This window comes from Motacilla alba, chromosome 2 (assembly GCF_015832195.1).
Source record: "Motacilla alba alba isolate MOTALB_02 chromosome 2, Motacilla_alba_V1.0_pri, whole genome shotgun sequence".
Lineage (NCBI taxonomy): Eukaryota > Metazoa > Chordata > Aves > Passeriformes > Motacillidae > Motacilla > Motacilla alba.
The window spans coordinates 47696646-47750519 of NC_052017.1; the positions used below are offsets into that span (position 1 = coordinate 47696646).

The following is a 53874-nucleotide window of genomic DNA, read 5'->3' on the forward strand; positions in this document are numbered from 1 at the left end:
GGTTACTATTGGGAACTCTTTCCTTCATGACATTTAAGGAGAAGCATGGATATAAACTGATTTCTTTTTTAGATTTATTTTTGAGGGTGCAGGGTAAATCCTGTGTTGTTCACATATAGCTTGGCATTTGTTTTTTGTGATTTGAATAATGCCTGTCATTTTTGGTATTTTACTGATGGCTTTTGATTTCTTATTGAAGAGGTCTGAAATATTAGCTTATGGAGCTCTAACAGCAGCAGACTGTTAGATACCATCACCTTCATTTAGATTAATTCCTTCATCTTTTGCCCCTTGTATTTCATATACTCAAGCCATAGAAGATGAGATAGAAATGTGGTTTAGAGAGAACTCAGTATTATTTTTAGTCCTCTGTAAAGGTCAAGGTTTTTTTTTTTTGTCTTTCGTTCTTATATTAAATGCACTGGGTTTCATTTTTTCTTTAAAAGGAGCCGTGTTAACTGCTGTCTTATTTACAATATAGGTATTTTTTGCAAATATGAAATAATCCCTGATAGTTCTGCCAGAAGCAGCAGTGTCGGGTTGCCGGTCACAGCATTTCAGCCTCTGTGTTTCAGCCTCTGTGTCAGTGGAAGCTGCTTTACACCACATGATGTGACAAAGTTTAATGTGCCCCAAGCAACCATGGGCTCCTGGGTGTTTGGAATATCCCAGTGACATGGGATATGCATATTCATCTGAAAACTATACACACACTTTTCTTTCTAGACTACAGAAAAATTACATTATAGCAGTGGGCTCCGAGACTTCAAGCCTAATTTGCCACCTCAGGGATTATTAGCAAGTTGGAAAACAACTGTGTATGAATGACTTTCACATAAAAATGATAGACTAACATTTATGTTATTGAAACCACATTATGAAACTGATATTTCTATGCTGATTTATTCAATATCCTAGATTAGATTTCTGGACATTTGGAAGACAGCTCTCATCAGACTTTGTGAATAAACTGATTAAGTTTAAAGTAGCTGATTTTTTGTTGTCACAAAGAAATTGTAATTTCTTTTAAATTATGCAAAACAGTGGCAAATAAATATATAGTAGCTCTTGCTACTTCTTCCTCACTTGGCATGGTGTGTATAGGTGATTTATCACTTTCAAAGCAGTGTATTGTGATAGCAGAAGAGATGATCCTATCTGGGGTATAACCAGATGATCCTATCTGGTTAATAGGTCCACTGTTTCACAATAGGTTTTGTGAAAAAAAATGAGGATTTATTTTTAGTGATATATTTTTAAGAATACGACAAGAAACAAACAAAATGCAATTTCCGAGCATGATCATCTAGAGAGTAATTCCTCAAGAAGATCAGGTGGAAATTTTGTTTTACATATCTCCTTTAATTTAAGTACAGCCCTTGAAACAGAACAGGTGCCAGCAGAATCCCGGGTCTCAAGGGAGGAGAAAAGGGAGACAAAGAGGTGGTTTCTAAGGCAGAAGAAAATTGCTGATTTTAGGACAAGAACAAAAGAAAGTAGGATTTCTTACTAAAAGAGACTAAACATCCCATTTCCAAGGGTGTACTAACATATCTGTTGTCAGTCATAGCCATCTGTAAGATACTATGTATGAGCTGGTGTCCAAAACACAGAGACGTGTATTTGGCAACTTCCTGCTGATTCGTCTGTGAAATTCAGCTTTCTTACAGGTTAAAAAGGTATAATTGAGAAGCAAATCTCATGGTTCTTGTTTATACTTATTAAGAAATGGCAAGGAAGTAGCAGATGGTTTAGTAGAGGAATGGAGTGGTTGAGGTCACTGGCTGGTTAGCTAGTGGATTAAAGGAAAAATCACTTCACTGACTGATGAAGGTAGAGATGACAATTTTCCAGAGGCAAGTAGAAATGCGGTGTCTTCAGAAGTCTGTATTCACTCCTCATCTGTTTTTCATTTTAGAATAAGAAATGAGGGTGCCACTGATCTAGTGTTTATTTTTGGGTCATGTTGCATTCTTATTTTGGAAGCCAACTGCAGAGTGATAGTTAGCTGTTCTAAGGATTTTGCATCTATCAACAGCAAGTCCCTTTAACTGATGTTGTTATGACATTTCACATTGAAAAAGTCACACACAGAAAAGTGGAATGACCTGGTGGAGGATCCCAGAGACAGGAACTGAACACAGTCCCTGATTTCTTAAGACAGAGGTAATAATTGAGATGCTGACAAATGCAGAAATCAGTTGTAACACTGCTTAAAGGACCGGGTGAAAGATGGGGAATAGCAGAAGACATCTGCCAGTGCCTTTACTGAAGCCAAGATTTCACATGGGCATGGGGTGTGTCAGAAGAGGTGACCTGTTACACAACACAAACCACATGTGTGAAAATGACTGAAAAGTAACACCTTACTTATGCTCCTCCAGACAGCTCTAATCCTGAAGATCTGTTGTTCAAAAATAAGTTTGACACACAGAGCAAAAAGATAATGATGATTGCAGGACTGTAGAAAACAACAAGGTCTAGATAAAGGTGTAGGGGAATCCCAAATGGGATTTGAAAGTTTCTGAGATTTTAAACAAATAGGAAGATTTCAAAAGATGGTGAAGTTATGCTACTTTTTTGGTTATATGTGTTGCAGGGTTTTGACAATCTGAGTTTTGACTTGTTTATAAGATGGCTTTTGTCTATGCTTTTATTTTACATAGTTTCACTCACCACATAGTCTAGCCAAATACTAATTCTCCATGTCAAAGAGTGAGTAAAGATATTTCAGCTTTATACCCATTTCTTGATTAGCACAGTGAAATGCATTTCAGGGAAAATATTGTTCAAGATCTAGTTTTACAAAGGTGTTTGTGTTAGACTCCTATGCTCCCAAAATGATGAAATACCCTGGAAATAAAATCATAGAAGACAAGCTATTAAACAGAGCAGCTTGACAACACTTTCAGTAAATGGCAAAAACAAGAGTATAAGGTAAATGTTTAGCATGTTTTGCTTTGTACTGTTCATACAATTTGAGGTCAGAATGACATAACACTACATCTCGTAGTCTGACCTACTGCATATCTCGGGCCACTAAATTTTGCATGTAAGTCCAACTTCCTTGTTGGGATATTGTATTTACCAGTTATTCATACAGTATTTACATATTATTTTCCACAGAGACATCTTGTGTTATTAGGAGATTTCCAAAGAATAAAATACAGCTTCCCTGCACAGTTTGTGCCAGTGATTATTCACTCCCATTGATAACATTTCTTGTTTGAATTTACCCACGTTCAGCTTCCAGACATTGACTTTCTTGTTCATTTCAACTACAAAGTTGAAGAGCCTCTTAGTTTGTGGTATTTTCACTTGTGAAGGCATGTATGTGCTGTTATCAAGTTGCATCTCCTTTTGTAGCATGGTATGGGGACCAATCTCTATTTATACAACCCTTAAATAAGCTTTGCGGCTCATCTCTTCACTTGCATATTTTTTTCACGTGTAGCCAGCATCCCATGGGCAGTCTGGATGAAATAAACGCCATCTCATATTTTATGTAGCTGTTGGGCAACCAGTTGTTCATGCATCCAGTGTGCACTTTATTTACATCGCTTAGTGCTTGTCTTTTTTAATCCAAGTGAAATTGAAGTTTTGTCAGGGGAGGTTTAGGTTGGGTATCAGGCAAAGGTTCTTCCCCCAGAGGGTGGCTGGGCACTGAAACACACTCCCCAGGGAAGTAAGTGGTCACAGCACCAGCCTGACAGAGCTCGAGAGCATTTGGGCAATGCTTTCGGGCACATGGTGTGACTCTTGGGGACGGTGGTGCGCAGGGCCAGGAGTTGGACTCGATGATACTTGAGGATCCCTTCCAACTCAGCATAGTCTGTGATTCTGTGAATGATTTACCAAGTCTACTTGGCATCTACAAGGCGACAATAAAAGCCTTTTCGCTCATGAGCGAGCTGGGAGCAATGCCCCGCATCCCGCCACCTGGGGACACCGCGGGAACGCACGGAGCCCCCCGGGCACGTAACAAACACCCGCGCCCGGCCGCGAGGCGCCCGGCTGGGGGGCAAACGAGGACATCCCGGCGGCTGGGGCGCAAACGAGGACATCCCGGCGGCTGGGGCCGAGCCGGGCGCTGGGGAAAGGCGGGAGGCGGGCGAGCAGCGGTGCGGGGGCGGGCGGGCGCTGAGGCGGCGGGGCGGTGCCGCCGGCGGGGCAGCCCCGGGGAGGGCGGGCAAGCCCGGGAAGGGGTGCGGGGGTGTGACCGCCGGTGTGCGGCACCGCCTCCCCGCCGGGTCTCCTCCTTCCTTCCCTCCCTCCCGCTCCCCGTCTGCCCTCGCAGGCGGGAGGCGGCGCGGAGGGAGCGTGCGGTGCTGTGCGGACAGCCCCTGGCCGGAGCCGAGCCGAGCCCCCGCACCATGCCGGCCGCCGCGCCGCCGCCGCTCCACCCCGCGGCGGGCGCCTGCTGCCACTGCCAGGGTGAGTGCCCCTTCCCCTTCCCTCAGCCCCTTCCCCGCGGGCAGCCCCCGCGCCGCCCCAGCAGGACCCTGCTCCGACAGGTCGCCAGCCGGGGGCTCGTTTCGGGAGGAGGGGGCGAGCGGGCGGCGCGGCGCCCCGCCTGAGGGGGACGTGGGGCGGCGGCGGCGAAAGTTCCTGCCCAGGTCCTTGCGGGGAGCGGGGGAGCGTTTGGGCTGGAAAATGGGGTTGGTGACTGACGGAGGAAGGAAGGTACGATGCCTCTCGGCCGTGGGATTGAGGCGAGGGGAGAGAGGTCCCCGGAGGTCCCGAGTTGGGGTGGTTATTTCACCGTTCTCCTTTAATTGCCTGTATTTTGGGTTAAAGAGGAGCCCCTTCGCCCCCAGAGTTTTGTGTTGTAGGGGAGACTAGCGAAGTGGATTCGCTGGCAAGTGGGTTTCTTTGGGGAGCAGCGGAAGGGGCTGCCGCAGCGCGGAGAGCCGGTCCCTGGCGCTGGGCGCGCCGCCCGTGCCCCTCTCCGGGGCTGAGCGACACCGGGGCAAGCTTCGGAGTCTGAGTGTGGAGTCAGCTTTTGCCCCTCGGAAAGGCAGGCACGGTGTCATCTGTGCTGCCCTGAAAATTGAAGATGTGAAGTAACTTGCACTCTTAATAGTCGGCATGAGAGTGCTTCACTGGGAGCGAATGCTTGCGGGCTGCTCAGAGCACACTGATGCTCTGCGAAGAAAAGTAAATAGAATGCAGCGTAAGGGTTTTAAACCATTGCACAACTGTGTGTTAAAACACACTTGAGGCCGATGAATCTTCCCGCAGCTGGGAAATCACAGCGGCTGGAGGTGCAGGGGCTCAGAGTGGGGAGTTGTTTCAGATGGAGATGCTGTGACCTGTGGTAGCCAGACCTCTCTCGGGAAGAATGCTGGCTGTGCCCTTGCATCCCCTGGCTTCTGTAGTTTTATCCGTTGTGTTTGCTTTTGTTTAATAACTGAGCAGATATTTATAGGAGAGCAACTCCATAACTTTCCCCCGTGCAGCATTATTTTCTGCCTTCCTCAGGGTACATTCAGTATGCAATGTCAGCAGGACTGGACGGGCCACTGGTTTGAGCTAATGGAGCAGTTTTCAAGTTGTGAGACACAGTATTTGAGAACAGCCCCATAAACTGAAACTTTTGCTGCGCTGAGTACTAAACAGTTTCCTTTTTCAAAAAAGGACAAACCCAAACCCAACAAAAAATCCCAGTGCCTTGCAGTAGTGTGAAAAGTTTCTAGCTCCTTTCTCTGAGCATTTAGATTAAATAAAACCCATCCTGTGTGAGGGTATAAACTGAGAGTTTACCCTTGAACCTGATAATTTGTTATGCGTGTTTTTGATATTAACTTTATAGAGACATGAAAACGTGCATATATGCAAGTTTGTCTTCCCACCTTCTTGTTTCCTTTTCTTCTATCCCCTCTTTTTTTCTCTTGATGCTTCTTGTGTTTTTTTCTATGATCTGAATGCAGTTTTGACACTTTGAAATCTTGAGAACTCAGCACACTCCCGAAACAGTCAGCAAGTGAAATGAAGCTTACAAAACATATTACAGCTGCTTTATGTACTAGAAGTGCAGCTATTATAGCAACTCATGCCCTTCTCAAGAGGTAACTGAATTTTATATCTCAGGATGCCACCCTTCAGCTCTCCAGATAAAACTGTCCTGCTGAGTTAGTCCCTTTCTTGTAGTATAATGGGCGTGGATCTTCTGAAACAGCTTGACTTTTTCCATGAAAATTTTTGTAGGATGTTCAGGCACATCAGTGGAGAGTTAGCTTCTGATACATTTCCATCTGTGGCTTATTAACCTCAATTGGCTAATTGCACTTAAACTGTCAGCAAAGATAAGATAAGTTGGTTTAATTCAAGTTAGTGGCAGCTGTTCAAACCTCTGAATTTAAGCGGTGCTTAAGTTACCTTGTCTAGATTGGGTTTTTTTTATACTCAAGTTAATTACCTTGGACATGCTAGCATGACTTTTGAATGTATCTTTGTCTGGTAGTGTCACTACAAGCTTTGTGTCTGTTTTCACTGCTGCTTTTTCTGGTCATGTTCCGCAAAGCATCACGATTTTGGCACCAGCTGGACTTACAGCGCGTGGTGACTAAGGGAAGTTGTGTGGGATTCATTTCCCCATTTTCAGGATTACCTAGCTTGGTTTGTTTTCTGCAGAAACATCTATAGTTTTGTAAAACTATGGGAAGTTCATGGTCCTTCCTTCTCTTCCAACAGCTTTAGGGCGAATTGAGTTAGTTTCTGTCACTGATTTTCTCATTTCCTTTAACTTAATGATTCCTTGACATTTAGCAACATTTGAAATTAGTGTTACATAGATTTTCTTGTAAATAAAATTAGAATCTTTCTTGTAAATATAATTAGAATCAGAACAGTATGGTGATTTTAGCTGCCTCAGATCTCACTGAAGCTAATGTAAAACTTTTAATTAGCTTCAGTGCAACTTGAATCAGAGCTGAAAGTGTGGTAGTTAAAGGAGGTGAATATGACATTTCTCTTCATAACAGTATGCTGTTTTCCATGTTTTTTCTCAATTTCAGGATATGGGCTCTGTCCTTTTGGGGTGTTCACTAGATTCTGGAAACAATGAGGAAAGAGTGGGAGCTACTGCCTTGATTGATTCTAATGTAAATTTGGAGTTTTGGTAATGCTTGCACATTGTCCATCTCACCTAGCAGTACTTGGCTTTCACTGCGAATGAAAGTCAGGCATGTTTACCATCTTCTTTCTGTTGCTGGCATTGTTTACACAGTCTAATTATTGTAAGAATGCAAAACAATTATGCCACATATTCATGGAGGAAGCTCTCAGCAGACATTCTGAAAACACCATCTCCCACTCCATCAATAGTGCCAGCCTGCATGTATTCTCCAGGTTTTAGTTTTCTCATCACCCCAAATAATGTCGTTAATGGAAATGCTGGGAAATGTCTGGTGATGTGAAAATCATGATCTGCTTGTCATCATGCTTTTGAGTCTAATTAGTGCTGGCTTACAGTTTTCCCTGAGAAACCCATCTTCCTTTATAAGTCCTGTGAAACAATTTGTTTTGCAATGTTGACTTCAGTATATGAATCTCTTCTGAAAAAGTGGTTCTGTAATAATGGGGTTGGGAATTCTGCTTTTGAATGTGAGTTAACATCTCTTAAATGTGCTATATTTACAAAGAAAACTTCTGTGTGATTTCCCCTTTTGCAAGCCAGATGGAGAATCAGACTCTGGCGGGTCTTTCCTGTAGTTATGCAATGAGGTTATTGGTAGTAAAGGATCTGGAAGCTTAATTAAACTCTCAGTGACACCTCTGCAGGCTCTTTTATTTTCACTGGGTTCGCTCAGTTGCAACCGATTAGTCATCAAGTTGAGATTTAGGAAGCAATGCAAATAACATCTCCCACAAGAAGAAACAGAATCCTGCTCCTTTGACTGAGGCATTGTTGGCTAACAGGACTAAAAAGCAGTTGAAAGCTTACTTTGTAATGAAACATGAATAATTAATTTGAAATATATGGTACTTCAGGAGTCAAGAGCATCAACAGTCAAGAGCTCCCTGTACAGTGAGCCTTGAGAAGCACATGGAGGGCTTTGCCAGATGGATTCTGGCAAATGCCACAGTTGTGTAAGATGTTTTTGTTTCCCTCTGTCAGTTCTATCCCTCTCCTGAAGGATCCTTGATGGAAAGTCCTGGACTGCAGAACTGACTTCCCTGGTTACTGGAGCAGACCCTAAAGCAGGAAAACTGCAGAAAGCAGCCATGGCTGTTCCCAATAAAATACACAGCCTGTCATCTTTGAAAGAAATTAAATAAATGAGCAGTTTCATAATATTCTTTTTTTGGTTTTATGCAGCTTAAACCAAGCCTCACACCTCCAAAGGCACTGATTCATTTCACGTGCAGTCTTACATTTCACATAGTTCTTTATAGATTATGCATCTGTATACTTCTCTATAAGACTTTTCTTTATGCTTGCTTTTTAATTTGCTACCCTTAAAATGTCAGGAAGAAGATAATGAAAGTGGGGTTCTGCTCCAAAAAAAAAAGTAAAAATGATGACACTTGTGAGTCATTACCAGTCTCCATGAAATCTTTACCTTCATCTGCTGCTCTGGGTGTGATTCAGCTCAGTTTAACACTAACACATGGCAGTAACCATCTGTGTTTGCTGTAAATATTTTATTTTTTAATTACAAATGGCTTGATTTAGAAAATCTGCAGCGGTACTGTGGGGTGGTTGTGGCTTGCAGGGGAAGAAGATAAGCACCTGGGAAGGTAATTTTTGCCCAAGCACTGTTGGAAGGGGTAGTGTGACACAGAGAGCAACCTAGGCTGCCCTCCAGCAGTCCAGTCCCTGCTGCTCCCTTCTTGGAGGAGCTGGACAGGAGAACACCAGCACAGACTGCAAAGGGGCTCTGAACATTTAGTGAAGGAGAAGGGGGTGGGGGGAATAAGGCAAAGAAAGCTCTAAGTTTATCTTTGAGGAGAAATAAGGAAAGGTGGTTGCTAAATGTCACTTACCCATCGTGATTCTCATACAGTAAATATGGTCACATGTTGTGGCATGCTGAGCCTCCTACAAGTGTTTTGCTGTGGGATGACACTCACACTGGGGCTGAGGGTGTCACAGGAGCACCATCCATCCTCAGAAGGGAAAAGTCCAGAGCTACCTTAGCCACCCAAAGGGAGGGTTTTCCAATGTGGGCATCCCTCAGGCTCCCTCCCTCTGCTGAAGTCCTACCAACTGCAAAGTTTTTCCATCAGACTGTCATTCTAGACAGTCCTTCTCATCTTAGGAGCTTCTTTGCTGCAACATCTGCCTGATTTTAGCTGCTCTGGTGGTGCTCTTTCTCCTCTAGGGTCTGCCATTAACTCTGAGGTCTGTGTCCCAAAAAGGGAGTGAGATAAATGGCCCCAGGGGAATAGAGTAGGCTCCTTTCTTTCTAGCATGAGAGACTGGGGAAGAGCAAGAATGGACACTTGTGGGACTGAAAGATTTGGGGATCTCTAGTTTGCAGTTTGCATTACACAATTTAGGTTTGTTCTTAAAAGAAAAAGCAGATGTGCTGAAGATAAGGTGTACGATACAAAGTTTTGAAGTCTTCTTGCTTGCCCTCATGAGGCCAGAGAGTGGGTCCAGAGGTGCGTGTCTCCCATAGTCCTGCAGTCCAGGTGTAGGCACTAAGAACATTTTCTTTCTTTGCAGCTGGCACTTTGGAAACTCACCTAATGGGACCAGACACATTTGGCTGGGAGAAACTTTAGTTCCGTTGGTGACGTGTAGGACAGGAGGAACCCAACTTGACACATAGCTGAGTTTGCAGGGCTGACAGTTAAAGGAAAAGTAATATTGCATGCGAATTTAACCATGCTTGATGTGAAAATGTGAAAGATAAAGAACTTGGAATCCCATCATACTAATTTTATATGATCTTTTAGGGCTAAGACTGTATATTTATGAGATAGAGATATTATTCTGATTTTTTTTTCTTGTTGTATGTGAGCCTGAATTAGTTTTTCTTCAGTGAACTTAGAAGACTGTCTGAACTGCTGAGTGATTTTCATTTTCTACAAATTGGGTTAGACTGGGTCAGTGATTGATCTCCCCTACACTGGTGCATATCAGACATGGAAGTGCTGGCATAAGTATGACTGGAAATGCCCATTAGGGTAGCAGAAAGGATATTATAGAAATTAAACTGATAACTGATCCCCCTCCCCTCCTTTTAAAAAAAAAAATTGCTTCAGTATTCAAATTGTTTTTGAAAGAATCCAGCTGATAAGTGATAATGAGCATGGTTTTGTTTTCCTTCTGCTCCAGTAGCTAATGCAGATAAGAATTCATGCAAATACCATGATGAGTCTGTTTGTTTTTTGTTTTTTGTTTTTTTTTGTTTTTTTTTTTTTTTAATTCAGTTAATCTAATTGAATAAAATACATTTTGGTCATCTAAAAAGACTGTGATTCTTTTATTTTGTTTTGTAAACCATGGTTATAATACCATATGCTTTACAATAATACTTTATTGCATGGTATAGTTTATAACTGCCTTACCATCAAATGTATTCTGAGCATGTAAGGCTTATTTGATGTATTTCTTCAATGTCTTAAAAAATCTGTTTCTATGAGGGCAGGTAGTTAAAATCTAGTATTATTCAGGTTATAAAGTCAAGCTTTTATGACTATTGATTAGAACTGCTGTTCCCCCAACCCATGTTCCTGTGCATTAAGATATATGCATTATTGCATTATCAGATGCTGCTTTTTTTTTATCCTGAGGGACTCTTTCCATCAGTGTATGTGATGGACAAAGCTTTCCTAATGAGCCTCTACTCTACTGTTTAGACTGGCTCTTCATGCCTCCTGCTGTGTGTTTTTTCAGTCTTGCTATTAATACAGGCTTATTAGCTTCTGGGCTTTTTTGTCATGTTTTTTTTCTACAGTAACAAATATGAATCAGCCTATCTGTGATACCTCCAAAGGGAGGGATTGTACTGCATTCATTGGCAGCCAAAGTGCAGAAAATAAAGTCAAAAGTACTTTAATCTGGGCAAGAAAGCAATTTGAGATGCCCAGGTCCTGAATTTTGGGATGATTTGACATTATCTATATGTTGTGTTATATTATCTTGTGGTCTGAAGATCTCTTCCAGTATATGCCCTTGCAGCTGTGAGCCCTGAGCAGGTTTGTGAATCGGGTCTCAGAATGTTGTTTTGGCTACCAGACTCTGATACTCTGGAAAGTATAGATTAAGTCGATTGCTTTGAAACTCAGTAGAATTGGTTGAGGCAAAATCCAGCTCTTCAGGGCTGCAGTGCCTTAAGCAGAGAAACTGATCTTCCTCTATTTTTTCACACACTTTTCAGCTCTCCTAGTTACACGTATTTCTCTACAACACAGTCTTTAATTGAGTTTACCTGAAAAAGAGGGTCCAGTGTACCAGTTCTTGTGTCCAGTGGACACAAGAAAAACTGCGTATGTATCTAAACTGTCTTGTATGCAACAAGGAAGTGAATTCACAAAAGAAATTATTTGGGTTGGAAGTCACCCCAAAGATCATCTAGTTCCAAGCCCTCTGCTACAGGCATGGCAACCTCGTACTGCCTCCAGCTTGCTCAGAGCCCCATCTTGAACACTTTCAGTGATGGGGCATCCAAAGCTTCTCTGATAACCTGTATCACCACACTCACAGTAAAAGTTTCTTCCTCATATCTAATCTAAGTCTGTCCTCTTTCAGTTTAAGGCCGTTCCCCCTTGTCCTATCACTCCATGCCCTTATAAAAATCTATCTACAACTCTCTTGTAGGTACCTTTGGGTACTAATAGGCCATTCTAAGGTATTCCTAGAGCTGCTGCCTTCTCCAGACTGGATATCCCCAACTCTGTCTTCACAGGAGGGCTGCTCCAGCCCTTTGTTCACCATCATGCCCTCCACTGGAGTTGCTCCAGCAGGTCCACATCCATCATTTGTCAAGGGCACCAGAGCTGGGTGCAGCATGCCAGGTCTCATGAGAATGAAAAAGTAGGGGAGAACTACATTCCTTCACTTGCTGGCCATGCTGCTTTTGATGCAATGCAGGATGTGAGTAATAACTTAATTTTCTCTTGTCTCACTGAGGACCTTGCTAATGTTCTCTTAATTTATTCCCCTCTTTGTGTGTATGTAGTTATTCCTGTTATTTAAAAAAATATAAATCAAGGTGAGCTAATATGGCAAGTGACAACAAAAGCAGGTAGATGTTCTTTATTGAGAACTGCAAAGGAGCAGACCATGTGAGTATAGTTCTATTGCTGACTTCCAATCCCATCTCTTTGTCTAAGTTTGGCATTCTACCTGACTTCTTGATTCACTCTTATTCCTGTGTTTTACTGCTTCCCTATTACAGTCTCCAATTGCTTCAACTGTGTCAGTAAAGGCCAGGGGAATTGTTCTCAGGAGGTATAAAAGTTTGTAGGAAGTGCTGTGTGTCAGACAGTACCTGACTATGCACTATTGGCTTCCTTCTCTGCAGTCTGTTGTAATTCCTCTTTGCTCTTCTCCTCACAGTCCAGTTCTTCACTAGGTTTCTTTCTCCATTTTCAATTCCATGCCTCTGAGCTTCTGCGATGAGTGAGCATTTGGAGCTTGCTCAGGCTGGAACTAACAGCAACTGTCCAACTAACAGCAACAGTAACAAGACATTGACACTGTCTTGATCCAGCCCTTGTGAAATTTGACTTTCTTTTTCTACTCAGGATTTTATCTGGTCAAAACTGATGCAATGTGTCTGCCTGCAGTGTTGTTGCTGCAATAACCATCAGTCCTGACTCAAACAAAATCTCTGCCCTAAAATGATGTAAGACATGGCAGAGGAGGAAAGGGGGTATGACTCTTCAGAGAAGAGTTCACCGGTAGTGTTTCCAGCTGTGGGGCTGTAGATAATGTAAAATTTACTTGCTGTAAAAGGATGCCTGTGATCATGTTTTGTTTCTGTGCATCTGATCTAGTGAACTAAGACTTGCCATGTTACTGCTTCAGTCTTGGGCAGTAACAGTGTGCACTAGCCCTGGAAGTTGCAACTTTAAATAATTTACAGCAAGGAGAGGAGATCAAGATGGCACATTTCTAGAGGACTTGGATTGCATCCTGTAGCTGACTGCTGATGCACACTGCTAACCTGTGTGAGCTACGTACTTGGCTGCTCCGTGTTCAGTGCCTGAGGCATTCTTCATACTCAAGTACTTGAAGATACTTGTTAGTACTGTGAAATGAATCAGATGTTTTCTGTTCCAAGAAAGATAATTCTCTTTTTTTCCCCCTATGGTCTTTGTTTTACATGCCCTCAGCAGGAATTTTCTTAAGGAAAAAACAGGCATTTGTACTGCTGTCCTTTCTCTGCCTCCTTAAACAGTGTTTTGTTTATCCTATATTGGGACCAGTATATCAAAACAACTCCCAGATACACAGTTTCTGTCATGTGCAAATTTAGATGCTGCTAATGTTTTGGGGCATTTTCATAATTGCTTTTGTAAGTGGAAGCCTTCTAAAAAAATTGGAGGTCTCAGATAACACCATCTTATTCACAGCAATGCCATGCCTGGATCCTATTTCACTGCTGCCTTCTGTTTTGTGTTGTAAAACTCCTTGTAAAAATTTAATTCCCCTTCAACCTGTGACTTTATAGCAGAATGGTGAACCATTCAGTTAATTACTGAAACTGTGATATCCAGCAGGAGAGCCAAGAAGAAAGCAAGCTGAGAGGCAATATTTTAATTAATGAACAAAAGCTTATGGACTGGCCAAGGGAAAGGATAAGTTCTGAAAGACAAATGGCAGCGATACATTTTTAGTTGCAGTGGGTGACCTCTGGCAAACCCTGTTACCCTGCTGTTTTAGCTGGTGTAGCCAGGCAATTCCTTAAGATATAGATGTTGATGCTCTGTATACACAACTTCTTTGGAGCTTAAGTCTTCAGAATTCATTTTATTTTACTCCATGACCAGAATATGATCCAAAACACTCCAAGGAATTTTTGCAATTTCTCCCTGTGTTTTCCCACCCTCCCCACCCCCACAGTGGGATGGACTGAGACGATCACAAATGATTTGTAAATTTTAAAACTGAGTCACAGAAGCTGTGCTCCCTGCAGGGGGGAACATTTTCTCTGTAGGGAACATCTGTGCTTTGGCCATAGGCACTAAGTTTCTTGTTTCTGCTACATGTTTGAGCCCCCAAATTCCAGTTTGTTCCATCCCCCATGCTTCTCTAGAGAGTTGGTGTCACTGTTTGCCCTACAAGGCCATCATGTCTTCATCATGTGGAGCTCTGTATTGCTCCTTGGGTTCTACTTTTTGTTTCCCCGTGCCTATGTGCACAGTTTAGGTGGTGTGCAGGGTACCCTTGACCAGCTGTGCTGCCTCACCCCTGCCCGTCCACAGCAGCAGCCTCAGCATCCTCCTTGGCCATGCTGCACCATTGATAATCCATAATACAGTAGAATATGTGGATAGATGTATATACAGATAAAACCAGACACACTCATCGATCCATCCTAACATTTCTAAGGAATATTTATATTTAATAATCATTAGCTCTCAGGAGGACAGCAAAAGAAAAAGCAGATTTTATTCACTGAGGTATAATTTGCCAGTGCTTGAACTCATTGAAGTGTGTTTCTCATACCACCTCCCTCTTCCTCCTTCTCCCACTTGTATATAAATATGGAAACAAGATTTTGAAGCAATATAAATTGTAGCTATAGGATTTGGGTATGTGTGTGACCTTTGAAGGCTTTCTAGAAATGCTAGTTACCGCTTTAAGCATATGCACTTTCCTGACAGATTGAGGCTTGCTTCTTGTGTATCAGTTAAATATAGCATAACTGGAAAATAACAGAAATTATGACTGAAATAGTTGTAACAGGCAGCTGAAGTGAATTTTTAATTGTATGTAATATATAGTCATTGTGACCACCACTTTGACAAAATTTGACGCTTCCCCTTTTCTTGGAAAATATTAGAAGATTCTTTCATGCAATGATTTAAGCAGTTATCTCCTTTCTCATCACAGAAGAATATGCAATTCTACTCTTATAACGAACATTGTTATATATCAACTTGCGGCTTTTTCAAAGTGTTTTTGGCTAGGAGTCAAGTTAGTTTGGAAAGAACAAAGCATTCCTGTATTGTTCTTAATAATGACATAAAACTGCTCTTATTCTATTAGTTACAGAATTAAAAAAAAAAAGCTTGTATTCTCCCTATGGCTTAGCCAATTTAGTGAAGAAAGGAAACATAATTGATGCCTGGGTAATTGCAACAATCAACAGTACAACCAAGCACTTAAAATCAATGGTTTATAGAAAGATATGATAATAGCAGCATAATGGGGAGGAACATAATCTGTGGGAAAAGTCATTATTAGTGCACCACTGTTTTTATGTTGTACCAAGATTATAAGCAGTAAAAATGTCACTTGCAGTTCCCATAAGCAACATAAAGCTTTGATGACAGTGGGTACGCAAGAACCTGGAAATGTTGATTAAATTCAGAGCTTCCTCAGTTCCTGGTAACTAACATGTTGTGGAGTTGATTTAGTTTTCAGAGAACTGTTATTACAGCTGATTTATTTTTTTTCCTCCATTCACAGCAAGCTTTATTCTGGGTAGAATGTAAATACGTGAATGTTGAGAAATCACTAGCACGTATGTAGTCATCTTTTGATAACAAGAGATCATCCTTAAAAAACAGAATGAAGACAGAAATAACTTGTACAACCACCAAGCATTAGTCACACGTAGCTCTTATATAATGCTTACGTCTTCAATCAGCATGCTGGCAGCTGGGCTTCTTTGTAATATTTGTTTGGAGAAGAAGCATCTATCTCATTTGGCAGGGGAAGAAAATGAAGCCAACAGTTAAGGGACATGCTAGGGGGCACACAGTGCTTTGCTGGTGAGAGTATTACAACCAAGAAGTGTCCATCATCCTGCATCAAGCAGAGGCAACAGCAGAGGTGATTCTGTAGCTGTGTCTCCTCCTGTGCTTTCCACACTCAAGCCCTGGCCTATCGGGTATTTTTTGAGGCAGAGCAAGTGAATGTTCTGCTGCAGCACTTCTGCAGTTTTCCCTTTTGTTTGTTGTTCTAGGAAAGGAGGTGTATTTCTTCCTCACTCTATTATGCCTTGATGGAAAAGACAAATAAAAATCTGTAGCGTGGAATACCCAAAATGGCTTCTCGCACTTGAAACCCAAAATGCAGTAGGCATGAGCCTAACACCAAGAGAAACTCTGATATGTGCAGATTTTCCTTTGAGGATTTGGCCACTGCACCATGGCTATGGAATCACAGTAATTATGAAAATGGACCTGATTTTCAGGGGGATAAGCCACTGGTGTACAGAAATTTCCTTGTAATGATTCATTAACCATTCTGGCTGTTTCCTTTTGTCCTGGTCCTGTTTGCTCAGATATATTAAATGTTTGTTTCCAGCTGAAGAGCAAGGCTATTAAATGGAGCTGGAAACATTCTGCGATCTCATTCTAAAAGTACATTTCTTGAGGCTGAAAATAAATGCAATGTAAGCAGGTTTTAATCCTAGCAAGTACAACAGCTCAGAATACTTTTGGGGGACATTTTTATTCTGAGCTTATTGTTGATAGACAGGGAATTGTGTTATAGCTTGGTTTGTCCATAACCATATGTTATGTTTTCAGTTCTTCTGCTTCACAATTATGCGTAACAAATGGTGCTATTTTCTTTGATGATGTTCTAAGATGAAATGTCAATGTCCCCAGAGAATACTCAGAACTTTGTGTGACTTCACATAATTTTAAAAATAAAAAAGTCAACCCAAAACATTGAAAACCATGACTCCAATTATCAAGCAAAAATAAGATGGCCTTTCTTTAAGGCAAAAGATTAAATTGCATTGCTATTAGGTGACCTATAAAATTACAGTAAAAATTATAGCAAAAGTAATGTTTTATAAAAAGAGGTTTTTTAACTTGTTATAGAAGGTCCAGGGAAAATGAAGAGGAGATAATTATTTATAAAAATGTAAGGTTACATACAGAGTGCCATCTGGTAGTAATTTTAAAACACAAGTAATTAGTTTATCTTTCTTCATGTAAGTAAGTAAGCAGTGTAATTGTGCAACTTGTCGCCACAGGGTTTACAGAGGCCAAAATTTCTATTGGGTTCAGAAAGGAATTGAGTGAGTTTATGGGAGATGTATTAATTAGAGAATACTAAACAATCCGGATGCAATCCTGCAATCCTTTGAGGATTTATGAAAGTGTGAGGATTTAGAAGAAAGATCTATTTCTGTTCAATATTGGTTTTTTTTTTTTTTAATGACATTCCCCTGTCACAAAATGAATTTAGATTTTCTCACAAACTTGACAATGTTGGAGTTGCAACTATGTGGAGATACTCCTTAGTGGTAGTTAAAAGTTCTTTATAAACCTTGAAGTCACCTACCCTTACTCTCTGAAGTCACGTGCACAGACATGTAGAATACTATTGCTGCAATAGGTCTGATGATGCAAAATTATAAATATTCCTACTTTTTGTTTGCCTTAGGACGCCAAGGCTTGTTGGACCATTCCCCACGCAACGCAGGCTCAAAAGTAAAAGAGAGGAAACTGCATGGGACTTGTCCTCCTGTTGGTCGTGGAAACTATGAAAAACCATGTTTGGGTGAAAGCAGCCACAGGTCCTCATTTTTCAGTCCCCACAATGGTTTTCACACGATACATTCAGAGCACAGTCCTGTGAAGCCAAGGATAATTACAGTGGTGAAACCTGGGGGACGCACGCTCCGGAGGATAACCTTGCTTCTCAACAGGAGATCAGTCCAGACCTTTGAGCAGCTGATGGCTGACATTTCAGAAGCTCTGGGATTTCCTCGTTGGAAGAATGACCGTGTGAGAAAGCTGTACAATCTGAGAGGCAGAGAAATCCGAAGTGTTTCTGAATTCTTCCGGGAAGGTGATGCGTTCATAGCTATGGGGAAGGAGCCTCTCACTTTGAAGGACTTGGAGGTGGTATTACAAGAACTTTATCCTGAAAATCCTTATGCTGCCAGTGCTGCCATTCAGACGAATGAGGAGCAGTCCCAAAAACTGAAGAGCAGGCTGTATGACAAGGCCTCGAAAGTAGACAGTGGCTTTGATGAGACAGAAATGACCAAGAACTGCAGCGATGGCTTGTCTACCCAGCTGGTAGCTGGACATGAAGGAAAAAGTCAAGCCAAGACAAAGCAAGAGGACAAAATGAGAACCAAAAAAAAGTGGACTAGAGAGAGCTGGGGTGGTGAGCATGGAGTGAAGCCTTCTAGAAAAACACGAGAAAGTGAGAGGTACCTTAACCATGAGAGGAGTTCTGAGGAAGGCTTAGAAGAGAGTTCTGAGGAGGTGCTGAGGTGTGAGAAATGCGAGCAGGAAAGGCAGGCCAGAGAAAAGTTACGGAGGGAAAGGCAGGCTGAGGCCTCGTTTGAGAATAGAGACTTGAACACAGGCGTGTGTCAGAGGTACCACGTGGAAAGAAATACAAAAGTCAGGAACTGCCGAAAGTCTCCTGAAACATGTCTGGATGGTGAGGAAGTTGGCTGGAAAGATAATGGCGGTAGGAGGATGTGGAAGCCGCTACACAGGATTGTTAATGAAGGGCTGGAGAAGCAAAAAAGGAACATTGAGAAAGAAAGGGATGTGGAGAAGCATGAAAACCATGGGAAGGAAGTAGTAAAAATCAGGAAGAATGTTGTAGAAGGGCTCCAGCTATCTCATGAAGTGAAGGAAGGTAATGGAAGTGTAATGAACCAAAGTGGTTGGCTAAAGAAAGACACTCTGAGGGATGCTGAGAAAATGTCTAAAACACATAGGGAGGGCAGAGAGGGACAAAGGGCTAAAGAGGAAGCTGCCAGAAGAGAGGGGAATGGCACATGTAGAGAGAGTGACATGACTCGACGAGAAAAAACAGGGGAGCGTAGAGTGAGTAAAGAAGACAACAAAACTCAGGGATTGGAAAGCACAAGCAGGAGGCATGCAATTAAAAGCAGAACTGATGTGGAAAAACACTATGAGATTGGGAGAACTATTGGGGATGGGAACTTTGCAGTGGTGAAGGAATGTCGCCACTGTGATTCCAATCAGATCTATGCAATGAAAATTGTTGATAAATCCAAGCTGAAGGGGAAGGAGGACATGATGGAAAGTGAAATCCTCATTATTCGGAGTCTCTCTCATCCTAATATAGTAAGCTTAATTGAGGTGTATGAAACAGAAGCTGAGATCTACCTAATCTTAGAGTATGTCCCAGGAGGGGACTTATTTGATGCAATCATAGAAAGTGTGAAGTTCACAGAGCATGATGCTGCTGTCATGATCACTGACCTGTGTGAAGCACTCGTTTATATTCACAGCAAGAACATTGTCCACAGGGACCTCAAACCAGAGAATCTCTTGGTAAGTACTGTCAAACACTTGGATTTGTGCAGGAATTGAATTTATTTTCCTTCCAATTACGGTTCTTTGAATTGTTTTAAGCAAATCCCATACAGGAATAATGTGCTGTGGCAGGACTGTTTGAAAAAATGGGTACAATTTTGGAGTGAAATTACTGTTGCAGTTTGCTTTACATAGATCTGCTGTGCATTGCAGTTAGCAGTGGTTGTAGAAAGGAATTAAAAATTATCAGATATTCAGGGGTAGCGAGCATTTGTATTTTTCAGAAATCAAACCTGTTACTTAGCATCTGACTTTCAGGTGTCCAAGGATGAATCATAAAGCATCTTCCGTGCAGACTAAAGGTTATTAAAATTGCTATATTATGTTATTTATTTGTTGGACTTTTTGTCCACTGTGTTTGTATATCTTGCGGACTAGTGTGCTAATCCTCTAATATAGTCATTTTTATCTTGTGACAATTTCTTTGCTTAGAAGCAGAAATATGATGCAGTTGATTGAAATAATCTGACAGTAAAATGTTTTGGTGAATACAGCATTAAAGTCAGCTCAAATAGTTACTTCATGCCAAAGAGAAAAATTCTTGTTTCCATCACATTTCTGAGGCTGCATTCTTTGCATCCAGCACTGAAGTCAATAGAGTTATTGACATGTGTGAATATGCATAGAAATGTTTGTAGTATTGACACTTCACAATTGTAGAACTTCACATTGTAGACTGTAACAGTAAACAACTCTCCCTTGCTAAGTGTGTGTTACACTTTTGTGTAACACACTATTAGGGTTCCAAATTTCCTGATAAACAGATAAATAGCAAGTATTTTCCAGTCTCTCAAATTGGATTTTATCAGCTTTTTGGAAAGTCAAGGTTAGCCAAACAAAAAAGTAATAGATTATTTAGTCCTATAGGCCATTCAGTGCTTTTAAGAGAATTAATTTTGCACAGAGATCGGTGTGAATTTCTGGAGAAAAGCAGCAGTGTAGCCTCAAGGATAATACAGAGGCTGCACAAGGCTAGGCTGGAACAGTTTGCTCTCAAACCTTTAAACTAAGCAATAGCATCTTTATTAGGTCCTACTATGAATCCTGCTTAGTTTAATGAAAATCTTTGGTGTGTGATCTCTGTGTAAATGAAAGAAGGAATGCAACTCTGAATACAGTGAATGCAACTGGCTGGTTTGCAGGAAGAAGTGGGCTTGTAGGCCCTGCCCTTGTGTTTCGTTTGCACAAAGTTTGAACAAAATTTCACATAGAAGTGCATGGCTTTTTCCAGAAGCTGATTTTCCATTATGAACCCGGTCCTGTTCTTTCCTATTTGCTGAAAAGCTAGTGCTCAGTGAAACACCTGAGATCTGATGCTTCATTTCCCTCTGTAATACATAATCATCACAGTGATGTAGATAAGCAAAGAAGGGCAAGATAAAGGTCTGTTCCGGTTGTTTTCATATTTAGCTCACAGAACTGCAAAGCAGAGAATGCTGGGCAGTGGCAGCACTGTGTAGCTCTGAAATAATCACGTTGCCCCTTCTGAAAGTCAGAATACAAATTTCAAGGACAAAGCAACTTCCAGACTGTAGGTATTTTGTTGTGCAAGGACAGTGTTACCTAAACACTGCAGGAAATAAAATTTTACCTATTCTAGTTTCAACTTGCTGTTAATTTTCTGTGCACACCAGTATTAGATACCATGTACACAAAGTATACTTTTGAAAAGCAAGTCTATTCAACCATGCAAATGAGTTTATAAGGTCCTGATAGTATTGGATAGGTTACCTGCTATCTAATAAGTATTCCTATAAAGACAGGCCATTTGAGCAAGATTCTGGGGTTTCTGTCTTTTTAGTGTGCCCCTCTGTCTCCTTAGAGTGGCTGGGGCAGCAAAGTGGGAAGGATAGCTGCCACTAATCTTGCCATCAGCCAGTGCTGAACAGTAACAAACAGCATTGAAGCAAATTTCATGTGTTTATTGGTGGAGCAGGAGCATCAGGAGATGAAGCAAAGTGCTTCAAGTTCCAACGTCCTTCAGGGATGTCCCTGTTTGTGGGATACCTCTTTTTACACTGAGGATGTTTAAATCTGAATTAGTCTACCTAGACTTTGTACACAAAGTTCAGAATACAAGTATTTACTTTTAGGCTGTTGACTTGTTTGCCCTACTTTGAGTCTTCTTTTGGTCAGGTGATCTTGGAATCTATCTACTGTTCTTCCCCTTCAAGAAAATGGGAAATGGAAGAGTAAGGATCCTTGTTCTCTTTTACTAAGGAAATGTATATGTCTATTCTGAACCTGCTTTGTGTGAGAATCTAACCCTGTCCCTAATAACTTTTAAACATATTGGCTAATTGTCATAAGAGATGACAAAGAAGCAGTGATCTGAGAAAAAATATTTCCCTAAGTTTCATGAAAATAAGCAACTGGGGAAAGAAGGAAAACAGTTTCTGGCCCCACAGGAGAAAAGGTGGAAATATACTTTGATGTCTAGTAAATTGTAAAATTTTTGGCACAAGAGAAAGTTGGAAACCTGGTTTGGTTATTAGTTCAATGCACTTCAGTGCATTATGGAACTGTTCTCTAATTATAAACTTCTGTACCAGGCCACCATCATCCTTTTTGCTTTTTCCCCTCCCTCTTTCACGGCTGTGTCTGCCCACATTGATCAGACTCCTCGCAGCATAGCTGTGAGGCAGAAGGGTGGTGACTTGCGCTACAAAAACAAAATCTGTTTGACAGCTGGTGTGAAGACAGCTGCTACGACTCCCTCCCATCTGCTAAAAGAATCACCTCATCTAGGACTAGGTGTTCAGCAAGAAGACCTTTGCTGCCAAGGATGGGCAATGTGGTGTGTTTCGTCTCACAAATGAAGCCAGTCACTTCTTTCATGCTATCTCATGGAGCAAGATTTGCTGGCAAGGTATTTTAGGTGGGGGACTGTTTAATTCTACAGCTGCTGGCATTTCTTCACTCATGAGTGAGAAATTAATGCCCAAAATGTGGTGTTGTTTTTCTACGTTGTAGCTGTAAAAGACATAAAGTGACCCCTTTTTACGGGGAAGGGAGAGGGCTGTATTTGTCATTGTGTACTCATCTCATTGTACATTTCCCTCACATGCTAATGGGCTAATTCTTCAACACTCAACTTCATAAATGTTATAGCTTTTTATGCATCTGAGATTACCCCCCTGCCCCTTTTTTAACCCGTCTCTCAAGTTTTTATGTATGTGTGAGAACTTCGTATAGTCCTTTTGCCCTTGAACTTTGTGACACTATTTACATATACACAAAGGACTGTCCATTTTCTGACACTATTTACATATATACAAAGCACTGCCAGTTTCCTGAGTGCATGTGAGTCAAACTCCTGTTTAACCACTTACGTGTCATAACTTCCAGAATTTTCTGTAAGATTTTTCATAGAGATTCTTCTAGCTAGCCGCGAGGGATGTCTGAAACTCAAATGTGTAAGCAGTAATTTTTCTTAAGCTCTATCTGTTTCCCATATACAAAATGTCACATGGGCTAACTGGCTTTCATGATGTCTGTCAGAAGAATCTTTGCTACCATATACATGTGCATACAGAGAACTATTAATGTCTGAAATCATTATCTTAAACACACTGATGAATTTTACAGGGTAGATATGAAATCAAACAAGAGCATTAAGTACTGGGAGCCATCCACAGACAGGACCGAAGGAGAAAGATTTTTTTTTTTTTTTTTTTTTTTTCCCTTTGAAGATGAATTTGCCCTTATATTATAATCTTCTGGTTGTATGGCTGGCATAGAAATCCTCAGGCAATATTCTAATGGTCTGACATGTATTTGAGTAAGTAGTGGGCAATTGACTTGACTGCCTTTAGTCCAAGGCCACCACGTGCTGTACTTTTATGGGCAAAGTTGGCTGTCTATAGAAAGTGTATGAAGTGTACTGGTCCTTCTTACCTCAATTAAGTCTATAGGCAGGCAGCACTATTTTTGCTTTGTTCTCACCATTGCATGGAATATATACTGTGGATGTCAGAGGTTTGATTTCTCTTGAACAGGTTGTGCATTTCTGTAATACTGCTATGAGGAAGTACTCTGGCCTTGGGAATGATTAAAAAGAATCTGAGAAGCTTTTGTTTCTACAATGAAGCATATTTGCATGCTCAAGGTGATGCCAGCTGATGGAAAGGCAGACCGGACAATAGGAAGTTGGGGATGAAGGGAATTCTCTAAACTGACTGAGTTTTTCTGAGCACAGTGTTAGTGGAGCTGCTGAGAAGTTCTGGGGTGAGGTTTTCAGGCTTGCTGACAGGTTACATGCTGTCTCTGAAGTGATTGTCACAACGTTGTGAAAATATACCCACCGTGCCCGCTGTTCCTACCTGCTCCCTTGTTAAGTAAAGTGGAAGCTCAGTGGTTTTGTCCTGAAAGAACAGATGGTGCTGTGTTGCCACCTTGTGCTGTGATGGGAGATTAGGAGTCTGGCATCCTGAGAAAAGATAAAGTGCAACTGTGCATTTCACAAAGCAAGAAATCTCCTGAAGATTTTGGGATTAAAACTAATGTGTTCTCCACCCTTCCCACTACCCTGCTGTTTTCTAAAAATGTATATAAACGTTTCAGTATTGTTTGTCTTAGTACATTAGCATGCAGGGTAGTTGAAATTCCATGTGACATACTTTTCTTATATAATTTTAAAAAAATAGAATAGGAAAATACATTCATGCTCATATTTTTGTATTACATATAAAATTGAGCATTTCAATTGTGAATTTTTGTAACCTCTTACCATTATTACCCCTATTGGTAGAAAATAAATTCTATAGATAGATGTTGTTCTACAAAGCGTTACTTGTATAATTTTTTTGTAATTTTTGTCAGTTCCTGTCCACAGCACATGATGGCAAAAGGTTGTCACCTAGTTGCCTAATATAATAGAGAAACTGGCTGTGCCATTTTAGCTTCCTCTTGCTGGAGTTTTGACTGCATGGTTGTAGTAAACTTTATTTTCAGTTTCATACTGAAAAATATTTTTTCATGGAAAAGCAGCGAAAAACCCCACCAAAATATTTTGCTTAATCAAAACTAGAAGAGTACACAAGGGCACTGCTGGTTCATGGAAAAACGTCTTGTCCCCCAGGACCCCCAGCTCCTTCTCTGCAGAGCTGCTTTCCAGCTGATCAGCCGCCAGCCTGTACTGATGCATGGGTTATTCCTGCCCAGATTTTGGAGCCTGCACTTGTCCTTGTTAAATTTCAAGAGGTTTTGTCCTGCCTTTCTCTCAGGTCTGTTGAGATCCTTCTGAATGGCCACCTAGCATTCTGGGGCATCAGTCACTCCTCCCAGTTTTGTGCATTTTTTAAAAAAAAAAGTTTAAAAGGGATTAGTAGGCTTTACTGTATTATTTTCTAATGCAATACTTTTTTGTCTCTTGAAAAGAAAAAAAGAAAAAAACCCACCAAGAAGGCCAAACCCATTTTGCTTAATCAGAATTGGATGGGTGCTTACAGTTTCTATAATGATGATTAATGGGGATTAGTCAACTGTAATGTACGAGAGCAAATGTTGTCACATCTGTGCCTTTAGTTATCTGGTATTAGAAACCATCCTGAATTTTTGGCTTTCTTAAGCCTTGATGGTGAAGCATGAGGTGTTATAACATGGAGTATACCTGTCACATTATATTCCAGTTCGTCCATTCAAACCAAGTCCAGGTTTACATGGCTTTTTTGTAGACATTTTAGCTGCTGATCTGTTCCCCATAGTTCCACAGGCAAGCAATTGTTCATTTAAACTAAATTAATGACTTTTTTTTACCTCACAAAGAATATTTGAGTGTCATTCACTAGTATTAAGCATGCTGATTTATATAATTATACTGCTGCATTGTTTATGACTTCACCTTTGAATATGGAATCTTAGAATGGTTTGAGTTGGAAGAGACCTTTAAAGATCATCTGGCCCAAGCCATTGTAATGAGCAGGGACATCTTGACTAGACCAGGTTGCTCAGAGCCCTGTCCAGCCTGACTTGGAATATTCCCAGGGATAGAGTATCTCCCTCTGTGGGCATCCTGTTCCAGTGTTTTGCCACCCTCATCATAAAATATTTCTTTTTAGTATCTGGTCCAAATCTACTCTCCTTCAGTTCAAAGTTACTGCCCCTTGTCTTATTGCTGCAGGCCCTGCTAAAAAGCCTATCCCCATCTTACTTTTAAGCCCCCTTTAATTACTGAAAGGCCACAATAAGATCTGTCTGGAACCTTCTTTTCTTCAGGCTGAACAACCGCAACTCTTGCAGTCTTTCCTCACAGGAGAGATGCTCCATCCCTCTTTCCCGGCCCTCCCCTGGACTCGCTGCAACAGGTCCATGTCCTTCCTGCGCTGGGACCCCAGAGCCAGATGCAGCACTGCAGGTGGGGTCTCACCAGAGCAGAAGGGCAGAATTCCCTCCCTTGCCCTGCTGGCCACGCTGCTTTTGGATGCAGCCCAGAATATGGTTGGCTTTCTGGACTACAACTGCACATTGCCCTTTCCAGTTTTTCATCCACCAGCTACTCCAAATTGCTCTTCACAGGGCTGCTCTCAATCCATAACCCAGTCTGTATTGATACCAGGGATTGCCCCAGCTCAAGTGTCGGACCCTGCACTTGTCCTTGTTGAACCTCATGAGGCTCATCCTTCTTGAACTTGTTCAGGTGCCTCTGGATGACATCCCATCCTCCAGACATGTCAAACTCATCACTCAGCCTGGTGTTCCTTGCCAGCTTGCTGAGGGTGGGCTCAATCCCACTGTCTATGTCATTAACATTTCATTTCTTAAAATAACCCTTCATTAACTGCATTATAAAGTAATGTAAAAGACCAGTGCATACAAAATTAGAATTAGAGAAGGTGTTTTGACTGCTTGCCAGGTGGATGTAGGAGATGAGAACTGCTGAAAAGGCCCAATTAGAAGGTCATTCTGCATGAACCTATTTCTATAACTCTTGCTATGTCATGACCTTTAATAACCTAGTTTCAGGGCAGCAGGTAGAGTAGTAGAGTAATTTGGGAAGAGTGTAAAGCTTTTGTTGGTTTGTATTTTGTTGTTAGACCAGCATGATGGAGATTCACTTTCCATGTGTCTTGCTTTTATCTTGTAGAGGGCTGTACTTTGGATTTACTATGAGGATAACATTGATAACACATGATGTTTTGGTTGTTGCCGAGCACTGCTTATTCCTAAGTCAAGGAATTCTCAGTGTCCCATGCTCTGCCAGGTAGCAGGTGTACCAAAAGTTGGGAGGGAGCATGGCCAGGGCAGCTGACCCAAAAGCATATTCCATGGCGTGGAACATTATGCTCAGTAAATAAACTGAGGAGAATTGGCCAGGAGTTGCTGGGCTGTGCTGGGGGACAGGCTAGGCTGGGGGTCAGTGGGCAGTGAGCAATTGTATTGTGCAGCACTTGTTTTTCTTGGGTTTTATTCCTTTCTTTTGCTCTCGCTCTCCCCATCCCCCTTCTCATTATAGTTGTTACCATTCCTACTGTTACTATTACACTTTTATTTCAATTATTAAATTGTTCTTAACACAGTGATTTTTGGATTCTACTTCCCATCCCACTGTGGGCAGATGGGGGATGAGTGACTGAGTAGTTCAGTGGTACTTACTTGCTATCTGGGGCTAAAACATAAAGTCAGTAGTTTACTTGGGGTCATTGCATTTAAGCAGAAAGACGTCCACAGCATTCTTCTTTGCTTTCCCAGGGAAAAAAACCAGCTTATTTTCTCAAGAGGAAATAATAGTGTTTAATTGACTCTTGGCTATTTTTTTGTGTTCCTTCTGTTAATTTCTTGGAAATTGCAGTGTGCCAGAGTTTGTAGAGTAAAGTTTTCTTTTTTCCGTAATTGCTTATGCTCTTAAATAAATGCACCCTCTTAGTGTATGGGGGGAAAGAGCCATGTTCTGAAGACTGTTTCCATTATTAGTACTATTATTAGAACTCCCTCCTGTTTAATTTTCTGCTTCCTTTATATTTTGCTGTTTTAAAATGCATCTGGACTAAACATGTATATGTATTTTGTTTGGATATAGGTTCAGCACAATGCAGATAAATCTACTACACTGAAACTGGCAGATTTTGGCCTTGCTAAGCAGGTTACAAAACCCATATTTACTGTCTGTGGAACACCAACGTATGTTGCTCCTGAAATACTTGCTGAGAAGGGTGAGTGTATATATTTTTAATTTGTCATAAATCTTTCAATTATGCTGAACTTTCTAATAATGGAAAATAGTCCAGAATGTTTCAACCTACTGAAATGTCTATTCAGGGTAGGAGGTTGGCTAGCAGTGTAATTTGGGAAAGGAAACCTCTTCGTTTTTAACAAATACAAGCATGACATCAGTTATATTTACATTGTTAGTGTCTGTGCTGGATATATGACTGACTTCCAAGCAGATAAGCCATAAAATATCATAGATAATGATAGCTGAAGGGGGACAAATGACCAAGAGTTCATATTGCAACCTAAGAGGAGCCAGCCCCATTTCATTACTGTAATCCAAACAACTTTCCAAATCCCCTGATGATGCAAAGTCATTGTGAACATGTATCTTTAAAATTGTTTAACATTTCAAAACGTGTTTTGCATCTCAAGGAATTTGGAAGATTTTGTCTCCAAAAAGATTCAGACCTGGAAAGAAGTCAGTTTTGTTGATGACTCAAACAAATCTATTTCTGGTTTTTGTTCTGTGAAGCTGGGTTGCACATCTCTAGTTATATCCAATTTCAATGGAAACTTGGCACTCATAGTTCTTCTTTGAAGGGAATCTGAGGATGACTATTTTAGAAATGCGTGCTCTGTTTTCTCAATTAGTCTCCAGTTGACACTGGCCTTGTGAGACAGTGTTTGTGAAACATGTTGTGGAAAAGAGAGACTCTGTGAGAGCTGTAGCTAATAATGGGCAGCTTGTAAGCGTGGTGTACCAGCCGCTCATTCTTTTGCTCACCTCATCTTTTTGAGGAACTGAGCAGAGACTCTGTGTTTCTTTTTCATTCTGTTTCCAAGAAACAGTTCCCTTGCAGTTGTGAGTTTTCTTTCTAAAACAAGACATGGTTTGTCCCTTTTTCCTTAGGCTATGGCCTCGAAGTAGACATGTGGGCAGCTGGTGTGATCCTTTACATCCTGCTCTGCGGTTTTCCCCCTTTCCGCAGTCAGGACCGTGATCAAGAGGAGCTGTTTCAGATCATACAACTGGGTCACTACGAGTTCCTATCCCCTTACTGGGACAACATTTCTGCAGGTAAGATTCTGCACTTTTAGTAGATCTGAGAAGTGGCAGTCTTCCTTGAAGTGGGAGAAACTCTTTTTTCAGGGCAGTGAGCTTGATCAACTTGGGGTGTTTCATGGGTTTCTCTTGTGTGAATCTGTGCTTTAAATGTGAATTTAGTACTGTGGTATTGTCAACGACTATGTTTCTGCATATTAGTTCAGAATGCTTTAATGAAGTCCTCAATTCCTCCCTTTTTAAGGAAAAGTAAGTATTTTCCTCATCTTGTTTGTGTGTCTCTGCAGTAAAAAGTGTCAAAATAATCTCAAGAACTATGTTAGATTGTAAAGTTGCTATAAAAAAATCTCAAAAGCTGAGAATGAAATCCTTACCCTGCAGAACACAGTGTCAATTTCCTGTTGACAGTGGGGTCTGCACGTAGTAGTTTTTTCTTTCTCGCTGGCTAGTACAGTGTCTTTTGTGCACTCTTCAAAATCAGAAACCCTAGAACTCCTTTAATTCCTGTACAGTCTTTTAAAGGACTTGTTCCACAGCATTTTACAGCATTTATGCCTCTTAATACGATACCCATTGCTCATTCCTGTGAAGGTGAACACTTAGCCTGATGCCTTCAGCACATTTTTGAGATTAAATTCCCTTCACTTTCTCCTCTGCTTCTGAAGGGGAGAATGACATCAGTCATGGAGATTTAATATTTTCTGTCACTAACTCTAACTGCAGTTGTTAGAATAGCTCCTGGTACAAAAACCATGGTAAAACTAATGAAAAAAGTAAGAAAAGTAAGAAGGACATTTTGTGTGGTTATAACTGTCACCATCACAGAATGGGTAAGGTTGGAAGTGACCATGGTGGGTGATGTGTTTCAAACACCCTGCTCGAGAAGGGTCATCCTAGAGCACGTTGCACAGGATTGCACATCCTAGAGCATGTTGTGTGCTGCTGTGCTTCACCCCTCTCTCCTTTGCTTTCTTCCATAACAGCAGCAAAAGACCTCATCACCAGGCTGTTGATAGTGGATCCCCAGAAGCGCTACACAGCACGCCAAGTACTTCAGCACCCCTGGATCAGAACAGCCGGGAAAACGAACAGCAGGAATTTGCAGAGGGAAGTGACAATAAACATTGAGCGCCATTTCCGGGCCCAGCGCCGAAAGGAGGTTGTTGATGAGGACACATGAAATCTTTCAAGCTCATTTTGTCTTCTTTTTATTGATTAACAAGTCATTTATGTTTTCTCTTCTAAATGAATTGGGAATTTAATGTGTAGCTGTTGGTGGCTATTGCCATGCCTTTTTTTTGATTCTGAGATTCTGAAGGACGGAGATCACATTCACATCCACCTCCTCTGATGTTACTTGGCAGTCTCTCTGTTGAAAGCAGTGGGGACTAGATAAATTCTGTAGGGTGTCTATTCTTTTTCTTTAAGTACTGATTTGGGCTTTTATGTCTTTTACAAATGTTTGCTTCTGTGAGTCACTCTAGGGATGAGTCTTCTCTCATCCTTTTTTGTATGATATTCTCCGGGAGTTTTGTGTTTGTAATGTTTTCAAAATAGCTGTCTGCATACACGTCTTGCACTAATTCTTTAAACGGTCTTTTCACTAATTCCTTCTAGCCACAGAGAAGGGAGAATAAAAAGTAAATAAATTGTTTAGCTGTAGGATATATTAAACAAACAGCCAGATACTGTATTTATTAGGTTGTGAGGGAATACAAAACCTTACTGACTAAATCTGATGTTTTATGATATGTCCCTTGGCAACATCTTTCATTGGTTAATAATGATGGGTACAATGGGTACCCATCATTAGGGTAATAGATGGTACAATGTTCCTGTTACAAGAAGGTGGTGTACTATGTAGGATTCATTTGTTTTTAGAAGGTGGAAGATATGGCTTAAACCTTTTCAAGAGTCTAATAATAACAAGTTTCAAAGAGGTTTTCTTCCTCCTCTGGGCAGTAGGAAGTTAAGCAGCTCTAAGAGCGCTTTGCTTTTTTTCTCAAAATCATAATTACGGAGTGGTAACTCAGTCATTTTTCCATATTGAATTTTTTCCCTCTTGGAGACATCCATGTGCATCTGTGACTTTTCCATGCTGATGGAGAAGAAAAAGCTGGGGCATTGTGACTAAAGTTAATCCTTGCCTTCACAGTTTCCCTTTTGTCAACACACTTTTTCAGTGTAGTTTAGCAATTTTTTTGTTTGGTTAGTTGGGTTTTTCCATCTCTTGCCCTTGCTGTGACCTTTTCTCCTTGCTTCCATGAGAATAGGCAATGGGATGAAATGAAATGAAAATTCAGCTTGAGGAAAAACATCTTGTTGGCTGTGCAAAGGTCTCCCAGGGGAAGCACCAGATGCTCTATTGCATGTAGTTTTTAATATTTTTATTGGATGCAGTTTTAAAGAAATCCTGTGGGGGAAAATTACAGCCCAGAGAGGGGCCATGACCTAGACCAGCTTTTGAATCTCAGAACTTTTGATTAATTAATTAAATTCAAAAAGCACTTGAGTTTTCCATTTTATAATTCTTTGTCCTCAAGTTCTATGTGATGTGCTAGCAAATAATATTGACGTTAGAATGTCGGTGGTGTTGGCACTGAATACACAGCCTATAGAAATGAAGGAGGGTGTTTTACACTTGGAGAGCTGCTGCTCTGCCTGTGTATTTCATGGTGAGAAATGTCAGAAGCATTTCAGAACCAGTGGAACATTTTCACAACTATATGAACCAGAATATTATTTTTTGGTGAGTGCTAATATTTTGTGTGAACTTGCTGAATAACCAAAAAGTGTAAGGTGCTGTCATCATGTTTCTGTTTCATCTTGTGACTGTTTTTCTGCGAGAATTATGTATAAAAGTAGAGATCACTTGACTCTTAAAGGAGAATTGCACTTTAAATTGAATTAGCTTATTTCTAATACTTACTGGAATAAGACTTGCTGTGGAGTTCAAGAATTGGTGAAACAAACCAATCAAATCTTTACTGTATGCCCAAGTAGTAGCTATATGATATGTCATACTTCTGCTTTGGAGTCTCTGAGTCAGGAAGACTTTTCCTTTTCCTGAAAACAAGAATGAATTTAAGTGCTTCCCTGAGTTAAGGGAACCTAATGTAACCTAATATTATAAAAGCATTACATTGTATTTGAGTACTAGTAATAATGTATCCTCTGTTAATTTAAGTCTATTTTGGATAGGAAACTGTGGAAAAATAGCTTCTGATGTGCAATACTATATTTTGTAATTATCTTATTTTTAATATAGTTGTTTAGGAATAAAGTCTGAAGTGACAAACAATATTTAATCAACAATGAATCTGAAAGTTTGGAGATTGTGTTACAAGTTGCCTTTTTCACCTTTAAGTACCTGTCTGCAGCCTTATTCGTAGTGCAGAAGGTGGAGAATTTGCTTGTAACGATTATAAAAGTAATTATTTTTTCAATGATTTTGTTTTTCTTTCACATTCTCTGTGTTCCAGACAGGCTGAACATGGACTGTGCCAGGTGGTCACTGCATGGCACCTGTAAGTACAGATGCTGCTGCGGCAGTGCTGAGGCACAGGTTTGTCACTGTTGCTAATAGATGTGCGGCATTAGGCACTCCTCCTTCAGGCTGGAGGCTGAAAAAGCTTCCAGGTGCTTCTCAGGGTTTTTACTTCTTTCTTTCTTTCTCTCCTACTTCATTATTCCTTCTTTTCTTTTGTTGCTTCCAGTGTTCTTGCTCTGCCTCTGTGCTGTGCAAGGGAGTCCAGGTCTCCAAACATTATGGTTTAATTTACTTGTAGCAATGAAAACCCATATGACTTTGGAGAGCTCAGCCTCAAGCTTTGCTTGCTGATGTTGAAAGTAATATTAGGCAGGACTAAGACAAAAAATGGTGAAAATCCCCTCTCATCTCCTACTGCCTTTTCTCAGGCTTTTCTTTTCCCTCTGTGTGAACATTCCAATGCAGACCTGATCTTTATGCTCTGTAAGAGGGTTTCTAATATATGGACCATGTTCACACTCAGTGATTGAGGGTTATTACTGTTCTTCCTTTCCTGAGGATTTTCTAGTGTATATTGTCTCCTTGGGTTCTGGAGTCATCTTCCCTTTAATATTTTTATTTCTTGATTGGTTCCTTTCTCTACAGTGTGTCTGAGGAAGCTCAAAGCTGGGGGAGATAACAGACTCAGAGCAAATTCTTGCTGATTTGTTAGGAAGAAGAAATATGCCTTCTTGCCCTTCCTTAAGTTTTTGTGGATTAAATTCTCATATGGCTTTATATTCCACTAAAAATAAAACAAATTATGGTGTCCTCATCTCTTTAAATACTAAGAATGAAGAGAGTCTGAATATATCACCAAGAAAAACAACCCTCTCCCCAAGAGCTAAGTGCAAAATATTAATTAATATTGCAGACCTCAACGGGAAAGTTCCACTTCCAGAGGATTTGCTGGGTCCAAGGCAATAGGAGGCAAGAACCTGTTTGTTTGCTCCCAGCTTTAGCAAATCAGCTGCGTAGGAATCCTTTCATGCCTCTTAAAAGGTATTGTTTGGTTCCTAACTCATAATGGAGATCCTGATCAAGTTCTAATTATTCCAGGGTTATTTCTTTATCTGGTATTGACTCTTCAAAAAATACTCTCCTTTTAGAAAGCAGAGGCTCTCCATCATCTTTAACCATTGACTTGGGTCTTCTTTAGTTGGTTGCAGCTTTTAAGCTTGATTACATATTTTCATGCCCTAACTGTAATATTTCTCAGATTTGAAGCAAGCACAAAGATCCAGGCATGTAGAATTGAATCAATGTTTCATTTGGTAGTAAAACACATGCCTGATAGACAGAGCTGCTTTTTTAGCTCTTCAACTGCCTGAAGATAAAGTGGTCCCTGGATATCCCCCATTTGCACCAAGGTCAGCTTCTTCACTTTCCCATATGCTGCTACATTTCATTGGTCCTAGACCTCACCTAATATTTTCTATCACCTGTCATCTGCCTACTATCATTGGCCTCTTACCCCCTTGGATCACTCCCAATTTTGAAACATGGTGAAATCTTCACATGTTAATGTGTTTTCCTTCAGGAAATTCTGGCCTTTGAAATGGGAATGAACAAAAAATTTTGGAAACGTTTAGGCATGTGAAACTGCAAAAGACTGGTGCTTTACACTGCATGGTGCATAACTGTCTGAAAATGAACAATGGGAATTTGGTCATTGCACATATATTTAGTCTCCTAATATTTAAAAATGTGTGCCCAGGAGACCTGTGATTGAAGCTTGGCAGTACAGCAGAGACTGTTTCCTCTGAGACACAGACTTTTATTCAGGGACCTTCTTAATCTAAGATTGTTTAGCAGCCGTGTAGAATAGCTGAACTCAATCAAATCGGCCACCTCGCTTCTGACTGGAGTTATAGGTGGATTTCCTATATCTCTGTTAGTGCAATTTTTGGCTGTAGGGTGATGGAGAGATAGTGGGATGTTATCGCCTGAGCTTAGGCCTCTTGGGTTTTGCTCCTCTTGTTGAAATGAACTTTCAGGAGTTGACTGCTTGCTTTTTGGGAAGTACCCAGATTTGGGGAGGTATTCAGTCTGCTTGAAGTTATAGAAAATTTGCTCTGCTTATAACTTTATTTTCCCAAAGACACATAGATATCACTCTTAAATATTTTTCTTTTGTCATCTGGATTTCTTTTAATTTAAGTAATGTAAGGAAAATGCTTTTTATGTTTCTGGGCATGCATTTTTCTGTCTTTTTAAAGTCCATGAGTAATACTTCATTGCTGACATTCTTGTTCCTGAAAGGAATTATGGGCACTTTAACTGGGCTGACAGTGTGTAATGGCACTGTTTGTTCTACAATATGGTATATTTGTAACTTGGCTGAAGGTGTAATTTTCTAAATTAAAATACATTGTAGACTTCAGCAGAAAAGTTGTTATTCCTCCCCCTGTACCTCCAATAAAGGTAAATTATACAATAAATGTTATGTTTCAGTTCTTTCCAATAAATTGGGAAGCAAATGTGTGGCCAGGTATTTTGAGTTGTTTTGTTTTGGTATTTTTTTTTTTTACCTTCTGGTAATGTATCTATTTGGAAATGCTTGTTTTAAAAGGTTTGCAGTTTCAGTAACTATTGTGTATACCTTCATTTACAAGTAGCAGAACCCATTCTAATGCTGCAGTCCTTTGAATACTTACAGCTGTGTTTTTCTTTGCTGCTGCATGTAATCCCATTAAAACCAACACAAATCTTTGCAGAACTGCAGCTGAAATTTATTCTACCAGCATTTTTTGCCCCATATTGTCTTATTCATATATGCTGTTTTGTTAGAGCCATCATGACAAGCAGACTTAGTTTCACTTATGCTTAATGCATACAGGACTGATTTCTCCCATCATTAAATCTTTTTCTGTAAAATTCAAGTTTGTTTAGAAGAAGATTTGCTTTCTTTGTGGAAACAGGCATTCTATTTGAAATTGAGTTGCTTGCAAAAAGTGGCTTTTTCAAAGGAGACTGTTTCTTAGTATCTTGTGTATATTTCAGTTCTGTTATTAAAAATGGTACTTTCCCATGCGCCTGCAGTATCTCCTGAAGCGGTGGAAATAAAACTGTGTCTAGGATACTGATGGTGTTTTTGAAGAAGCTACCTTCTCTGCATGTGAGCATGTGTGACAAAGTGGTTGCCAGTGAGAAAAGTTTGTTGCATATTGGTCCTTAAAGACATCACAGCCTCCTCATTACTCTAAGAATAACAGTAAACTCTTTGGAATGACTGACTTTTATGATAATCACACAAATTTATTGCACTTCATTTTAACAATTTCTATAGGCAGCTAATTAAATCTGATTTAATGCTTTGCTGTTAGGAGTGGGATTCAGATGTGTTTTCTGTGTCAGAAGCAGTTGAAGGCAGAGTCCAGCAGTGCAATAAATTCATGTGATTATCATAAAAATTAGATGTTGTATTCTTGTAGATTTTTTTTCTTTTTAAATTAGAACTGTTTTGGCAAAGTAGCAATTGGAAAATCAGAAAAAGTAAAGCTAATAACCTTAAACTGTCACTGGAAACATATTTTGTTTTCCAAATTCAGAAACTGATATGAAGAGCTGGAAGCATTTTAAAAACCAGAGAAATACAGGCATTATTCCCAGAGTGTTTCAGCAATTAAAGCAATAAGAAATAAAAAAAAAAAAAAGCAATAAGAATATTTGGTGCAGTGAGAACATGAAGTACCTTGGTAGGGCTGAACAGGTGCTGCAACTGGAGCTGTGTGTGATTGCTAGATTGGATAAGGAGTGTAGGTCTGAAAAAGGGATGCTCCTTATAACCACTGGAAAAATGTATTGATTCATATAAAAGATTAATCCTGCATTGTCATTGCTGTCTTTATAAAGCTTTCTAAATTTCAGTGACAGCCATTGTACTGTAAGAAGGCATTTCCCATGAAGAATTGCAGCATAAAACATTTTAGATAGTGTTTAACAGAAAGGATTTCAGCAATGAAGATAATTTGCCTATAAAATGGAAGTGTGTGGTTGTTAACTGCTATAACAAATTGTCAAGAAAACCTTATTGCTGGATTTTCAAGTACAGTTCAATTTTGTGAACCTAAGCATTTGCAACTACCCAGCTTGCAATGTTGAGAGTTTCAAGGACATTGCACTGTTACAGCATAAAAATTTATTATTTAACAGCTCAGAAGAAACTTTTGTGCCTAGTGTTAGGCTGGAACTGAATGGCTCGAATACATCTTAATAATTTCAGCTTGCCTGGAAACATACTGGCCAAAATATTGTTTACATGGTGAGTGATGGATGAAAAATGTATTATTGACCAGCGTTTCCAATAGAAGCGTAAAATTGTGCTTGAAAATGAGAGCCTGTTGGCTGTTTGGCTAAAAGCCAGCATGTGTCCTGTTAAGGTATTATTTCTTCAAATAAAGAAAGAGGGAGAGACACCATATTAAATAACCCCTTGTGATTTGAAACAAATAAACAAGATTCTGAAAGAAAGAAGTGAGAAATAAAACAGGAGGAAAAGCTGAAGGAAAACATAATTTTTTTTCTAAAATGTTTTATTTTCTGAAGTAAATCAATGCTCTAGACAAATCTACCAGAGCTTCATGAGTGAATTAAAAAATGTCTACCTTTGCTGGTGTGTGACATTCCTGTGGTGGTTCCTCAGTTATATCTGTGTGTCTGGGAATAGCTGATTCTAAGCAGATACTATGGCAACACTAGGTTATCTCACTTGGATCATAATTTTCTAATGACAGGATAGGAGAAGAATCCCTTAAATAAGAGCAAAACTGCTCTACCATGTGAGTAACTTTGAGCAATTATTCATCCTCAGGAGAATTTTATGGAAGTTTATTTTTACATGCTTTCATAACTCACACAATTAATGTTCAAGGGACAGAAGTTAGAGGTGGATGTTAGAATGTGACAGTAATAAACTCCTCCTAAAAGCTGAAGCCTTACATAAATTATTGGCTGATAACTGGTGAGTTTACAAAATCAGATTATTCCAAAACCTGTGTTTAGGTACAGATTTACCTGGGGAAAGCCAGCAGGATATATCAGGAAAACTGGAACAAGGATATTCACATAAATCCCTTAATAACCAGGAAAAACAATTGGTTCTCAAAACTCAAAAAGAAACTCAAAAAGAGTGTGATGGTTGATGAAAATGAACCTGTATTTCTTTTATGATCAAATATTTATTTTAGTATTTTTTTAAGCTCTGGTGGTGGGAATCTTAAAAGACACAAACATAAGGTTTAGATTATCACTTCCTTTGAAACAACTGTACAATTTATGCTTTTGCCTTGAAAAATCCACCCTTGTTTAGAATATTTTCTGCTGCTCGTTAATCCAGGTTTTAAGGAAAACAAACATTTAGTGTTATATTTCTATGACACTAAACTTAGTTCCTATGTACTTGCCAGTAGCAAAGATTCCTTCACGAGCATCTTCAAAAATGTATGTTTTGAAATGAAAAGATCTGCTGGTGTTTCTGAGGGCATTCCTCTGTTTAAATTGATTAGAGTTGGTGATGGAGACTGTTTCCCCTAAGCTGGAAATAACTGTTGCTTGAGGCTTTTCAGGTTTACAGCTTGTGTGTGCGTGCCCATGTGCTTTAATGGTATCAGTGTGAACTCTGTGCATGCCCTCTATTGTGTTGTTTCTTGGGGCTATCTGCCAGCATTACTACTCCTCAAAGCAGAAAAAATCCTCAGCAATTATTCAAAATGCGCTGGCAAAAATAGTCTCTTCAGGTCATTGTTTTAATGAATCAGTGGTGGGACTGCTATGAATTGTACCAAAACCTACACAGCCTTCATCAGGAGGACACTTTGGATGAACTTTTGGACAGATCCTGTACAAGGGATTCTGGGAGGAGAACAGACAAAGAATTCAGCAGCTTCATTCTGGCAAGGTAAATCACCAGGACTGACTGTTGTTCAATTTGTTTTCAATGTCAAATGGCCTGACAGAGAAGGATAAGTATGGGACAGCTTTGTTTTTTGGATGGAAACCTCCTTACTGGCATGCTACAATGGTTGGATTCTGAGGATTTATTTTAATGCCAGTCCAAACTATATTTTGTGAGTCCCAAACTTAAAGTTGTTCAGTTCACATGTGTGTACACTTGCAATTTGAGTAAGACAGTTCTGTGTGGGCTGAAAAAAACTACTTATTTTCTTTGGTATAATAATTAATATACTTAGTTATTTTACTGATTTTCAGATGTAGTCTTTTTTGGTGGAGCATACACCTTGCAAAGCTGAATCTGTATTTAACCCCACATAACCAGAGAAATTTAGGTTTTCAGGGTGACACTTTATGTATGCTTCTTTGATAAGAGCTCTTTTGTATCATTGAGGTGTGGAGAGATTTTCTGTTAATGTGAAGATTTCCTAGGTGTGTGTTAGCTGGTAATAAATAATACCAGCGCTGCTTTTGGCCAGTCTCAAAGGCCTCCACAAACTTGAGCTCTTGTTTATTTATTAGGAGTGAGTGCCTTGATGCCTTAGTGAATGGCACTTCTTTAAAAGCACAGACAACCTGAATTCCCTCCTGGGAAGAATGCTGGAGAACAGGATGCAGAACAACTGGGATCCAGAATTCATTGATGCCCTCCCTGCTGATCTGATGCTGGTGTGGTTCCAGTGTGAGGGAAAGTCCTGGTGTGAGGTCTGTAGGTCAGGAGCTGCTGCCATCCTGCAGAGAAATGAGAGAGGCTTTGTGAGCACAGAGCAGCAGAGATGTTTAGTTAGAGCAAAGCCCTGCCAGACATCACTGTCCTCTCCTGCAGCTGTGGTCCCCAGTGGCATTGGGTCAAGGTCCCTGTCTGCCATCCTTGTTTTTGCCACGTCCAAATTTGAAGCCTCCATTACTAGGAACAAAGAGAATAACAAAGCAGGTACAGCACTTCATGTGTTCAAAGCTCTTCACAAACATTAACTAATTAAGCCTCAGCAAGTCCTTATGAGGCAGGTATTTCTTCCAGCTGAGTGTTTGTGTCTGCAATCAAGAGTATGCTAGACTTAATCCTCCTGTCAATCAGCCTAATTGATTTAAATGTCTAATTGGGTTGATTCCCTCAAGTAAGTTCTGTTTAAGAAAGGTTAGCCTGGGGAAGAGAATTATGCAGGGAGAAAAACATTGCAAGAGGAAAGCCTCAGCCAAGGAAAGGCAAGGACAACTGTCAGTGGTGGTTTTAAAGGCAGCTGGGGAGACAGGAGCTATTTTTTATTGCTGCAAAGTATTTTCAAAGAGGCTCAAATAACCTAGAATTAAACAGTCAGTCTTTGTAAATGGGTTGGTTTCAAAAGGAGAAATTCAAAGAGAAAACCCCTAGTAGCAGCAATGAGTAGTAGTATCAAGGAGAACAGTGAGGCACTGAGGGAGGCTACTCTGTGCATGAGTTCCCACTGTCTCATCTGCACTTTGTCTAGAGAATGACAGCTGCCCTCAGCACCTTGAAGGAGGCTGGCATTTTGAAACTAGATGATTTTTAGAGGTCCCCTCTGACCCAAACCATTCTATGATTCTAACAACACTTCTTACTGTGGCGTTGAATGGTAGTTAGTGTCTAAGTGTGCTGCAGGCCCACGTTGCCATGGGGTAGTGGAGGAGGGGAAAAAGTTGCAAATGGGAGATCTGAGCTGACAGGTGTTGCAAAGGGAAACTCCCAGGCTCAAAGAGGTGTTGTCCTGTGGTCTCCTTTTGTGCTATGGTCTCCTCCAGACACTTTCTGTGACACTTCAGGGGACTAGAAAGTGTTTTACGGAGTCACACCTCTATCTTCTTCCAAGGTAGTATTCCTGTGGCATTTCTTATGGCCACTGGCAAGCCTGATCTTCAAAAGCTTAAGGAAAGGATCCTGTCCTTTTCTCAGTCATCGACAATGGCTTGTGTTGATCAAGACTGCTGTCTGTGCTGGAATTCATGTTTCATCCTCCTTCACTGTCTGTGCCTCATTACAGAGCTGTGTGTAAGCTGCAAACACTTTCCAGATCTGGTATTTCCTCCTATTTCACACCAGTCTCATTCCTTTCTGTGTGGCTTCAGCACAAACAAACCTTTATAGCTTGGGATATTGCTGCTGGAGAAATACTTCTGAGAACTGACTTTAGTGGTACTTTATATGAATATTTCAGCTTCTTTTCTTAGATGAGTGCTATAAGGTTTAAGAAGAAGAAGGAGGTCTACAAAGACTGTTTAAAATACCTTCTGTGGAGCAGCATCCAGAGACCTTCTTTGTTGTGGTAGGGGATGTATAAGTAGAACCTAAAGAGCAGCTTAAAAACAATTAAAAAAAATTCCAATGCCATTCTTCAAAATTTCACCTCTGAAAGCAATCCTTGTAGAAATCCACAGTAAAAGTAAACAGCAGGTATTTTTTTTGCAAGTGCTGCAGAGAAACCATCTTCTTGCCTGCATCCCTTTCTACAATCCGCAAACAGCTTCGAAAAAGAGATATGGCTGTAGTTTCAAGCTGTACAAGGACTGCAATACAAAATTCATTTCAGATGGAAAAAAATTTGAAAAAGGATGTCTACAATAGGACATGACCCACGAAGCTGTATTAACAGGTGAAAAATGCTGCTTTACATATTGTAACATCAAGAATCTTTATGTCAAAGTAAAATCCAATAATGTCATTATGTTTTAAACACAGATGTTCCTTTTGTGTTCACCCATTTCTGATGAACAAAGGAAGGGTGGTTAAACAAAAATGATTGAATACATTTCCAAAGAGCTTTAAGCATAAGACAGGTAATTTAGATAATGTTCATCAAACATCTGGTAAACCTAGAAAAAAGTATGTACACAGGTAATATCACTCTGGATTTCTAATTAGCGTGGGCTTCAATTTCCAGTGTCTCTCAACAAAATTGGGTCCTTGCAATTTTAGGAAATGAAAGTGACACTACATTTTGTTACACAACATCTTCAAGCATGTGTACTTATCTCATTTTTTCCAGTGATGCTGACTTGTCCCAGAAACGATACCGCTCACAGTACACAACAATTGAGAAGATTTTTCTATTAAAATGATAAAGGTTTACAGTCCTGTGGTGTCTTGAAGTGTCTCTGGAAGTGAAGAGCCTTTTTGGTAATTCTGTCTTTACTAAAGCAGCTTTGATATTTTAGCAAGAAAACACCTCTCATGGTGAAGCTGTATTTAGATGAAGTGACATCCAGAAGATAAGCAGGACAAGTATATGCTGGATGTATTCATCCCACATTTGGAGTATTTGTCATAGCTATGGCTGTGTGACCTGCCAGCTGGTCTGTCTGCAGAGGAGACAAAGTGCTCTTCCTAAACTTGTGAGGAAAATGACAGTGGAAAGGACAGGAAAGCAAAAAGAAATGAAAGCAGGAAAAGAGGTGAAGGATTGTCTCAGCTGACAGGAGGCATTTGACCTTTGAGCTAAAGGTGCCTTGAGTGACCCAATCCTACACATCAGGCTGGGCCCATGGGATTTTGGTGTAGGCTGCTCACTCCCAAATTAGCCATGTCTGACCCTTCCTGCTCATGTTGTTGTGAGCTCCTTTTATTTGTTAATACTTCAGGTAGCTGGTGAGTTCACTTGCCTGCTTGATAAGGTCTCTAGTGCCAGGCAGAACATTACTTTTTTCAACACTCTTTAATTTTCCCTCTGATCCATTCAGCTGCTATGTAAAGCCTTCAAAACAGACTACTAAAAGCAATGGACCTTTCTTATCCTTTGTACCTGGGCCTTGAGGCAGAGTTACTGGGAATTATTAGTTATATGGACATGGTCCTTTTTCATCTAAATAGAAGTGTACATTTTCTTTCTCTTCCCAAAGATTCCCATTAACAGCCAGTAACCCTTGTATAAATTGTTTCCCACAGGGCTGTCTTCCTTGCCAGAACTGAATTATTTAATGTATTCCTGCTCCAGGCAGCAGGAGGATGCACACAGAAATCCCACAGTGCTCAGGGAAGTCTTCTCTGGTGAGCACGCCCCAGGGAACCCAATGAGTGCACAACTCCAGCCAAAGCCTGTGAGCAGGATATGGAAAATTACTCATGAAAACCTAAATCCTCGCTTTTAGGCCTCAGGATCATCAAGGCTTCAGAAAAACTTGATGTGACCCCTACACTGTGTAGAAGTAAATTGACAGCGAAGGGAGGGTAGAAAAGGGGAGGTGGTGGCCCAGGTCAGCAATCCCAGAGCTGTCTTGGCTTGCTGAGGGTGCAGGGAGCTGTGCGGGGAGCAGGGACAGGGGACAGCTGCTGTGCAATGCAGCAGCTTTGGGGTGCTGGTAGCTGTCCCCCACAAGCAGCAGAGCTGCTGTCTGGGGAGGCAAGGTGCCGGAGGAGGAGGAGGTAAATGCCAGCCATAGCAGGACCATGGCTTGCTCTCTCAAAGCCTCTGCAGCCCTGCACATTCACCTGGGCCCATCAACACCCACTCTGTGACTCTTTCCTCTTCTTCAAGACTCCTGTCATGCAGGATTCTTTAATTTGCTCTTGTACTGGCTGGGTTTCATTCGGTAAGCACACCAGGGTTTATACCCACTTTATCCATACAGCTTTGTGCACAGCTACAGGCTTCTGATTTTTCCTTCCCCTTCAAATGTTTCAGTTTTATCACGGTTTCTGAGGGAGAGAGCCATGGCAGGGGAGGCCACCGGGTGGTGCTCTTGGCACAGAAATGGGGAGCCTGGGACGGTGCTCTCCACTCGGGATTGAGCACCGTGTAAAGGTTTGGGCTTGGCTGCAGCAATAATTTACAAATGAACTTCGACACCAACAGCTGTTCCTCTCCAGGATGCACAAAAGTTCCCCGATTCTGAAATTAGTCCAGGAAAAACATTTTAAATATAGACATCTTCTTACAATGTCTCCCAAAGGGCAAAAAAAGACCAGTTTTGAAATGGGAATCTTCTTGACACCCCCTCAGCAAAGAGTGTGGTCCAGAGGATGGCTCTGAGGATGCCTTGACTCGTGCACAAGAGAGGTCTGGGAGATCAGTTGTGCTAGCATAGCTTTTGTTTCGTGTACCATAGCTGCCATGGGCAATGGGTGTGGAAATTTGGTTTTGTTTAAAATCTCCCCAGGGGAAAAATGCAAACATGTCTTCCTTCTGCCTGCTTCCCTGGGAAAGCTCTCTAGTGTTCTGGCCCCAAGGGTCTGCCCCGGGGGAGCTCCCAGCAGGGATGGCCCAGCTGTCCAGCAGCCACTGCCAGGGCTCAGTTACAGCCCTTGGCTGCCTTTGTGGGAGCTGGGCTGACACCTTGAATGAAGGCAGTCTTCTCTCCTTTTCCTTCTGAGAACCCTTAAAGTCTTCCCTGCTGGAAAACTCTACAGCCATTTTTTTTTTTTTTTTCTGGAATGGTTTCCCGTTGCAAACCGTGCCTGTAGCAGTCACCCTTTGGCTGCAAATGGCACCGTGTGTTTTTCACAGTTTGAAGACTTGGGTGTTTTGGCCACTGTTTTGCTCTCACCTCCCATCCAGCTTGTCTGTTTTAGAGATGAAATCCAAGGTTCGTGCCTATTGCTGAGATGAGTAGAACTGTTGTCACTGATGTTCCATCTGACACCGTCAGATACAAAGAAGGATCCAAGCGGAGATGAACAGGGGGCAGTCTTGTAAGTCATGTCCCCAAGTGATAAATAGATTGAGGGTGGATGGAGATGCTGGAGATAAAATGTGTTATTTTGTTCTCTGTCTTACTGAGCAGTGTGGGCTGTTTGCTTTCCTCTGAGTCAGAGCTGAGGAGCTTTGTTCCTGTATTACTAAAGCTGACCTGTGCTGCTGGAGCTCGGACACTGGTCCTGGACCAGCCATTCCCAGCTGAAACTGCTGGGGTAGACGGGTAGACAGGAATCAGCTGAATGTTGCTAGGCAGAGTGTCAGAGCAGGGCTTGGGACCTCAGCAACCTCCCTTTCCTCTGCTTTTTTTTTTTTTTTTTTTTTTTTCCCTGATGTTTTACTTCTCCTAGGGGGAAATACTGAATTTTTATAGGACTTCTTCAAGTTCCTCTCAAGTTACTCAGCTTCTTCTCACAGCCTCCAGCCCCCTCACGAGAAGGTGAGGCACCTGGCAGAGCAAAGCCTTTTGAGGTGCTGGTGAGCAATTCTCTTCCTGCTGGCAGCCCAGTACGAGGTCACTACCTTTCATTTTGGGCATGGCACAGGTGCTGCAACAGCGCTGACCTCTCCAAATTACTGCAGGAAGCAGCTGCCCCTATATTAAAAAAACAAAACCCAAAAACCAAACCAAAACCAAACCAAACCAAAAAAAACCCCCAACAAACCATCAATCACTGGTGTTGCTATTGTAACAGGTGACACTAACAAAACCAAACAAGACACCAGCATGAAACATTGGATTGTCTGTGTGAAGCCGCCCTTTAATGGCTCATCACTGCTCTTAACTGATGAACAGGCAGAGTCTGACAACAAATTTGTTTCTTTATTTCCAGAGTGTATTTGGGGAGTCTCAGGTACGTATATTTCCTTTGCAGTGTCCAGTAAAATGCAGCCCTCTCTGGTTCCTGATTCATTGGGCCATGTCAGGAATTCTGCTGGGTTATTTTAGCTTGAGTTTTGGGACCTGATCACCTAAATAATGGATTCCAGCTGTTCCACGGCTGCTGCAGGGCAGCAGTGAGGGACAGACTGCAGGTCCCTGTCCACACTGGGTGCAGGACTTGTGCTCTTGAATCCAGGGTTTGAGCCTGTGTCAGAAATGGCTTCACTGGGCTTGGCAGGGTGCACTTTGCAGAAGTATATGGGTCTGATTTCAAGTCTATAGAAATAAATCTAAATTTTTATGATGGATGAAAATTCATTCTCCTTCTTGAGTTAAACTGACCTTCATCTACAGGTGTCCTAACAAACAGGCAGGACAGGGAGAAGCAGGAGGTTATTTCCTTCTGTTATTTGAGGACAAGACTTTGGTGGGGTTGTTCAAGAGGGAAAAGACAAGGAAGTTGCCTAGGTGTTGTGGTGTGTGTGCTTGCAGTACATCCTTCTTTCACAAGAGGTCTCTCTGTTGTCTTCCAAAGCTCGGGAGAGATGAATTTGCTAAGAAAAAGTTCAGCTATGAGGGAGCCCCTATGCAGATTATTATTATTATTATTATTATTATTATTATTATTATTATTATTATTATTATTATTATTATTATTATTATTATTATTATTATTATTATTATTATCATTATTATTATTATTATTATTATTATTTACTACTTCTATTTTTTTAAAATTCTTTGGGTACATAAAATGGTGCCAGACTGGGACAACATGTACACAACTCAGATTTTTTTTTCTTTACATAGACCATCTCTTCTAGCAGCATATACTGTTAGAATTGTTGGATTTCAAAATCAAATGGAATTGAAGTGGTCGTGCTTGGAAAGGAAATAGGTTATGGGATCTGTTAGACCCTCCCCTTCTTATAAAATTTTCCAGTTCTTTGGGTTAAGTGTACTGTTCTGTTGCAACAACAGAAACAACAATTTAAAAAAATAAAGTCTCATTCCCAGAAACTTGAACTACCAAAATGACAGTGTTGCTGGCTATGTAGCAGCTGGAACTTGTTCGGGTTGTAAGCAGTTTCAAATACACTGTTTGCTTTTTCAGCACCTCTCTGCCCTGTGCTTTGCTCCTAGTTTTAGTATGTGCCAGAAAGCAGAACTCAAGACCCAGAACTATCAACATTTCTGGTGGAAAGCCTGCACCAGAAGGGGGTCTGATGTAGGAGTGAAGGAGTCAGAGGCAGGGATTTGTGACCTGAGGTGGACCATGGGCTGTAATGCTCCTTACGGGTAGTTCTTTTTCTTGTGAACATGTTTGTCTCAAAAATAAGGGGTAAGCAAGGGGAGACAAAGTTCTATGAAGGCACCAAGTAAAATGGAAATTAATTTTCTTTATGTTTTCACTTTTCACCTGTAGGTGGAAGTTGGAGCCCTTTGTGCTGGCAGTGTCTGAAGGACAGAGTCCTCTGGGCACTGCCTGACACTGGGAAGTGCTCATGGCCCTGGGGGTGACCTCCTTCCCCTGCCAGAGGTGGTCACTGAGCTGGCAAGGAGGTTTGCTCTGGGCTAGCATTGCTTTCTCTTCCCTGGTGTGAGTTCTGCAGCATTTGCTCTGTTTTCTTGGTACTGCTGGCTGTTTCTTAGTAAAAGGCACGAGATCTTGGGACTTCTAAATGGGTGTTGTCTGAGAAATCCTGTGGTGGGCATTAATAGCTATGGATGTGGGAGACTGTGTGTGCACAGGTGAGGGATTACACCAGTGGAGTAGTGGCAAAGTCAAAGGACACTTGGGTACTAAAAAGGATCATAATTTCTCTAATTTGGTGTTCTGGACACTAAATGGGCTGGCTTGAATTGTTGTTAAGTAGTTATCTTTAAAATAGATTTCCTGTCTAGAAAATACTTTTAACAAGAAAGTATTCTCTGCAGATGCTCTTGAAAGACTTGTAGAAGCTGTTCACATGCATAGCTTGAGGGAAAAAACTACACATAAAATGTAATATGCTTTTCACATGTCAAGGAGAAGAAATGGCTAGAGCTCTCTGAAACCATGAAAAAAAAAAGTTTGTTCTGTAAGTGGTGGCTACCTGGTCTGAATGTTCAGACCAAGAGAATAAGGGTGAATTTTCTAGATCTGCTGTGCAGATTTTGTCCAAAAATAGGTCATTATGGCCCCTGAAAGTCTGTTAGCATCTGACAGGTGTTGGGCATGAGACTGTGTCTGGTGGGTTTGGCAATGTGTTGAGTATTTGTGTACGTACATAATCTATGAGCAAGCAGGGGGTCTGCTCCTTATGTTCACCACTGAAAGGGGGTTTGATATCCAGCTTTATAGACCATGCATAGCATTCAGTTGTGTAGGAAGCCAAGGAAGACATTTTGGACGGAAGCCTTTTAGAAAGACACTTTATTTTTTTAAATGTAAGTGCATCCAAGACTGTAGAGCTTTAGGCCTTAGCTTAAGAAAGAATTGTGGGAATAAACAAATTTTGTTACAGTCCATTACCTGAGGCCTGGTTACATCCTTGGAGGACACAGAGAAGCTTCAGAAGACAAACCAGAGACTCCTGTGCTTTCCCAATGTTTATCCCTGCCCCTGTGTTGCAGATGTTGCCTTGAGCAGGTTTCTCCTGCAGTTTGTTTCCAATATAGAAAAACCTGCAGATATTACTGGCTCCCATCGCATTTCAAATCTGGGGGGATACTTACTGGATACACTGCCTTATGTGTACAAATTCCTCTCATCCTTCTTTTTTTTTTTTTTTTTTTTTTTTCTTTTTTTTTAATATTAGTTTTATAAATCCCCTGAAAAGAATACCAAAACAAAACACCCTAACAAAAACAAAAACCCCACCCAAAATATTGAGAGTAAGAAACTAACTGAAGGAAAAGAATCTCAACATGTAGTAATGAGGCTTGAGATCAGCCATACTCACAAATTCACAAGAAAAAAATTTTGGGATTGAGTCATTTATGTGTGTTAAAAAAAGCTGCCAAGTAGTTTCTGTTAGAGAAACAGCTGATTGCATGAGTCCAGAAAATGTCTGAATGGGAGCAATCTGTATTATCCAGGCCTATTTGGGTTTGTCTTGCCATGAATGGAGCATAAATGGCGATATGGTTCTACTTGAAGCTCCAGAAACCCCTAACGTTTATGTAGGTTTTAAAATTGGAGCTCTGAATTTATCTGCTCCCATTTGAAAAGACATCTGAGTTTACATATCTATTATACATATCATATTCTTTCAGCTCTTAAAAATAATTAAAAAATGGGTTTGAAAGGGAACTAAATATAACATTAAAAAAAAAAGCCTTCTGGGTTGTTTCTGGTTTTGCTCTATCCTATTTGCTAGAAAAGCACTTAAATTCTGATTAGGTTGACTCATAAGGTAAAATTGTAATGTAACATGTTATCCTGTATACTACTCTGATTATCCTTTATGAGATGGAATGTCACACCTGCCAAAGTGTTAAACATAAAATATTTTTATATGGCATCTTTGATCTCAAACCACTCCATGAAACATTGAAATGATGCTCTAAACTTCCAGATGATGGGGACAATTACTGCTGGGTGAGTCATGTTTTCGGAAATGATTAAGGATTTGGGATTTGGACCCAGAAGCCTGTTCCTCCTCTTATGCTGTCCGCTGTAGTAAGGAAAGTTTCTGGTGTGTTGTAGGGAACAACTGTTTGGCTCACATGGTTTAAATCAAATCAGGATCAAAGCACTTATGATTATCTAGTAAACCAACAATTGGTGAGCATTAGTATCAGCTGCACAACAGGTAAACCATGGGACTAGATACTTTCAAGATGCTAATTAGAGACTAAAAGTGTCTAAACTTCCTCTTACAACTAACCCTCCTAACTTTCTGGCAATGCTGAACTGAGGTTTACCTGCTGCTGTTACCATTCTCTCCTCAGTCCTGTACATTTTCATCCATCTTTCACAGCTGATTCCAAGCTGATGCCTTTCCTCAAGTCTCTACAGAATTCCCCATCCATTTCTGTTTGATCCATCTGATGGTTGTCTTGGGCAAACTCTGTGAACTCTTGTTAATTTTCTCCCCGCAATGTGAGTTTTGAGGCAGGCACTGTCTCAGCACAGGGTTCTCAGGACTTGCAAGCATGGTTTACTCCTGCATCCCTTTTACACCATCCCTTTTTATCCAGGGGCAGGTACCCTCATGCTGCTGTAATTTCTGCTTCTTTCTAGAACTGGGAGAAAAAAAAGATCTCTTGATGGAGAATTTTAAAGCACCTAAGTGGCCTAGACACACCAAATCATGTCACTTTGTGAAACTGGGACTCAACATCCCAAGACGCTGTTGAGAAAGCTCAAGACTGTGATTTTTTCTAAGGACTCTTTCAGCAAAGAGCACCTGGAGTGAAAAATGCAGTGAGCTCTTCAGCATAATGTGCAGCTTCAGGTCTTGTAAGCTCAGCTGTGGGCCCATCAGCCCACTGCACATATTGGATCCCGGAGCATTTGGCACAGGAATGTAAAGAGGTTGCCCTCAGCAGCTCAGCCTGGCCACAGCTGTGCCTTGTTCTGTGGCTGGAGCTGGGGAAGGAGCTTCCTCACTGCAAACAGTGATTCCTGGAAACCACTGATGGCTCATGGAAACCACTGTTTCAGGTGGCAGAATGACCACTCATGCACACAGGAAGCCTTGGCGCACGTTCCAGCAGGGATGAATTCCTCATGCTAGTGCCCAGTTACTGGGTTAAGTGTCCTTGCAATCTTCCTCAGGGCAGCAACGAACTGTGAGTGAGATGGCTTCCTTACAAAAGCACTCAGGCTCAGGCACAGGGTGTTACTGAAGCCTGAGGAACAATCAGGTCCCCAGGCAGCAGCACAGTCCTTACAATTGCTGTCTCCTGCTGTATTTTTGAGAGAGAAGTTAGCACTTGCAGATTGTCTGTGCAGGTGTTCTTGTCTGCATTTTCCTTTCTAGACTGCACGAAGGACACTCTCCCTTCTCTCAGCCGAGGTTGCCCTGCCAGAAAAAGCACTGAGCTTTGACACATCTTGGGAATATGGAAACAAACAAAATGAGGAGCGGTAAAAATGAATTTCCTTTGAAATTCAAATGTCAGAGAAATAAACACATCTAATATGTGTCAATTTGACATGCAGAATTGTTTTCTGACAGGATCCATGAATCCTTGCCTGGAAATTTAATCATAAAAGATATCCATTAAATGCACCCAGTACTGATAAAGCTATTTAGACACTAGTTCAATAAATATTAGGCCACTCTTTTGGGAGTGTATGTTCCACTAACAAATATGCCTCAAACTCTTAAATTCTTGTGGTCCAGGTCAGATATTCTATTTTAAGTTATCTATTTTTAAGTTATCTATTTTTCCTTGAAGCTACTTAGAATTTTCTTTGTGCTTGAGTGAATCTTTCATTGAATTCAATGCCTGTGATGATGACAAGGGTTTTTAATACCTTTACAAAGAAACTATACTTATAATCATCCAGTTACTGTGGTTCAGAGAGCCAAGGCTATATTTATCCTGCCATAAACTACTCAGGGGTTACGTAGTTGTGATAAGGCCCTTTCTTGATGGATTTTCCTAATGTCTGTTCTGAGCTTGGGGAGAAGCTGCAGGGGATGAGGCACCTCCCTGGTGTATTCATTTCAACATCCTGCCTTGGACATGTGGCCTCTCCCATGGTAGGAGCTACTCGTTTGTTGTCTTCCACCAATTTTTCTAATTGCAGGGGGAAAATCACAGCTTTGCTTCTTTCTTGGAAAAAAGGAAGCTTAGATTCTGGAGAATGGAAAAGGGGCTGTTTTCGTCCAGGCTTAGAAGCACAGCTGTGCAAAGTTCTCCATGTCCATCTCTTTCCTCTACGTCTTGCATTCTCTGTGGGGTTTGTGGCATATGACCTGCTTGTGCAGCCTTCTGGGGCACACTGCAATCACAGGCTGCAGGCAGGGCTGTCACACACTGGTGATGCTGCTTCTGGGGAAATGCAAACAACTCACTGGCTAACTCTCTTGTACAGCAAAACTCCAGGAAAACTGTACGTGGATGTGTACATGGAGAAGGAATGCTGATTTGTGAGACACACAACAGAGCCAGAAAGCAGACAACCTGTTTTCTCTAGGTTAAGCAGGTGATAACGTGTGTGTTTGCCCCAAACTTGAACTGAGCCTAAACATAAAGGGACAGAGTAGTTTGAGTATTTTCCAGCCTTTTTGCTGCTCAGCTGCTTGGCTAAGTTCCTTTCCAATCCCCAGCCAAAGTTAATAATAATTAAGGGCCTAATCTAGAAGCTCATGGAAGCCAATGAACATTTTCTGTGACTAACAGAGAGGTCCTCTCAGAAGACTCTATCTGCTTTTTCACTCACCAGAGACCCAGTAGAAGAAGGGTGTGTGTTTGCATTGAATGGAGACATTACCTCTGGGATGCTGGTATCATCCTGACCCAAGCAAAGGCCATCTCTGCCTGTCTTTCTGCTTTCAGGACCTAACCAAAATGGCCTTGTGACTTTGTCCCTTTAATACAGGCTGGGGCATTTTGCAGAGCAGTGACAATGTGCTTTCCCTGAGGCTGAAGACAGGATGTGCTTTCAGCCCAGACTCGCTGGATCCTTCTGGGGCTGCTAAAAGATTTTAAGCAGCTCAGACTAGAAAAACCCAAAACCAAATGGTCTCAATTATATCTATGCTATAAGGTGAAAATTGGGTCTGAGGACTGGTTGGAGTAGATTACTTGCTGGTTTTATCTCCAGCTCAAAGCATGCACTCTGTAAGGAGGAAGAGCCAGACCTGGGGTTAGGCTACTCCTCTACCTGGTAAGGTTTAGTCACTTTGACCAATTTTCCCCCTCACTGGGACTGTTTCACAGGTGGGTAAAAGCAGTACAATCCCCTTGTCTCACCAGGACAGAGGTGAACACAGCCAAAAATCCTCAGTACAGGGAGTGGCAGAGCTGGAGATAAAACTCAGGAGCCAGACTTTCAGGATCAGAGAAGCATCGCTGCAGGTGGAGGCTCCCATAAATCTGCCATATCTCTGTCTCTTACGATGTTCAGCCATCACTAACACATTGTGAGGGCTTCTGTCTGCAGAGAGGCCAGTGTCCTGTCCATTGACAGAGCGATTTAACTGAGGGAAATTAGGGAAATCTCTATTTGATAGGTAGCTTACTTGATCTGTTAAAATGAATACTCGCAGTACATACAATGACTTGAATTTTGACCTTGATATAAATGACAACTTATTAAAATGTGTGTCATGCTGTAGAGTGTATCTGAGCTTGGAGCACTCCTTCACAATCACTTCTCCTGGGATACAGGGATTTTCAACACATTACTTTCATGGCAGTCGATACCCTATTAAGGTGATAGCAAACCTTAGTGACTGTAATTTAGCATCAAGTCTGAAGTGAGGTAACCAATTTGCTTACCTAATGATATAATCAATAGGCACAGAAATGGTGCAAGGGCAAGTCTGTGTTTTTCTGCTAGCTGCTGGCAAGACAAGCAGCAATGTAACTTAATGAATTACATGAACTGCCTGTTGTGTGACTTGAGAGTCATTAAAGATTTTAAAAAAAATTGCACATCTCTTGGGAAAGCTACCAAAGTGCTTTGGAGGGCAGAGCAATATCTCAAATCAATTACCATTGGCAGACTATTATGTTGGATTTCTTATGATATTTTTGTGAGACAGATATATATATCTATCTAATATAGATATGTAGATATATATATACACACACACTTTTTTTCCTCCAACCTACCAGCTCTGTTGTCAGTGAGAAACCTGCAGGAAACTCTCATCTGGCTTTCTCAGTGTTGAGAACCTCCCCTAGGTAGTAGCTAAGATAGGAGTCAGGGCTTTTAATTTACTCCCATCATTTTATCACCCATTTTATCAATTGTGATTACCAGTCTTGCCAATTGGTTGGTGCCTCCACTTTCCATTGGCGCCACTTCTATGCCCAGGGAAGTGGGTGAGCTCACAAGATCACTTCACAATAGCTGCAGTGCCTCTAACCCATGCAGAGTAAAACCCAGTCTGCCGCATTTGTCCTTGTCCAAATTAAATCAGTGGAGAGGCAGGAGAAATTTTGAGAATGCCAGGAAAAGCCCTGACTTTTGACACTGAGTTGCCCTGTCCTCCCACAAATGAATCTCTTGGTGAGAATGGTTCTGATGTGTTGGTACAAAGCCAGGCTGATTTGACTATACCAAGTGCTTGCACTGTTTTGAAACGTCTGCTGAGCAAACTTAAATTAAAACAGCTTAAGCAGGTGCAGCTGTTTATCCGGGGAGTTACAATAGTGCCTTTAGTGCCTGATCTGAGCTACATTTGGGTATGCTGCAAACTCTGTGGTGGGTTATGCCTGAGTTTCACTCTCTTTTGCCTCAGTTCAAAGCAGAAATATGCTGGTGAAACATTGCCATCACCTATCTTCTCCAGGGGCATGCTAAGTCTTCAATTAACTTTTGGGAGGCATAAGTTACAATTGCTTTTGCGCCACCAGAGTGGAAGGTTGGCTGTAGCATCAATCGTGCTGGTGCTCCTGTTCTCCAAAAGCCATCTGACCAGCTGATCCTCCTGAGATACAGACTACTGAATTGGACTGTCTGACAACTAACAGCAGGGAAAGAATAATGTCAAAAACATGTGGGTATTAGCAAAAAGAAATAATATTGCTTCAGTATCACAAAAGATTTTCACAAAAGATACTACTTCAGTATCAGATCTTCACAAAAGAGGTGATGAAAATACCTGGAAGATTCCACGTTTTGTTCCTTCCACACTGACTGGGGGACTTAGCAATGAATGGGGGGCTTAAAAATGAATGGAGAAAATCTTTGTCTGGGGTGCAGGCAATTCCCTGCAGTCTGCTTTGCACATCTTCCTAATCTTCCTAATCTGTGGTTCCCTGTTAGCTATTGTGTTAGCCTTCACTCCTGTCTGAATAAACTCCATCGAGCCTGCAGCTATTTTTAGAACACTGCCTCGAGGTACCCAGTCGGAAGCTGCCTGTTTGCCTTGTGTTAATGGAAGTCAGGCCCAATTATATGCATGTGGGGGAGAAGCTGTTTCCTCTTGCTCATAATGAAGTCTGACCTTTCCCAGGATCTGTCTTGTCTGTTTATTCAATAACACACTACCCATCACACTAAGGAGAGAAATGGAAAAATCCC

At 41.0% G+C, this 53874-nt stretch overlaps 1 protein-coding gene across 1 annotated transcript; it reads left to right on the forward strand.

Moving 5' to 3' along the window:
- The first annotated feature begins 4214 nt into the window (after positions 1-4214).
- On the forward strand, positions 4215-39795 carry DCLK3 (doublecortin like kinase 3). Its single transcript, XM_038128786.1, has 5 exons — positions 4215-4434; positions 17531-19413; positions 27473-27605; positions 28517-28684; positions 29653-39795. Exons 1-5 carry the CDS (start codon positions 4374-4376, stop codon positions 29847-29849), a joined length of 2442 nt encoding a protein of 813 aa, XP_037984714.1. The 5' UTR covers positions 4215-4373; the 3' UTR covers positions 29850-39795.
- The last annotated feature ends 14079 nt before the right edge of the window (positions 39796-53874 follow it).

Coding starts and splice junctions, on each gene's coding strand:
- DCLK3 (XM_038128786.1), top strand. CDS start 4,374: ATGCCGGCCGCCGCGCCGCCGCCGCTCCACCCCGCGGCGGGCGCCTGC. Junction 4,435..17,530: donor CGCCTGCTGCCACTGCCAGG/GTGAGTGCCCCT, acceptor TGTTTGCCTTAG/GACGCCAAGGCTTGTTGGAC. Junction 27,606..28,516: donor TGAAATACTTGCTGAGAAGG/GTGAGTGTATAT, acceptor CTTTTTCCTTAG/GCTATGGCCTCGAAGTAGAC.